The sequence below is a fragment of the Lonchura striata genome, chromosome 12, assembly GCF_050655825.1.
Source record: "Lonchura striata isolate lonStrDom1 chromosome 12, ASM5065582v1, whole genome shotgun sequence".
NCBI classification, from domain to species: domain Eukaryota; kingdom Metazoa; phylum Chordata; class Aves; order Passeriformes; family Estrildidae; genus Lonchura; species Lonchura striata.
Window position 1 is genome coordinate 10,547,369 of NC_140714.1, and position 72,089 is coordinate 10,619,457.

Genomic DNA, 72,089 nt, shown 5'->3' on the forward strand with positions numbered 1-72,089 from the left:
CACAAACTCCAGTCTGCAGGAGGAGTTGCTGACTCCTGCAGGTATTTCAGCAGATGCAATCTGCAACAGATCCCATATTTTGGATTTTATTTCTAGAATTGCTCCCAGTTCTCCTATGAACATAGTACAAATCTGATGAAAGCAGCCTTCGTTTACACTGTTCTACTGAGGGTCAGATTAATGTTAGTTGTTCTCTTTGCTTTTCCAGTGTTTTGAGTACTTCTAATGCTTTTTCACTGCTCCCAGAGCCAAAAGCATATGAAGAAAAAATATTGCAGATCTTCCCACTATTAAAAACCAATCAAATGGGCTTGTCCTGTGTTTCAGCCTTCAGTGGAGGATAGACTTGTTCAAACCATTTGTTTATCTGGAGCCAGCATCACTGTAATTTCTGTGGCACAGAGCCACCTTCTAAAATTCCTTTCAGTTTGTTTGGGTCATATGAAAAGAATTATTCCCTAGTAACAACAGTGAGTGTATGGTGTATTCCAGCCAACAGCCACAAGGTTTACTGCAGCCACAGATCCTCACACACCCATCTGAGACAAGTGTTATAATCCTGTTTTATAGATGGAGAGAGTGAGAAATAGTGATGTTCAGCGACTTGGGACAACCTGGCTGACTTTCTGACTGCCAGCCCTGAGCTGTGGTCTCCACCTCAGTTCCTCCATAGGGTGTGTGAGACATGCCTGAGCCCCAGAGTCCAAAGTTTTGGATGTAACCCCTTTCCTTATTTTGACACCTCAACCTGCTGTTTAAACCCATGTCCCCACTGGCAGCCCCTAATCCAGCCCAGGGCTGCCTGTGGTCACTGTAATAATGTCAGACTAGAGAAACTTCAACCCTTTAGTGAAAGAAAACTGCAGGTCCCTGCTTTTATTTGGTCTGCACATCTGAAGGAAAAACCTCATCCCTGTCATGGCTGCTGAAGGTAGGTCAAGGACAAGATGCTTCACTACACCTGGGTTACAAAGACCTTTTAAGTGGCATTTTCACTTTGTGGTGCACAAGGAAGGCCTTTGGGCTATTAGGCTATGTGCCAAGTGGCCAGGTAGTCACAGGGCAAGCTCAAAACACCCAGCACAGTGTGAGTCTCTATTAGTCCTGGGCGTGGATGGGATCTTTTACCATCATTCACAAGCTGGTCTCCTATTTGCAGTCCACAAAGTCTTTTCAAATCCTTCTTTGGAAAAAAAATATCCCAAGTCTGTCTTACTTAGTGATGCCATGAGAACTGAGCTAATTGCAGAGGAACATGCAATTTTATTAGAGCATTTCAATACACACTGTGTCTTTCACACTGGGACAGAGACTGTCAAACACATGGAAGGTGCCCAAGAAATGGTCACAGATGATAATTAGCATAAATGATACAGAACCAAAAAAACCCTAGACTCTAGGAGCTTTGAAAAGCAACCAATAATTTTGGGCACAGCATCACACATGGGCATAATAACCCAGAGTCCTGAGCAGCCTCTCTGGAAACACAACAGACTAATACAGCAGAAAACTTTCCTTGAAGGAATTTCTGTTTTTCTTTCTTATTTTTAGCTTCCTCAGTCTGGTGCCATGTCCTACAGACTCACCAAGCAGCACTTAGCAGGATTGCCTCTGCCTATTATTGACTTTTTCTTTGCATGCTTTCTTACACCATGAAAACTGTAGAGCCTGGTAGATCTCTGCAGGCTTGGATAAGCAAGCAGAGTATTGGGAGTGATGGTTATCCAGGCACACAGAGGGTTTATTTCTCTGTTGCTATAAGTTTAAGAGGGAGCACACATTGAAAATCAATGTTCCTGCATCCCTCTGACCTTGTTTACCCAAAAGACACAGATGCCCTAATAAGTTTTTTGGGAAATAAAAGGAGCAGCAAAGAAAAAAAAGAAAAAAAAAGAAAGAAAGAAAAAAAAAAAAAAAGAGTCAAATGTCAACTTCAGAATGAGTCCCCATTTTCCTAACCAAATGCTGGGGAGAAATCATCCTCAGCCTAGCCCATGTGCTTATCATTTTACAGCCACAACATACTTCACTTTTTTGGCTTTGCCAAGCAGCATGGCTGAGATGCAAATTGTGGAAAAGAGAGGAGCAGCAGAAGGACTTCGTTCCCTTTTCCCTTCATTCAAATTTTTTTTTTTGCTGTATCATCAACTTCAGGCATCCAGCAAAAATAGCCGTGAAATATGGAAATGTCTTGCTCATAGCACAGCGATTTTTAAAGGCTTCTGCTGTGCAAATGCAGCTGAGATAGGCTTCTATAGTCTCTTGTCATCTCCCACTGTAACAGCCCTTCCTTGCTGTTTCACTGAATAAGCAGATACAACGGGAAACTATTCACCAAACTAAAACAACATCAAAAGCCATTAAAGTTCTGATTTAAACTCTCCAAAAAGCATGGAAATTCTTAGCAAAATAACAGGCACCCAGAATCTGTTTGCAGCTAGCCATCACCCTTAACATTATCCAACTGTGCCTGCATATTGGATGGCTGGCACTTGGCTGCAAGTTTTTCCAGTGCTCGTGGGTTTCAACCATACTCTTCAGAGCCTTTTCTCTGTTCCTCCTTCTCAAACACTGCCCTGTTCCCCCTTTCTTTTCCTGTCTGCTTGGCAGTACATGGACAGAGCAGGAGGCTCAGACCAGTCTCTTTCAAGAGCACAAATCTCCTCAGTTTGCAGTTCCAGAAGGGGCTTTGTGCAGGCAGCCTCAGCTCCCCTCTCTGTACTGCTCTGCCCTGTGCATCCCCGGGATGAGACCCTTCTTTGTGACTTATTTACTGCTCTGTCAGCTTAGTGCTAGTTCTAGTTCTGCTGTGACCAGGCCCTCACTGTATAATCTCTCCCTGTCACCCCAACCCCAGCCGTCCTGTGACTCTTATATCATTTCAAAGTACCTTTTGCCCCTTCAAGCTGAAGGAGAGACTACAGAAAACACATGCATCTGCAGGCAAATTAATACCAGGGAAGTAAGGTGTGGCTATAAATTAATTAAACTTCATTAAGCTCCAAGTAGATGTGGCCGTTCACAATTAAAGTGGCAATATCAGGTGATGGTAAAACAGCTGAGGACACTTTTAATATTTAATGAGAAAAGCCAAATAGATAGTTAGTGCAGCATTGTAATTTTCCTGGAGGAACTTTCTCTGCTGGCAGACTACTGTATCTGGCTCTCTACATCTTCCCTGCTTCTATGCTGCTCTGCTCCTGGAACCAGCATGCCTGATGCTCTCAGCCACTTTGGTGACCTAAACTGGCACAAAATCATTTTTGATTTTAGTTTCTGGTGACTTGCTTTTCTCAACCAGCTCACTGAGTGTCTGCACAATGTCAGGCTCGTGAACTCAGAAAGGTCAGGACTGGGACAGGGTAGAAGCAGCTCCTGTTCTCCCCATATGGTCAGCTGGGCAGTTTTAGATCAGCCTCTACCTGAAGAGCTTTTCCCAGGGTCCAGCAGAGCCTAATGGGCCTCTGGGTACTTTACAGATTCTATCAAGGCACTTAACCAACTCAAACTAAAAATCAAGAAACTGTATTACCAAAGCTAACATGCTATTGATCATTGTAGACTACCAAATGCAGCTGTCAAATCAAAGTCAAATCAGAAAGTGAATCTCAGTATGAGACTGGAGCTATATTAGGCAAATTATCAACTATGCAGCAGAAATAACCTGTCCTTATAAACCCTTGAAAGAATCTGAGAAACTGCTTCTATGTGGAGTATAGAAATTGGAAACTTGGGGGAGTTTATACCTGGCTGTGTCCATTGATATTCCCCTGTTCCTTGCTGGGACTGAAAATATGTAGGCTTTAAATCCAGGCAATTTTGAATCTGAACCAAGGACAGATAATGAAGACCAAATAAGCTTTATTTCCCTCTGCTATCCCAAAGCAGAAAGCAAGCTATATTTTTGATTGAGCAGGAATGCAAGAAAAGCTTGCATGATTTCAGGATCTCCCACTTGGAACAAGAAATAAGAAGCCTGGGAGGTAGTTAGCTGTGTCTCCATTCCTCTTGTGCATCCTCTGTACTACAGTTTGACATCTCCAAATATCCTTGCTGTCTGCAGAGACAGCAGGCTATTTTGTGCTTCATTCACTGGAGGCTGTCAAAAAGGAGAAATCCTTGCCCGGCAGGCTCTGTCCTGGAGGATTTTATTTTGCAAATCCAGTATCTGTCTCCTCTCTGCAGATCTCCTGCAGGGTTCAGCGCCTTTCTCCTCTTCCTTTGCCTATTGCTGTTCACCTGCTGGCAGGGCATTTCTGGCTGCCTGTATCCCCATCTCACAAGGACAGAAGAGCCCCATGTACTCAGCTCTTTTAATGGGCCTGCATCCATCATCACTCATCCCTGCAGAAAATGCTGGGGAAGAGAATTAGTGTTTTCACAGCCTTTGTTGTACTGACCTGCCTCTGCAAAGCCTAGGAAAGGTGGGATGGGAAAGAGAAGGAAATATTGCTCTGAGGACATCCTATCCCTGTGCCAGTGTTTGTTCTGTGAGAAATCCTGTGCTGCATGAGGAGTGCCCTGGTATTGTAAATCCTTATAAATGCCTGATAAAAGAATCAACCTGTCACAGAAATGAAAGTCTCCATATGCTAGATACGGAAATGCAATCTGAAATCCTTTTAAAGAGAAGCTGATAAATAGTGGGAATACAGAGTGTCAGCAGAGATAGGACTCGGATCACCTTGTTCCCTTTAATCTGATCACCAGGAGAGTCACAGTAAGGAAGGTCACAGGGCATGGAGACGTGCTGTCTCTGGGGTGAGAGGGCAGTGGTGACACAGGCATTCTGTCCTGCTGACAGCCCTGCTCTGCGTGGGCACTGGAGAGCACCACACTGCAAACACAGGACACATTTCACCTGGCTGAAATCAGCTTGCAAAGCCCTTTATGATCTTTATGCTCCAAGGAGACCCTTGTTACACACCTGTGGCCACGGTGCTTGCATGCCATGTCTGAGACAACTCCACTGAGGTGCTTGAGCACACACAGGAAGGCTGGGACAGGCGAGCTGGAGCTGCACCTTTTCCACCTCATGCCACATCTCTCAGGAAATGTTTTGGATCCCCTGCAATGGAGGATAAAGTGGAATGCTTGCTATTAAGACGTTTGGCAAGCTGGCATCACAAAAGATGAGGCCTAATCTGCAGTTTGGCCCTTGTCCCCCTCCCCTGAGCTCTGCTGGGTCAGTGCTGGAGGTCCCTGTGTCCATCTCAGGGACCCAGCACAGCCCCACTTTGGTCCTGCCTGGAGAACACCCAGGGCAGCTCTGCTGCTGCAGCAGGAGGGGAAGCAAATGAACACAGAACGGGGATCAAATTAAAACTGTGCTTGAGATATGAATAAGAATTGGGATGTTTTTAGCTTGGGTAGAAAGCAAAGGACTTGAGGACAAACTTTCATTGTGAGAAGCATAGCTCTTGGTAGTTGATTTCTTTTAGAGTTTATTACATGTGCAGTGTGCAAGGGCCATTATGGACAAATGCTTCAGCAGAATTTAGTTTGCTTTTAGTATCTGTTGTGTTTGGACCCCTCAGGAGTCATGTCCTTTCTCCCTTGGCTGATGTGCCTTGTGAGTTCAGCCAGCTCCCCTTCTGCACCTCTTCTGCTTCTTTTCCACTTTCATAGGTGTCATTTTGAAACTCAGTTTCCCCTTTCTCTTGCTGCCTTTCTCCTTACCGTGGTCCCTCTGCCTTCCCAGGGACCTTCTGGTGTCAGCATCACATCGCCCAAGCAAGTGATGGCAGCAGCCTGCAGGGCTGAAGGAGAACTTGTGTTGTTCATCTCTGCTGACTCTGTTAATGCAGGGTCAGCTTTACTTATGCTTTTCCTACAAACATCTGACAGAATTTTAAATTTTCCCACAACAGAGACTCAGCAGGAATTGAAGGTGACCCGCTCCAATGCTAAAACACCTGCAGGTTTATGGAAATGGTGTCCAGTGGGCACAACTACAAATGACTGGACATCTTTGGATCATGTCTTTTATCTTCTTCCCCAGGCCTTGCACCCCTCTGATTTCATATTTTCACTTTAGAAGAAGAATTCCTCAGGACAGCAGCCCCATGTGACATTGGGAGCAGTGTCACAGACTTCATGCCCTCATATGTTCTGAGAAGGACAAAAATCCCATTTCCTGGTGGATTTTGAAATTGTGCCAGACAGAGCAAATCCAGGAGATGTCAGATCTCTCTGCAGTGGAAATTAAAAAAGTAATACCCTTTCAGGTAGTTCAAAGTAGTTCCCTTTTAACAAACAGAGACGTCATGCCTCAATTTTCCTTGATTTTCTGTCATATTTATAGCACATAATATAATGAAAAAAATAAATGGAAAGTAATTTCAAAATGAAAACCAAAAATGTTTCACTTTCTAAATGCTGAAACAGGGCATTTCATCCATTTCAAAACTATGCTTTAAATCTTTTTTTTTTCCCAAGATAAGAAATGCATTGAAAACAATCTTCATCTGCAGAACTTTTCATTTTCAACAAATTGACAATTTTCACCAGAATTTTCTTTAAAAAGATCCAAGGATCTTAAACATTAATTTGTTGTTAGGCCTCAGAGCACTTCTGAGAGGTAGTTAAGTGTTATGATCCTCATTTTGCAGAAAGAGAATCTGACTCATAAAGAAATGTAAAATGCAATTGAGTTCCCACTTACTTCAGTGGAAGAATTGATGTGCCCAAGGTCAGAGAGAAAGTCAATAGTAGAGCTGGAGGAAAAAAGCCTGGAGTTTTGAAACCAGTGCCTTTTCTGCACCCACCAGAAGCCCTCCCTTGCAGAGTGATCAAAGCCCAAAGTCAGCAATGCCTGCTCTGTGAAAACCTATCCTTGAGCTGGAAGGTGAAGTGGAAACCACCCCAGACTAGGAAAGAACTTTCCTTCTCAGAGGGGTTTGGAGCCACGATTCAGCTGCTGTGGGTTGGATCCCATTTGGTGCCCGACTTCCACACGAGGTGAACTTGGAACTCTGGTGGTTTAACTTGTGGTTTTTGGTTGCTGCACCAGACCAGTTTCTCTTCCTTGCTCATGCTTCAGGAAGAAAGAAAAGAACAAAGCTGTCACATTTTATTGCAAATTGAATAACTCCTTTCTGAATTAACTTTAAAATTTATAGGGCTAAAGTATAAGAATGTCCCTGGAATTGAAAACCAATATATTAGTGTGCACAGCTGCTGCACACAAGCTTTTAAGATATCATCAGTCCCTACATGCTACTGTGCTGTACAGGCACAGCTGTTAAATCTCTTCCCACCCTGGACTGATGCACCTTGTGTGTGGTGACACAAATCCACCCACCCTTCCTGTGCCTCCACCTTTTCCTGCACAGGGACCCCACCCCACAAACCCCCCAGTGCTGGTTTCCCTGGTCACTGCTCCCTGCCAAAGGAGAGACAGGCTCACACCCACCAGGCTCCTGCACAGGCAGTGAGAGGCACTTTCTTCAGGAGAGAGACACAGGGAGGAAGGGATTTTGTTTGCCCTGCCTGTATGTGTTTTTTCGTTTGATTCTGTGTGTCCCTGACAGCCCTGCACCATCTCTGCACACAGGGCTGTGCAGACAGGATTCAGGTGGCAGCTCAGCCCTGCTGAACATACCTGCTCCTGCTCTGAAACTGGTCACGGGTTCCTGCAACGGAGAGACATTCTGGGCTCTCCCTCCCCCCACCCACATCATTTGGATTCACATAATCAAGCATCTTGCAGCTGAAATTGCTCATAGAAAAAATAATTTTAAATTGGTTCATTAATGCTCATTTGTGCAGAATTCTTAAATATGTTAAGAACATGAGAGTGAAAGAGAAAGGGTCTGAGCGAGAGTAGGAGGAGGTTGAAAGCAACTTTCTTGTAATTGTAAAATCTTGTGTCTAAATATGTTTAGACAATGTGAAAAGTCAATTTAAGAAGCTAGGATACATAGAACCACAGCAAGGGAGGAGATATCTGAGAGAGTGCAGACGTCCCATACTTAAGCTTTTGAGTTTCCCTGCATGGTATAGGATTCTGATTCGGTGCAAAACAGAAGTATCACCACAACAGTCAGAAGCTGCAGTTTGCAACTGGAGAAATGGGATGAGAATTGTGCTTTTCATAAATAAGCTCATATTCACACCCCCATCTCTGTTTGGCACAGGAGAGGGCAAAATAACAACTAGTCACCACTCAAACTGTGCTGAATTGCACAGGCTGAGGGTCTTTGTATCACCTAAAGTGAGTGGGTCTGTGCTGTTGCATTTCAGCAAAGGATCTGGCCCTGGAAAGGCATCAGCAGAGAGGTGTTAACCACTGTGGCAGCTGAGAGATGAGCTGCTGTGGCTAGATTCCATCCCATCCAGTTCTTTTATTCAACATCAAATTTTACCAGCAATTCTGTGAGTGCAAAATACTATCCCTTATGGAGGCTATATACTCCTTGGAAAGAATAAAACTGCTGAAACACATCTAATTGTCCAGTATCCTAACAAAGAGGTGCTCTGGCAATTATTTCCTGAGTTAGCCACTGATCAACTTACACCGTGAAACATGAGGATTGATAGCTCCTGTAATTTTATTTAATAAAGATCAATTTAAATAGTCTGCCTTAAAAACAAAAGGAAGGTTAATGAAGGCAGAGTCTTAAATTATATAGATCACAGCTCTGATTTTCATGCTAACAGAAAACAGATCAATGGAAACTGTGCAGTATAATTGGAAATGTAAGAAAACTGAAAACAGCCATACTGTGGAAAAGGTAATAAATACTGCTGGCAGACTGGAACAGGGGCTATCAGAGGAGGCTAATACTGAACACATAAAGATGAACAAAAGTCTTGCTGGGAAAGAGGCAGGAGAGGTCAGACTGCAATTCAATCAATGGGCAGCGTGGGCTCTTCTGTATTACTTCACCAAGTCCTATCAGGAGCTGTAGTGCACCAGAGCCTAGATCAGACCTGATTTGCCATTCGAGTAGCAAACCTCTGAAAATAAGCACACAGACATCTTCCAGCACATCAGATCAGGCTGAGGAGCCCTCTGTCCCCCGTTTCTGTCTCAGGACAGAAAGCCCTGGCGCTGCGCAGGGTCCGGGGGGGAGGCAGAGCAGCCCCTGGGGGCTGGGGAGCTCTCAGGGCTGTGCTCCCAGTGAAGGAGTGAGGCTGGCAGGGCAGGAGCAGCACTGCAGGATTGTGTCCCTCCCCGGTGGCTGCTTGCACATGGAGACCGCTGTGGCACTGCGGGGACACGCCGGTGTTGGGATGGAGCAGAGCTCACCTGCAGTGCTGGGCTCTGGCACCCATGGGCACCAAGGGCTCCTGTGCAGGGAAATCCTCCTGCCTGGGCTCTGGCACCCATGGGACCACAGGATTCCTGCTGCAGAGAAACCTTCCTGCCTGGGCTCTGCCATCCATGGGCACCAAGGGCTCCTGTGCAGGGAAATCCTCCTGCCTGCCTGCAGCTGCTGGGCTGCCTTGTCAGCAGAGTGCAGAGCTCTGATCTGACCTGCCACACTAATGTTTGGTCCTGTTCTACCTCTCTCCCTCTTCAAGGATGTGCCCATAATAGTTTAAGCCATCCTGCTCTGAAAATTAGAGGAACAGTGCTGACTAATTGATAATCAAATGAGCCTTCTGTCTGTCTGATAAACTGGGCAAAGCGTATATTTTCTGGCTTGTGGAGAAATCTCATAGTGAATTGGACTGTAATATTCATTACAATTGGTCTTTGGAGAGCTTGGAGAAGTCCTTTAAAGTCTTATCAAAGCAATCCACAATATAGAGATGATTGTCCCATTTTGTATTAGCAGACACCTAAATAAATGCCTTCATAAAATGAGAAATTGTCTTTATCAAGGGGATCACTGGAGTGCCAGGTACTAGGGTGTTTCTAACTTTCTTTTTTTTTATGATGGAGAGATAAATCAGCATGGGCAAACTTCAAAAAGGTTAATGGCTTAGAAGAGCATAGCATGTGGTATGGCTATCTCCCTGGCCTCAAGGCAGGAAATAGCATGGGATGATCAAACCTTCCCATTAGTATTTCATCACAGACAACCCCCACCTGACTGTTTGAAAATCAAGCAGACTCTTAATGCTCAATCATGTATTTTCTGATCACAGCAATCAGTCACAGATCAAGTTTAGACGCAGTATTTGGGTTTGTTCTAATTTTATCTGCAGTAGATGCTCAAGAGTTCCTCTGTTCCACACATACACCAACAAGCTCATTCTTTACTGTTTGCCACTGAACCTCAGGGCTGGGTTCCCACTGCAGATGGGCACCTACGTGAGGGACTTTCTTTTTCTAGGTCTCTTTACTGTCTCTGACATGTGTAATATGAAAAACTCAGCAGTCTCCACTCCACAACCCTGAGTATCTTTTGTGTGTTAGCCATCCACAATATCCCCCACTGCCCTTGCAGTCAAAACTTGGAATAAAGCTCAATGTATGCTAGTTACACCACTCTACTGCAGCTGCAGAAACACTTCTTCATATTTTTACTGGTTATGGATGTTGCTAAAGAATGCAGATGTTTCCAAAGTACTGAGACAAGCTCAAAACACAGCTGCCTTTGGAGCTTGACTCTGCCATCACTTGCTGTTCAAGGACTGTCCAGACTTCAGTTCTGGGATGTAAACTTCCTCAGAACATCCTGCTCTTTTATTTAAAGGAAAAAGAAATTCACATCTGAGGTAAGAAAGATTGTGTCTTTCTCCTCCCTGCTTGTTCTGATTAAATCTCATTAAGTGCTTTTCTGCCTCTTGTTTTAATTTTAAAAGTCATAATCCCCCAAATTGTATGCAAGCAGCCTAGAAATGCCTCCTCAGCCTGGCTGCCTTTACTGTCAGGGGAGAGAAATGAGCATGTGCAGAGTAGAGTCAACACCTAGAATTACAGAAAATGAGTGGAAAAGCCAGAAAGTGGGGAATTCTCTTCTGCTTGCTTTCATCAGTAACAAAGGGCTCTGCATTGTGTCACCTTCACTTAGACGTGTCCTGTTCTTATCTGTTGGTTGTTTTCCCAAGTTTTTCAGGAAACAAAACGTAAGCATGCAACCACAGGAGGACTTTGCCTTGCTCTATGTGATTCAGCTAAAAGTTATCTGTCTGTACCTGATCTTGACACAATGACACTCCTTCAGTCTATAGAAACACCTCAAAGTGCTACTCTTTTCTAAGAGGGTACCCAAGAAGGACAATATGGATATCCTCAAACAAAAAAATTAAATGCACATTGACACACACACATACACTGATATAGATATAGTTATAGATATTTCTTTAGATCTGTAGATATGACAGATTCTACCACTTTTCCTGGCAGAACCAACCATTCAGCTTGGTTGGCTCAACACCTCTCAAGCCTGAATAAATCAATGGCAATAAGTAAATTAAATGAAAAGAATTGTTCCAGTGCTAAGCAGTGCAAAAGCAATGTGAGCCAACTTGTAATACATCTTTGTCTGCTGTCCAGGCGTTATATCTTCTTATATGGGTAAATCCTAATGGCTTTAATCCTTTCTGACTTCCAGCACTGCACACTTCAGCAGTGGGGGAATGGGGTAGGGGAATTCAGGATTTGGGCTACCAGCCAGGAGCATGTCCCACTCCTCAGCCAGTATGTACCTCTCTTTACTCTGGCATGCTGCTGTCCCCTGTGCCCTCTCAGAGCGTCTGAAAAGGTTCCCATTATATCTACTCAGAATTTATTCTTTCCCAATACCAGCAGATGGTCAAGTGTCACTCTCTAGCCTTCTCTTTTCTACTTCTGTATGTTTCTGATTGTTGGCACAACTTCTCCAGAATATGTGCTGGAAACTTTCAGCAGTTAACTTTCTCAGCCTGTCACCTGGTTTTGTCCCTTCAGAGCCATAAAAGGAAATGATTGCTTGAGGGGCAGAGCTACATATATCATCCAGAGTGTATCATAGTTAGGTGTATGTAGTGAAAGAAAAAAAATATATGTGTGGAGGAGGGCTGTCTTTCAACACATCCATTTGCCAGGGAAAAAAATATGGCAGTTGGGCTTCTGAAAAAGAAGGAGGAGGAAAATAAGCTAATTATCTGTGTAAGTCAGCTCTGAAAAAGTAAATAAAGAAATAAAGCAGGTAATGCTTGGATGCACTTTAAAATCCCAAGGCTGCTTCCTTGCTCTTACATGTATGTGTTTAATAATGCACAAGTTCCTCACTTGCTGTGTTCCTGTGCTACACTCCAAACTCTGGGGGAGTTAGAGGACACAGCATCTCACCTGAGACCACAGAGTGGCCCTGGAAAACTCCACAGGAACAACCCTGAACCTTGTTAGAAAAGCCCAGCAGAACAGAGAAACACCAAGCTTCCAAATTAGGGCATCTATGTCCCTCTCTAATCCACATGCCCCTCTCTGCATTGACAAATATTTGACTACCTAAATAATTTGCAGGGATAGTCCATGCTGAAATATGTTTTTCCATCACATTTCCCTCTATTAATAATCAGCTGGCCTGGGAGATCACTCACTGTTTGCAATGCAGAGATAAGTGCATATTCTGGACAAACAGCTTGTTAAGAGAGACTTTTAGGTCTGGCCTTGTTGCTAGGAAACTGGAAAAGCTACTGGAAAGCTGCTTGAATGTGATGGAGTGTATTGCTGGCAATCAGTGTCACTTGCCCTGGGTGATAGCCTGCAGCCTTTAAAAATACTGAAACATTGTCCAGTGCCATCACATCCATACAGGATGTTGGGAGGACATGCAGTTAATTAAGTGGCCCATGTTTGCATGTTTAGAGCTCAGGAGCCCAGTAAACACCATCATTTAAAAGGCACTGGAGGAATGCTTAAGACAAAGTAGGTTATGTGCTCATTAAAAGCCAAAGCTGATCAAGGTGTGAGTTTGCAGCAGGGTGGTAGAAATCTCTCATGCACTTTTGCAATACTGGCATCAGCCCCTCAGTGTCACATCCTGTTTGGAGTTGGGAAGTTATTTTGCCAGCTCTCCTCACCTGCAGTCACAGTATTCCCCATTTATACATCTCTATAGGATGCATATATACCCTAATCTTCTTGTATGTCTTCTTAAACCCAGTAAATCCCCAGAGTAATTCCAAATGTTGAGACACATTCTGGTGTGGCACTGGGAGTATGAGAGAACATGAGGATGAAAACTTTGATGTGTCTTGAGAGGGCACTGGGGGAGACTGTGAGCAGATCAAGCAGCATCCCTAGCCACGAGTGCAGCCTGGGGGATGTGTTCACCCTGGCCCCAACCCCTGAGCCTAGCACAGCCCTTGGGGCAGGGGCTGCTGCAGCAGAGGAGGCAAAGCTCTCAACACTATTGGAGCCATCAGGTGACACTTGGGGTTTTGTGCAAGAGCCCTTTTTGTCCTCTATGCCAGGCTGCTTCCCTGCAAAGTGAGCACAGGAATTCTTCATTGCTATTTTTCCATGTCTCTGGAAACCTTCCTTGCCCAGAATTTAGGTTATGGCTATTTTTTCTTGCCTTTCTTTAGTACCTCATACTCTCCAGGACTTTCTCTTCACAGGAGCTGCCAGGTGGCTCTGAAGTGCTGCTCCTTTCTTTGCTAACCAAGAGAGAAGTACAACTGAAAATAAAAATCCACAGTTTCCACATGGAAAGTTTTCAGTTACAGTATTCAGATTGTTAACCAATAACACTATTTTAGAGATTCAAATGCTTTATGATAGGTACTGGCATGACCAAAGGATTTCTTTCCAGTGCTAAGACCATAATTTGTGATTTAATTAGAATTTAATCAGTGATTTTCCAGCCATTCCTATTTTGGGATTCCTGACTACTTTTCAAGCAGAGTTCTTTGGACTCTTCCTCTCCACCCCAAGATACATAAACTGCAGCTCAACACCCCAGAACTAAAGGATCACTCTGTAAGAGCCACCCAAAATTGATGACAACTTTTCTGAGGGTGGAAAACACACTGTATACATAAGCAGATAAAAGTTCACATGGATTCTTCCCCAGCCTGCATGGGGTGAAGGCATTGCACCCACCCAGGCTGCCTCTGTGGCTTCTGCCAGAAAACTTGGAGCTCAGTGTTATGAGCTCCCCTCCCTTGAATGAAGTTAAGGCTTTATTGCTTATTCTGAGGAAATGAAAACAAAACACAGGTGCCATGCAATAAAAGGAGATATGAGGAGGGAAAAGGTGGGATTCAAGGGTGCAATAAGTGTTTATAGTTGTGCTGTCTGCTCTTAGGGCTGAACATCAACAAAGACATAGTGCAAGGCAAGGCAGGAGAGACTAAGATGATAACAAACACTTGAAGTGGTCCAACATCACCACTGAAAGGTAATCAGCAGAACAAGGGATGTGAATCCATGTGGGTTTTTAACTCACCATCAAAATGTAATAGACCTCTCTGTCACCTTCCAAGTTTTGCCTAGAAAAACTCCGTCTCTCAAGGTCAAACTTATCTGTACAGAAGTTGTGAATGAAGACTTGCATGAAGGGAAACTGCAGATGCCCTGAAGGACTTCAGTCATTAGTTTCAGGGATCCTCTGGAAAATTAATGTAAAAAGAAGTCATCACTTCAGGGCAGAAGTGCCCCCCTGCACAGCTCCTGCTCCCAATAGTTTGTTGTCTAAGAGGCCACTGCCTCCCTAACCCTGTGCTGATGGTGTGGAAGGACAATACCAAATGTGTAATTTAATCAAGGGTCTCACCTCGCCCATATAAACAAATAAACTTGAATCATATTTGGGACTGTGCTGTCCATGTCCCTCCAGCCATCCTTCTGTTTGACACGGTGTGTTAGAACTGAAATAAAACTGCCAGGATTCACTCTGCTGCCTTATCTCTGCCCTGTAGTGGCCAAGCTTTCCTTTGCCATGGAATCTGGGAACTCAGTGCTCACTAACAGACCCTGTCACTACAATAGCCCTGAAGGGACATGAGGCAATACCAAGCCATTGCATGGGCTGGGCACATAGACATCGATTTATTCCCTTCCCAGGCTCAGGCAGAATGCTGACTTCTCTCTGAAGGCTCAAAATACTTGAGTATCATCTTCTTTCAGAGCTATTTTTTAAAAGGTTGTAACACCACAGAGATCTTGCACAGCCAGGAGGGGAAGAGTGGGAGCAGAGACCATGGAAGAACCAAAAAGAGGATTCTCACCAAGCACTTTTCTGCTGGAAGCAGTGGCTTTAACATCTGTCCTCTTTCCACATCCAAGTCTCCAAACCATGGAAAATGAAGGATTGTCTAGGCAACAGGGACACGGTGGGGGCTTGCCTGCCCTTGTAATTGTCCAGTTCCTCCTCCCAGTCACAGCAGGAGACAGCTGGTGGTCCCACAGCAGAGCTGGCACCACCATGGCTCATGTTTCCCCACACACCCTGTCCTGCTCAGCAGTTTTTCCATGAGCTTATCTGAGCAGCTCTTCATGCTCTGTGCTGTGAAGATCAAAGATGAGGTGTCCAGAATAAAAAGCTCACAGTTACCATGAGGCCTCTCTCAACATGCTGGGAATAGAAATGTGGCAATCAGACTTGGGGATGAAATCATATTGGACATGCTGGCTTAATCTCTAAAATATGAAATTGTATGGAAAGAATTACAGCTAAAAAGCATTTTACATTTTAGAAAGCTGCTCTGACCCATGCTGGATCAGGAAAGAGGAGAAGAGGAGGAAAAAAGCCTGTGGGGTGCAAAAGATTATAGCCAGCTGGGTTAGAAAAAACATCTATCATCAAATTAATAGTCCCCTGCTCCTGTACTATGGAATATGATTCTGTTTGAAAAAGAAAGGTCTGAGATGGCTTATTTCAATTCTCAGGATCAGATTATTTGCTGTTTGCAAATATCTGGGTGTTACTTGCAAATCCTCCCCAAAGATTCATGTATTTTAGCCCAATGCATACACTCATTTCACAATCAGGTTTAGGTGGGATACAGAGCAGGACTGAGCTGGCTGCTCTCCCTATACACCTTTATTTAGCCAGGCCACCAGGGAGCAGAAACAACAGGCCATGGATGGCCAGCTGCAGAGATAAATTACAAGTAGAATAAATGAAGAAACATGCAATTTGTGGGCTCCTTGTTGAAAAACATCTGCAGTTCAATTAATATTTTCCAATGCACATCCAAGAACAGATTCTTACCCCACTGTACTCTGGGTTGCAAAGCAACTTTTTTTGTTGCTTGAGAAATTTTGTGTTGTTTCCATGCCATCATGAAGAGAAGACTGATGTGATAAGGACAACGATGTTGAATGATGCCACACTTGGTGGCACACCTTGAATTTCTTCATTAATACAAAATCAGGACGGATTTCTGTAGCAATGTTTTAACTGCATCTTCACTATATGGCAAAATGTTCCAACCCAGAGATTAGAGAGCCCTTACACTCAGCAGCAGAACTTTGCTCACTTCATAGCTCAGCATTGTGTCAAGCAGTAGAAATAAACAAATATTACTGCTTCCTGGCTTTCAGTGTTGGAGCTGGTTTTGGATGTCACAGCCAGACATATTTTTCCTGAAATACTTGTAAAGAGTGTAAACACCAGCACATGGCAGGTTTTGGAATAAGGTCTCTGGTGCATGCCCAGCCCTGGACTGACCTTTGGGCAGGAGCAGCACAGGAGGGAGGCTGGGCTTTGTACCTTTGATTTCTCACTTCATCCCAATGCTGATTTCAGATCACAGGCTGATTTTCCCATCCCATCTCCATTGTACATTGTGCTGCAGCAAAACCCACCATCCTGTGGGACCCCTTCCCAGCCATGCCCATCCCTGCTGCTGCATTGGCACAGCTTCTGTCCCCTTCCCACGTAACATCCTGCTTGGCCAGCTGGAAGCCCACCCTCCCTTCAGAGCCCTCATCCTCAGCCTGCCTGATTACCCACAAAAACAGCCCCATTAAACTCCTGGCTGAGGGGAGGCTGGCTCAGAGACACTCAGGCAGCTCAGCAGGAAGCCAACTTTATTAACAAGGAGCAGGAAGCGCCGTGTGTCAGAATATCTCTGCACTTGCAGCACCTGGAGGGAACATTATCAGTTATCAGCCTAATATTTTACTGCACTCTTCCCTTCACAGGCTTTTGATCCCTTCTCCTCACACAACAGCCTAAACACGCTAACTAGACAATTGGCAAAGTATGCCAAAATGCTGTTTGTAATTTGGACAAATTTTCAGGGTTTTTCTGACAAGCCTGGTGAGAAGAAGAGAAAAAACAAAACAAAGATAAATAGTAAGTGAAACACATTTGGGCTAAAACCTGTGAATTAGGTCAAAAAAGAACAAATCTCTGCAGGATCCCACAGGGAGATTATATTTTATTGGTGTTTTTATGTACAAAGGGAAAGGTTAATCGAAGGTCTGAGCAGAAAGGTTCATAGAAAATTGTCATCTGTTTGTGTTTTCTTTTTGAAGTAATAGTTTGCAGGAGCCAAGGGAGGAGGTAAACCAGTAAAGGCCAGAGGTAAATTGAAGGTGGAACAGTTTGACAAAACCACGTAAAACTGAGAATGCAGATTTGTCAAGACTGAAATGCATTCCTGAATTATGCAAATTTTTGCCCAATTTTAGTTGTGGAACAAAGAACACAGGAAGGGATGAGTGCTAACATTGGGAATAACAGATTTTTCTTCTCCAAATGAATTTTCAATTAGATGAGTTTTTCTAATTGAGATCACCTAATAGGTTGTCCATAAAATAACAATGAACATCAGAACAAACAGTGCTATTCTAGAAAGTTTAAGTTAATCCTAAAGGAATCCCTGTGGAATGCTTTCTTTTGCAAAGAATGATGTAGTTTTCCATGGCTGGTTTTAAGCCAGACTGGAAACACAGCTAAAAAAAGATGATGCTGGGCAAAGCTCAGTTTTTGTCATTTTTCCAGTGATGATTTCTGTGTGCAGCAAGACACGAGGAGGCAGCAGCTGGGTCTGAGCTCCCTTCCAGTCTAGTCTCGAGAGCAAATGACCCTCATGTCAAAGGGCTTGTTTTAATTTTGATTTATGTTTTGTTTAACATAAAGTTTGTTGTACTGATCAGACCAGAGGTCCTTGTGGCATAACATTCAGTCCCAGAAGTGGCTAATAGAATGGATTTTTTCAGGGTAGGGAGATAAAAACCAATTTCTGGATAGAATGATTTTTCCTATCATGTCAACTCAGCCTGGCAATCAGCCCTTTAGAAATTTCAAGGCCAGGTTGGACAGGCCTCCAAGAGACCAGGTCTGGTGGAAGGTGTCCTTGCCCATGGCAGGGGGATTAGAGTGAGATGGTTTTAAGGTAACTTCCAGACCAAACCAATTTATGGTTCTCTGATTCTCTGATTCTTGTTTCATTATTTAAAAATTGGGATCTAATGGAAAGCCATCAGCTAATGTAGACATTTTGCTGGGCTCTGAGGATTTCAGTGCTGAGGAAGAGCAGTTTGGGCAGCCTGAGCATGCTGCTGCAGTGTGTGCAGAGCATTCCCAAGACTGACAGCAGTTCCCTTAGGCTGAACATGCTGGCAGGAGCAATAGCAGAGCATCTCTTCCCTTCCTGGGGCAGAGGCAGAGGAGGGCAGGGAGGCTGTGCCACAGCCCACAAGGCTGCTGCCATCTCCAAGCCCATGGTCCCCTCCCAGGCCTCAAATGTGAGGAATGTAATGAACATGAAAATTATTTCTGAGGTACCAGAATTCCTTAGTGATCCTTAGTGCTGAACTACATCTGTCTCTTGGAGTTTATGAAGTAGATTTCATTGTAGGCTTGGGAAACTAGTGCTCCCATTTTTCTCTTTGGGATGTGTTTGATACTTAACCTGCCTTAAATCAATAGTCAAGTTCTAAACTCTTCTTGCTGTACAGTTTCCTCCTCACACAAATGTCTTAAGCTGAGAATTGCAGTGAGATGCTGAGGAAAATGTATTCCCTGGTCAGGCAGAATTTCCTGAGGCTCTGCAAGCAGGGCTGTTTGTGCTCATGTTTGACAAAGGCATGTGCATGGGGCAAGTTAACAATAAATCTCAGAAATTAGAGAGGAGCCTTAAGACCTGCTTTCAGTGAACTTAAGGATATGACTTGCCAATTCATCATGATGGTTTTCCCTGTGAATGGAAGCTGTACTCCGTGTTTCTAAGATGTTTTATGCAATTTTCCAGGATATTGTGTCACATCAGCAGAAATTCAGCATCATGCAGCTCTTAAGCAGCACAATTTGATGCTTCCTTTCAGCTTTAAAGAAAGTAGCATTTGTTCTTCTAATCCTGATACTTGCCAATAAATCAGGACAAGGAGGTTTAACCAAACTATAGATACAGCAGTTTGCTCCTTACAATGTTACTTGCTGAGATGTTCAATTGTTGGCCAACTGCATCAAGAGGAATGGTGAGATGTTGAGCATAGATATTTATCTGATCATTATCAGGGAGCAGGAAAACTTGTGAAAAATAGCAACAGGTTTGCAATTGACTTCAAACAGAGAACACATTTGAACATGAGAACATAACCACTTTGGTCTTGGAAAGATGGAGAGAATTGCCATGGAGAGATTAGACAGTCTCAATAGGTGGGTAGGTGGGCAGGTAGAAAGAAAGGAATAGAATGAAACCTGAAGAGAAGAAGAAGAGAAATTAGGCTAGTGAAATAAAACGTGGGTGTAAAAGTCATTTCAGGGATTTTCTCTGTGAGAGCTCAGAGCACTTAAAAAAAAAAAAAAAAAAATCAGGATTTTCTCTTCAAGAAGAGCTGCAAAGACAGGAGGAGAAAACTGTTTGCCCAAAAGGGCAGTGCCAGAATTAGGAGCAGGATCAGGACATGCTGGCTGTGTTGCTCAGCCCCACAGTGCTCTGTGAGGATGAAGTCGAGGACATTTTGGGGAAGGAAGTGCTCCACAGGCAAACAGGCAAAATATTTCTTTGTGAAACTGCTCTCTGAGAGCCCAGCACAGTAAAGTAGCTCATGTGGAGAGGGAGCAGTGGGGAATGCCACGGCAGGCTCACTGTGGGAAGACAAGATGCTGTGCTCCCCAGCTGTCCATTGCACTTCTGCTGAACTGCTGCTGTCTGTGGAGAATGTCAAGTCCTTGGGGCCTCGTCTCCCTGCATCTCCCACATGAGATTGAGGGCCTGGCAAGCACCTTCTCAATAAATTATTGTTATTGCAAGGAAGGGAACAGGCAGGGAAAAGACTTTTCAGTGATCCTAGCAACATTCTGCCTCCAAAAAGCACACGTCGTGGGAGAATTTCAAAATGCTTCCAGGAGCCGAGAAGGCAGATGCACGTTGGAAACCTTTGAAGGAGATGAATAGCAGGAAGCATCTCTAAAAGACCCACAACGGCATTACTGCAGAAAAACCAGCTGCAAAATGAGGTAATGACTCTTCAATACTCTCCCATATGCTGGCACAAGTCCTCTGCGTTTCATCTTGCTATCTATCAATGTAGCATTAGAAGATCTTAAAGTGTTTACAAGTGGATGCAGGGCTGGTCTGCTGGCCCCGTGGGGATGCTGACCCCTCTTTCCAGAGGAGGCATGACAAGGCAGAGGTCACCCTTCTCTGTGCACTCAATTACAAAGGAACCAGGCCCCACTGTGGTTTTTTCCCTGAGAGTCCCCTCTTGAACACTTGCTCTAAAATTGTCTCCTGCCACATATTTCTTTCTCCTTGGATATTAAAAAATAATTAAAGGCAAAAGAAAGGAGCAGAGGAAGGCTGGGGGAGGAGGAGAGATGATGGGGAAGCCCTGTCCCTCAAGAGCTGAGCAGCAAGTACAGCATCATTGTGGCTCAGTGCACAGGTGATGTCCTGATTTGTGCAGGACCTGAGCTGGATCTCCCAGTGCTGCACAGCCAGGCACTGCTGTCACATCCTGCTCTTCCCTGCCCCACTGCATGAGGGGACAGGGCTGGCATCCAGGGCAGGGTAGGTCCCTGTGGAAAGGAAATTTCAGGAAAATAAGCTTCCAAGAGGATCCAAGTGCTCTTCTTTGTCTGAAAGGGAGCTTTCTGCATGCAGGCAGCAGCAGAATAGATGGAGACCCGTCAGAAAGTGATGCATAGGCAGCTAAGTGAAGCTCAAGCATTCATAAAGAAACAATGTTATCAAAGATGAATAGCTTGAAAACTGCTTTTAGGAACATTTACACAGGGTTTCACCTCCTGGCAACACAGAAACGTCAATGCTGCTCGGGCTGACTCATAGCAGAGCAGGAGAGCTCTACAGAAGGCTCCTGCTCTCCTTTTTCTTCCGCACCAAGGTCTGTGCAGAGGTGTGTGTGTGCAGGGTGGGGGTGCTGCACTGAGAAATCACCCGGAATTGGCTCAGAGAGGAGTTGTTTTCAGAGTCCTTGCCATGCTTTATTAGTGTGGAAATTCAATAATCTCATTAATTACAGAAAAATAATGTAAGGTGGATCTGCTGGGCCCCTGCACAATTTAAGCTCTCCTTCTGTGGGTAATTGCCAATGACATGTCTGAGAGAAATATCACAATGATACATAACAAAGGGCAGCGCAGCTTTACAGCATAGATCTTGTTGCTATGGGAACTTGTCTTTGCTCCTATCCCAGAGCTAGATGATTTATGTATGTGCAAGAGTTCCTTTATTTTAGGGCTTTGCAAAAGAGAAAAAACCCCTATCAGATCTCTCTCCACATCTATCCATCCGGTTATCTGGCCAGTTATCTAATAATTCTTTCTTTATTATAATTACCTGTCTATTATAATCTTTATCCACGGCCTCATTCTTCCAAATATTGTACTCTCTATCTACTTTTGGGGAGCAAGATACAAGACAAGCTGAGGGAGGGAAAAAAATGTGGACATCAGTTACTCATTGTGTGCACTGCCTGGACGTGACTGCTGCTCAGAAGCAGAGACAAAGCAGCGAAGCCATGAGCCACGAGCCTCTCCTGCCCCAGTGATGCTCTCTGTGCCCACATGCAGCAGCAGGACAAAAGCATCTCCCTCATCCCTGGGGCATAAAGGGAACGGTGGAGCAAGGAAAAACCTCAGATCTCACTCCTTGTGAATGGTAAGAGAGCACAAGGGTCACCCACAGCTGTGCTGGGTATTGAAGGTGGAGCTCTGGGAGGAAATGCTGAAAGTCCTTCAATAACTCCTCAAAAGACTGAAGTTGGAGCATAACTGCCATTAACTTTGGTCTGTTCATCCCAGGTGGTGAGAAAATTGGCTAAAAGGTGAAAATGCTATATTTTAATTCAGAAACAGGCACTTTTGGCTGCAGTTCTTTGCTGTCTTTGCATTTCATAATTTGTTAGGCATTTCCTAACAAGCTCTTGGGTCCAGATATACCTGAGATTAATAGGAGATCTTTTTTTCTCTGGTAGGATTCTGTTAGGGCCGTTGATTGCTCCAGGGGGACCATGTAAATTACCTGTGCATCAATAAGAAACTACTGAAAGGTTCACATTCAAAAATTAGTATCTCGCAGTCTTAGGAGACCCATCAAAGGTGTCCGAATTCTGGTATGCACACAGATTTAGAAACTTTTGAGACACAAAGTTGGTCCTGGCAGCTTTTACCTCTGAATTTATTTCATTCCACATTGTCTCCAGTGATATGAAACTACTTTAAACATGTGCATATGTTTTTGTAGGGTATTTAATGTAACAACTTGCAAGCTTAAGATATGATAAGGCAACCTGGCCAGCAGCCATGTTCAGGTCCAGGTTCATCTTTAAATCAATCCAAACAAGAGCCTGAAGGCACCTGACACTTTTGTTCAATCACAACAGTATGTAAAATGCAAGCTCGCTCTGATTTTGCCACATGCTGTAGCATTTCTCAAGGCTATTATTTTACTGGGAGAGTGAACATGATGCCCATGACTTTGTTCACTCAATGGCTGGAAACAATCTCCTTCTTCTACAACGTATCAGAAAGTCAGAGCTTTAACTTTGCAAGGAAAAAAATAATCACGCCAACCACTTGATCTTGAAAAGAAAGAAAGTGAAATTCCATATTTATGAGAGTTCTCTTTCAGCCTGGGAATTCACTGATCAGTGAAACCTTACTTTGCAAGTTCAGGGAGCTGATTACACTCCTGATCTAATCAGTTCCTTGCTGCATGGAAGCTTCCTCCACACAGACCTCCCGCTTGACTTTCCTTCCCCCCAGCCCCGTTGTGGCTGAACCAAGGCTCTGCTGAAGTGCTGAATCACGCGATGGAAATTGCCTGTGAGGGCCCCACTAATAAGACAAGCCTCGTGGCACTGGAAGCACTCTTGCTCTGTAATTTCTCAGGTCCTCATGACGTGGGTGGTGCACTTGCAGAATCACTGCCCTAATTCATGCTGAAGGTAAAAGCTGATCCTTTGGCACAACTGATCGACTCTTCGTACCAGGGCTCCCGATCCTCCACGAGTCTGTGGCCAGGAGCAGCAGCTCCCTCCTGCCTAGCTCCCTCCCTCACCCTGAGTTTCAATTCCTTAAAGCTAATCAATATCCTTATTAATGTTCCAAAATCAATTATCCTAATAAAGCCTGGAGGGAGCTGAAGGGTTGCTATTCAGCACTCACCTTTTATTATCCCGACTGTTTATTTCCCCATTGATAGAACTGTCTGATTTTATGACAGATTATGGGTGAAACTGCAGCACTCAACACACTTGTCAGCCCTAGAGATATGTTGTGTTATTATTACTATTTCGAGAGCCTTTTGCTTACATTTCCTGGTTGTATGCATGCTTTAGAAAGAGTCCCTGGCCTAGCTCTGCTGGAATAGGATAGGGAGTGCTGCAGCTCCATGCTGCACATCAATTGGATAATAATCTATTCTATCTGTTCAATTATAATATTGCCCCAGACCATGGCACATTGTTTATGCAGCAGTGCTCTGTATTCTGCAGCAAGACACGAGCAGGGTAGATCACCTCATGGTCATCCACAGCAAATCAGGTGAAGGTGCATTCAGAGGCATGATCCCAAAAGCATCAGGGGAGAATGGCATTTCTCCTGCAACTGAACACCTCTATTGCATGCAGAAGTTGTGTCCAGAGCCTGGGAGAAAGACTGCAGTTCTCTGCAGCATCCCAGGGGCACGGCAGCTCAGGGGCAGGGGGCAGAGGCAGTGCCATGGGAGGGAAGGAGCTGGAAATGCTGCTCAGACTCCTGAGCACTGAATTCAATCCCTGCCTGCCAAGCATGGCTACACGTGTATTTTAAGGAAAATCAACCACATGTTTCTTATTTTCTTCCTGGGCTTATTGATCAGCCACTTAAGAGTAGAAGAAGAGACTCCAGGTCAGGTTATCCTCCAAGATTGTTCCAGCAAGGTGCTGAAGCAGGAAGTGACGTGACAGTCTGTAAATTAAATCAGCCCTTCCTAAGTGCCCTCCTTCACCTTGCATGCAGTGTCCACCCTGGCCATCAGCCTGTTCTGCTCTCCAGCACCCAGGGAGCCTCTGGCCAGCAGAGCTGGGGCTGGGAGCACTGGGAATGTGGTCTTTGGTTGTGCAGCCTCTCCTTAGGCTGGAATACTTCTATTCCCTGCCTCCATCTTTAGACTATTAGCTCCCAGAAAAACTCCTCTACTTATCTTTGGAGAAAGGTGTCTGAAATGCTTCCCTCTCACAGTATTAGAACAGCTTCTGTACCCTGTACAGTAAACCTTTTATCCACAGGATGGCATGTGAATGGGGAGATTGACCCTGGAAGGACTGACAGCACAGCAGAGAGAGGCTTTCCTTTCTTACTGGGGCTGATAAAGAATATATATCACTTCTTCTCAGTTAACCAGTATTAGATCACACCATCCACACCAGTTGTTAAACTGGTAATGAGACAGGCTCCATTTCAGAGAGATTATCGCTTTATTATGAAGTGAACATTCAGCAGATGTTTTAATTTTACAGAATTCATTTCACATTATCAAGATTTCTCTCTATCTTATTTGATTTAATGTTTCTTAAGAGTGATTTGTCTCTCTCTAATGCTTAAGACCAGTGCAGTCCAATCAGGCAAATTGTCTGTATTAAAGAGTTCCTGTGGGATTTGTAACAGCAATAGGACCTTTTGGGTTTTCTTCTGAAAAGGGTTTCTTCCAAAAAAAACCCAGAAAATACATCCTGTGCTAATGATTTCTCTCATCCCAGTCCTCTTTTATCCCAGCCTTTCCTGCCAATATGCCCATATAGCACAATTCCAGATAAAGCAGAAATGCAGTGAAAAGTGGCATGAAAGCAGCATCACAAAAAGAAAAAAACTTGATTGAAGTTGTGAGCTAGCGAGAAAAATGTGAGCCCATCCGAATCTGAATTAATTAAAGATTTTATTAGCATCTGATGGCACCCCAGGGAAAAGTACTTTTTTTTTATTTTTAATCCTCTCTCTGTTTTAAAGGCAAAACACCAAGCAAAAGCATTCAAGGGTCATGCCAAAAATTTTTGTTTTGAGGGTGACACCGCCATCCTCCAGCTGTGCCAAACACGTATGATGGTGTAAACAGGGCCAAGCCAGCTGGGTATTTTTCTGTAACAAGGAACTGGCAGCCTATGCTGATTGTGAGCTCAGCTGAGTGAGAAAATCAAAGGTGTTATCAAATTTTACTGTTCTTTTTTTTTTAATTTTAGCAGTGGAAGGGAGCCCTGAGAAGTCTGGATAGGTAAATAGCCCCATGTCTGGGTCACAAAGATCTTCTGTCCCTCTGTATCACCATGTTTGACTCACTAAGAGGATGTCTCCTGCTCTGTCCCATGCTCAGGTACACTGCCTCAATGGCATGGGGCTGAAAGTCATGCAGAAAGAACCTCAGTTGTGGAAAAGGCTGTCTGGGAGCACTGGAGCAGAGGAATTCAAAGATCAGCAGCCCCAAAGAGCAGCGCTGTGAGCTTCACCTGCGTGTGCCGGCAGCAGAATCGCTGCCAGACCAGCGCCGTGCCTGCCCTGAGCTCTGAAACCCCAGCTCCACTCCCTGGACAGGCTCTGCCAGGCTCAGTCAGCAGGAGGGAAGCTGATAACTCCCCCTTCCACCCTCCCCTCCCCATCCCTCTCCGAGCCTGCCCTTTATAACAAGGCATTTTCTTCCCAGGTAGGGAATCGATCCCCCCAGCTCCAAGGGCTGCGTGCAAGACACAGATCCTGCTCACACATCAGTAATGCTGCTCCTCGCTAGGGCAGTGATGCATTAAGGATTACAACAAAAGCAGATCGCATATTTTAAGAAAAACCACCTATTCATAATTTATTTTTTTCAAATCAGCAAGCTGGCTTTGTGCTGCAACACTCAGCTGAGTCATTGTATGTCGTGTTCAAAGGTAAGTGCCAGTAGATGTGTCACCAGAGATCTTGCTTAAAATTCTAGCATAGTTATGAGCAATCAGGAGGTGCAAGAGCCCTGAAACTGTACAGGACACTGTCTAAAGGTATGGCCTGGTACAAGTCACAGCTGACAGAGACATTTCTTGGGAGACCAGCTGAGCTTGCAAAGCCTTGGTGAGAGACTTGACAGTGGGGCCTGTGAGGCAGAATACCAAAAAGTGAGTGGATGCCATGTGGGGTGTGAAAGAGCAAGGGTTTTTTCAGGCAATGGACTTCCTGGAAAAGGCAGTTTGGGGAGCTGTAAGTGAGGAAGCTCCTCAATGCTGGCCATGTTCTAAGAACCATGTTTCCAACCATGCTTTGTAAAGAAATGTTTCTTTGTTTGTCAAAGAAACACCTGGCTCCATTGTCAAAACCTCCAAAAGAAACTGTTCCCAAGAGATGGATTTTTGGCTCACTCCTTGGGCCAAAGCACAGGAATAATATAAACAAACCATGCCATCTATTGCCCATCCCTCAAACTCACTGATTTTAAGCCCAAAAAATGATTCATCCAAAAATTTTGACCTCAGCCTTCCTGCTTTGGACACACATTCCAAGAGCAGAGAAGAGGGGACTATGCTATTTCTGAAAGCTCTCCTTTAAAGGTTTACCCTCAAAATCCCACTCCTGCACTGTGTCTGAGAGCCTTGATCCTTCACATGTGCCACGAGCAATCCTGGCTGGTGTGCAAGGCCCCAGAGCCTCACGAGAGGGATGCTGATAGCAAGTCCCTGTGAAATGTGTTCCCCAGTTGGCCCTGGTGGGTAGGACTTGTGGCAGACACAAAGGGGAGGATTAAACAAGCTGATCTATTTGAAACGAATGATCCTTATGAAGAAAGCACTTCTCTTCTTCTAGTCAGGAACAAAGCTGTACCAAACCCATCCTCTTCCCTGGTATCAAAGAAAAAGAGGTAGAGACCTGGGAATTACTGTGCTGCATTGCATGAACAAAAGGGTCATATTTCAAAATATAGATTTTTTTCAACAAGCCTTTGTGAAGAAAATGGAGGGAAAGAAGGATCCCCATAGAGCCTTGTCCTCAGCCAAACCAACCACCCATTCATGAAATCCACAGCCCAGGCCTTGAAACTGCTGAGAATAAAAACAACGTGATAAAATTTGCTTTTTTGTCAAAGGATCCTGTGAGATCTGTAGGTGGGAGCAAAGGGTGGAAGAATAAGGAAGAGCCTTGAAGTTAATTATTTTTATTATCATTTGAAAATCATTATCATCACTTCTGGCTTAAAAACTGTGATCTGTTCAGCACCAATACTGTTGAAATATCATTTACATTCTTGTTTTTATTATTACTATTTTTTCCACTTTCCATCTTACTTGATTCCTGATTGTTCCCCACTTCAGTAGCCTGGCTTGTTATTCTATTATCTTCCTCAAGAGGCTTTTATGTGGAATCTGTAGGAGGAAATGGAGGCTTCAAGGGAGAACTCCTGCAACAAACCCTTTTCCATTATTTCTTTACTCAATTTCACACACTTATTTATTTTACATAATAATACACATGATATCAGGAGAAGCATAAGAAAATAATACAGAAAGAAAGGCCAGAAAAATTAGTTATAGTTCAAGAAGCCTTAAAGTGAATGCCAAGAAATGAGCCTTGTTTTTTTTTTAACATGCAAGTAGCCAGGGTGGTAAATTACTTATCATGCTTTTGCTGGACATCTTGATTGCTTCCGTTTCAGCAGGTCTGTGGACTGCATGGAAAAGTAGTTTACAAACAACGCAGCCACATCCTAGCACTTTTCTCAGCAGACACTGAGTGAGGTGGCCTTGGCAGAAGTGCCTCTCTTCATGCCAGGATGGCTGGGCACATTGAACAGCATTTATCTGGGAGTACCAGGAAAGCAATTCCCATGCTGGCTGCAGGAAAGTATTCCTGGGGAACAGAGGGGACTGTTATCCCCATTTTACAGGTTAAAAGCTGAGACAAAAAATAGTTTATTTGTTTAATTTGAGGCAAAGCAAGAAACCTGTGGGAGGACTGGGGAGCACCCTCAGTTCCCAGCCCCAGACAGATGGCCAAGCCAGCAGTACCACTGCTCTTTCACTCTGAGCTTTCAGCAATGGAGAAGCATAAAGTGAATTTATTTCTGCATATGAACAGATGCTGGAGGGGAGATTTGTTTTCCTGTTCTTTTTCTTGCAGTCCTTGCCTAGCTCTGCTGGAGGCTGAGTAAATGAGATAAAATGCTGAACCAAAGCTGCAACACACACTGATGCAAATTGTTCTTGGCCAGTGCTCATGGCCACCTTAATTTTCTGCAGAGAAAGGAGGGTCTGGTGTTCAGACACAAGAGACCCATGCGTTTGCTTCAGATCCTGGTAATTTCTCCCAGGCCAGCTTATGTGCAACAAGGGAGCAGCCAAGCAACCAGTGATTTTCTAAACTTTGAATACAGCCAGCCTCTCAGGAGAGCGAGGGGAACTGTCCTGGCTTCACCCAGAGCTTGGTGGCCTGGTGAGGCTCAGTTATTCTGAACAGCAAAACTCCTTCTTGCAGAACCAGCTACAAGGCCATCCTTGTGGGATAATGCAACTCACTTTTATATTCTCAGCTTCCTATTAAATTGCAACACAGACCCCATTGACAGACAAATTAGCCAAGTCAACATTTGAAGGATTCTCACTGCTAATGATCTCTGGTCCATGAAGGCAAGCCTAAAGACTTCAGGCTATACAAAATATTGCAGATGAGGAACCCATCTGTTGATACAGCTGGCATCAATACACACTTCTAATGCAGAGTCCAAAAAGATATATGTATAAAGTGCACTGCTGCAGAGAGATCATGCAGAAGTCAAGGGCTGTGCTGTTTACCTAAGTCTGGCATTGAAATCTCCCTCAGTCCTCCTCTCAGTACACACAGCCCAGCCTGCTGGGACTGAAGAATCTGCAAATGCACACTGTTATCACACAAGATTCCCTCCAGCAGGGACCACGCTGTGGATTGCAGCCACATGGAGGGGAGCAGCCACATGGGAATAGACAATGATGATAAAAGCAGATCTACCACAGGCAGGAACACAGGAGCAGATCCAGGGCACTGACTTAAGGATATGTGAATCTTCAGCGCAAAAGGTAAAAAAAGGGGGTTTGAGCTTTCCCAGAAAACCTCTCAAACATGTTCAGGGCAATGAATGCAGTGGGTGAGGAGGGGGGTGTAAGTCCATTCCTCCCCAGCTGAGCCTGGGGCTCCACCACAGCCATCAGGCACCTCCTGAGAAGGGATCACAGGGTCTCAGGTCCCTGTCAAATACTTCAGCTTCATGGCATGGCTGAGGTGCTAAAGAAATACAGGGACATGTCTTGCAGAAATGAACTGGACTGAATTATAGACCCAAGGAGTAAAGACTAAGACAGGAATCGGCTCCTTTGGGTGGAATCCAAGGAAAGACAGAGATGTGCCAATACAAAGGGCAAGGTAAGGGCACAGTCAAAATCCAGAGAAGTAAAGGAGATAGCTGGAATCCAAGAAACCAGCTTGTAAAGCCAGGTGGTGGCTGTGGCAAAGTTAAGAGAAGAAAGTCATATCTCAAACAAATCTGGAAAAGGCAGACCTTGGATGCTGGGTTCCATGGTAGTTTGCCTGGGGAAAAGCAGTCTTAGGTGTGCAAGTTGAAAGCAACCCTGTGCCAACAGCTGTTTCAGGCAGTGGAAGTGATGGGGTAGATCCTGGAAAACTTTTCTTCTCTGAGCTGGTGCTTTTGTGTGTTTGCTCCTGTTTGATCTGCTCCTGCCTGGGACCAGTGAGGCTGTGATACACTCTAAGACTCAACCAGGCCCAGCAACATTTACTTGTTCAGTACAGACAAGGGATTTTTAAGCACTGATTAGCAAATATTTGCACAGAGCTTTAAACATCTCAAGGGCTTGGTTCAACTAGGCTTTACCCTGCTTACAGGGATGTGCAGGTAAAAAAAGGAAGAACATGTTGTCAAACAGGGTTTTAGCTGGCTGGATTACAGAGCTGGACCTGTCCTCTAATCCAGCCTCATAGGAAGTGTTTGCAATTGAGCTGAAATGCGTGCTAAAGGCCTCACTGTCCAGGTCACAAAGCAGGTTTGCTACACCTTTGGAAACAGCCAAAGCTTTTTTGGAGGCTGCAGAACCTGCATACAGTGAGTCTGGTTCAGAAGTGATGTTGGAGGAGCTGCACCAGCATGTTCTGGTCTCTGTGAACACCAACCCCACACAAGCTGCTGCAAACTGGCTGCCAGCAGTGGCCCATGGGTGTGAAGGAGCTGCAATTGCTCATGGTTATGTGGCATTTCAGATATGCAGAAACAGCCACAAGAAAGTTTCAGGGCTGTTCACCGCCCTCGTACTGGCCAGACTGGACCTTCTCAGCTCTCACTGAAAACCTAGTTTCTCCTGCCTTTTTATGCTCCCTGCTTCCACAGCCTCATTCAGCATTATTCTGAGGAGATCCCCTCATCCCTGCTTTCCTCCTAGGGCAAAAGCCTCTTGAGGCCTTGCTCAGCCCCCACAGAAGTGCCCATGGGGGTTCATTGCCTTCCCTGGCTACTTCCTTCAGCTGCCCAGGTCTGAGCTACACCTCATCCTCCTGCTCCCCCGTGATCAAACAACAATGGATGATGCTGAACAGGATGGGAATCCCTCAGGCAGCAACCATCCCAGCTAATTGGGGAATTAATCATTCTTTACCTTCCATAAAAATGAGGAACCCCTTACTGCCCACTGGTCATTGGGAAAGTGTGATGGGTTTGATGATAAACAGCAATGTCTGTATCTTAAAGCAGAAATTATCACAATAAAAGAGGCAGTGGTTGTCTTCCAGGATGGTACATGCATTTCCCTTGCCCTCCTGCACTGGTCCACTAAACTCCCATGGCACGGCTCTGCACGGATGCTGCAGCTCCAGCTGTGGGAAGCAGACAGTGCTGAGACACAGCACAGAAATTTGGGGCTTTTAAAACCTTCTTGCCTTGCCTTTTTCCGTGGCAAAGTCAAGTACCTGATCCAGAGCCCCTGCTGTTTGTCTCCATCCTGGCAAACCTTCCTGAAACAACCTGAACTTCAAAGTTTGGTGGGAGCCAAATTACTTCCCCAGTGCTTCCCAGAGGGACTAGGCTAGTTAAGAGGAGATACATCAGCACTGTCATCAAAGGGCACAGAGTATCTCCCAGGGGACCACTTAGCAGGGAAAGAGAGAGGGAAATGTGGGCATTTCTGTGTGGGCTGAGTATCCACTTCAACCCCCTCTCATCAGAGGGAGGAAGGGGCAAGGGAGAGAGAAACAAAGCTGGTAATTAGCTGGCTTGGGTATCCCAGGATGATTGCAGCTCCAAGCGTTTGGTCAGGACCTTGGTACACACCTTCTCACTGCACAGACAGTGCCAAAGAGGACAAACGAGTGAGAAGGGAAACAAACTGGAGAGTTCATCTCATTGTTCATTAAGTGTCTGGTGCTTAGAGGAACAATTTCTCCAGCTGCCTCTGGATGGAAGAGGCACTTGTGAGCATTAGGAGAGAATCCTGTAGGTAGCATCTTAATAAAGACAACACACTGCATCAAGGAGCAAAAAGAAAGAGAAGAAAATTAAAAGGAGGAATGAGAGGAAGAAAACTAAAAGAAAGAATGAAGCAGTGTCTCACATACAAGGTTAGAAAATGGAACAAAAACCCCAGTGGAGCTGGCTGGGCTATGGCTCCATTTCCATGGGAGACATCTGACAGGAGATGTCTGGAAGCAATCAAACCAGTTTCCTTAGAAATCAGAGGAAAGCTGTTCTACGTCTTCCCCATCCCTGAAAAAAACCCAAAGACATGACTGTGCTCTTGGCCGTGTTGCTGGAGGTAGATGTTCTCAGCAGAGCATAAAGGGACCATCCTGCATTTCCTCTCTGGTGACAGCTCTGTGCCCTGCCCACCTCTGTGAATCCATGCTCAGAGAGAGCCTCCCCACAGCTCTCCTGGGATGGCAGGGGCCTGGGAGCTGCTGTCAATCCCTCAAGGAAAGCCATGTGCCATCATAGGCTGAGTCCTGGCTGCTCTGCTCTGAATTACATCAGTGTTTTGATACTCTGTTGGTGACAGATAGCTGAAGGTACAGCGCCCTACCCAGGGATGGCAAAAGCCATCCTCACCCCTCCACCTGCCCAATGAGTCATTGCATTACGTTTTTAGAGGCAGATGCACAAAGACACTGACCTGCCTGACTCCCAGACAGGTGCTGAGCACCTGTGCAAATCTGTGGAAATTCAAGACATCATTCTCACGAGGCACTGCCCTGACTGCTTGTGCCAGCTCACAGCCTCGGCTGCCCCACGGTGCATCAGGAGAGGGCACAGCTCCCTGCTCTCTTCAGTCTGGGTAATTGTGTACTACCACGGGGCAGGATTAAATGTACATGTGGAGATATGGTTACCCTGTTCCTCCCAGACCTGATCTGGGCAGGAAATCTGAGTGCTGAGCCAGTTGTGAACTCTCTCCTACGCTGCCTGGCAGAGAGAAGGAGCTGATGTCAAGTAAACAGAGAGAGGATGTCTGTAAATTAAGGGAATTCTGAGAAATGTTTTAATACAGAATAGCAGAAATTGCCTTCTCCTTCATAAACCATCCTAAGATGTGTAGCTCACAATGTGTGATAGAGACAGGTACAAATGCCTCTGTGCACTCTGGTTTATAAGTGGCTCTGTAACAGGTGTTATCGTTTTGTCTGCTCAGTATTTTAACATCATTCATTTGTGCCATTGCAACGTGGCACAACAACGCATCTTAGAATAATTTACTGTGAAGAAGCAATTGCTATGAATCACATCATATTGTCATTATGAATAAAGTAGCTCCACTTGCTGTGCCTTCAAGGAAAGTGTGGAAGAGACGTGCTCACCATTCAGCTTCTCACGGCTCGCATTTACTTTCCTCCTTTCTTTTCGGTTGTTCTCAATCTGCCCCTGCACAAATAATCACATCCCAAGGCTCAAAGAGTTTTTTTGCCTCCCTTTTATTCTTTTTTTCCCCCTTTGTTTACCAGTCACAGAGTCTGTCTGGCCATGACTGGTGGGCTTTCTGGAACAAAGAGTACAGCTGCTGGTGCTTGTAGATGGATGCTTCGTGACTGACTTAAAAAGAATCACAGAAAAAGCCAGGTTAGATGGGATTCCTGAAGGTCACCTTTGCCACCTTTCCTCAAAGCAGAGCTAACCTGTTTGCTACCAAATCTCTAGTACATCAGCCTGAGAAATTGAAACCTGCAGGGACTAGGGAAAGATGATGAGTGGAAGGAAAATCAGAAGAGCTCTTCACACTCAGACTTGTGAAGGTCAAGGCACAGTCTGTAGGTTTGGGTATGCTGATCCTGTCTCCGCTTGCTTCACAGCAGTAGAGAATATGTATTTACTGACTGATTAATTAATGAATTAATTAATTTATAGAATGCCAAACCGAGGAAAGCTGATCTCATCCAGAGTAGGAATATGACCTTGAGTCTGCCAGAGCCTCAACTTTCAAGATACAGTCTTCTCTTCCTTCAGAGTGCACTCAGATTTCTCAGTGCTTGACTCTTAGCCAGAAAACAAATGTTTTGTCCCAGTTCTGAAACACGTCCCCATACTTTGACTTTTCTCTGTCACAACTGGAGGGGAAAAAAACACCAAACAGAAAGCAAAAGACAATTTTAAAACCTCAGAAGCTGACACAAAACAAAATTGCTATTTTCTCCTCCAGTTTCACTTTCTTAAGTCATTGTTCTGAGAGATCATCCTGATATTTTTTATTTCTCTTTCCCCTTTCTATTTCATTTTCAATCTGGCCTCTCTTTCTCTGACAATTCTGCCTGGCTGCTATCCAACAGGCCTGTCCAGTTTCTTCTTGTACAAGCATATAACACAAAAGAATACAAAGAAGACTGGAAATGCAATTATAAAACTGTCTCTTCCACCCAGGCACAGATTTTTTAGACAGCAACCTCCCTTTCAGCACAGTTGGAAAGAAAAAAAATGTAACTAAAGCCCTTCTGAGCAATGACATTATTTATTCTGGATGAAATGTCTTGCAGGAAACTTTAATTAGACCACATGTATGATAAACTAACAGAGCAGGCTGAAGGAAAAAAAAAAAAAAAAAAAAAAGGGTAATGGTGCAATTACCTATATTCCTTAAATCCATAACTCTTGGAGGTGAGCACAGCTTATTCAGAGTTCAGGAACTGAAAATGGGACATGCATATTGAGGCTACAAACACACACACACACACAGTTGTCATTGAAACAGCTTTTCACTGTATATTTGGGCTTTTGAACTAAAATAAAATACTGTAAAATATGTCATTAAGGACAAGAATTGTCTGGGAAAGCAAAATTCTGAGTTCTTCAGATAGCACAAGAAAAAAATTAGAATTATGAGAAAGGAAATGTCCCTGTCAGAACTGCTGTGAATTAGTTTCATTTCCCTCTGCATGTGCACACACTCTTCTGCATATCCATACGTGTACAGGCATATGTGTATTTGTACAATGGATATTTATTTTGTAAAAAACTTTTTCAACTATCAGCTAAATTGCTTAATTGCAGAAAAGTAGGCAAAAAGATTTGTCATAAGATCAGCACTGTCTGAAAATACAGTATCAGCAATTAAAAGAAATAGCCAACCCACCAACTGCTGAGCAGCAATCTATAACCCATGCTGCAACATTCTGCTGATGCCTTGTGCATCCTTCTCCAATACTCATAATAAAAAAAATCTAATTTCTGACCTCAGGTGGATATCCCTCAATTGTTCCCTTCTTAAATGGTAATATTTATAAGCAAATATATGGCAAAAAACTTGAAAATATAGGAGAAAAATGAAAACTCAGGAGGGGACTATGAAGAGAACTGGAATTTGCTGGACCTTGTTATTGATGGAGAGAGGACTGTGGAGTGCAGTTTTAATTACATATAACATTTCCTACATTTATCTGGGAAAAAATCTTTTAATTTGGCTCCTGCATTGCAAACATAAGACAGGTGGAGGGGCAAAGCTCCTCTTCAGGTATTCAGCCACATTTAAACATTAGGAGGGGCTGGGGAGCTCTGCAGAGAGTGATGCTCTATCAGGCTGCAGCTCTCACCAGCATTGTGTGTGCCCTGCCAGGGGCCAAGAAATCCAGCAGCAAAAGCAGAACTGAGTCTCCTGGTCCTGATCTCTTGGGGATCTGTGGTGGTGAGACTGCCATCCAAGCATCTTCCTAGCTAGTTATCTTTTGGGTGGAAACAGGTAGGACAAATGTCACTGGATTTTAAGCCATTGTCTGGGAGCAGAAGGCTTTTGAGATCTCCACTGAAGTACAACTGAGCTAATACAGATGGATGCCAAAGATGGTTGAGGCAATTGGATTTATAGAGAGAGAAATGTAAGATTCCATTAAAGACAAACTTCCACCATTGTTAATGTGACAGTTTTCCATGAGTTACCTCTGGTTTTGACTGCTTTTTAGCCATTTAGAGAAAAGTGGGTAAAAACATAGCTGTTATTTCTTTCTTACTTGGCTTCTGAAGTTTAAATTGGACCAGTGTTGTCCAAAGCATGCGGAGAGGTTCAAATTTCAAGTGCTCTCAAAGAACAGAGAGAGCACTTTGGATTTTGACTTCTGACCATCTGTCACATTTAATGTACTGATTAAAATATCACAGCCCCTTGACACTTCACATGCCCAGCCTTTTCTGTAATCAACTTGTTGAAAACATAATTTTGGGGATCTTAATTTGGTCTTTACAGCTCTGGGTTTTCTCTCTCTTCCCATACAAGAATGGGAAACAAAGTTCTCATCATCTCCAGATGGCTCAGAACAGCTTTGTGCACTTCCAGAAGTTTCTTGGAGACACCTGGGCATCTGCACCTCTGCATCCCGACATTCCTTTTGTGCTGCATGGGAATCTTTGGCTTCATTTAACTGAGAGGCAGCAGAAGAGGAGATGGACTCCATGGAAGAAGGGCTTTGTGTTGTTTCAGATGTGCTGCAGTCCTTACTCAGCACCTCAGCATCTGAGCCTGTGCTTAGGGATAAACAAGTGCCCCAAGCTCCCCTGCCTCGCCCAGGGTTTAATCCTGTTGGTTTCAGCCCATGCTTGTGAGCTTTGCTGAGTTCAGCCCTTGAACTCACAAGCCTATTTCAATGGAGAAGAGGCAAAGATCACCAGTTCTTTAACAGAAGAAAGATGGGGCTTCCAGCCTTCATGCAAATATCCCAATTCAAAGAGAAAAAGGGAATTCAAAGGGAAGTTCAGAAAGAATCTGCTCTGTCAGCAGCATTGGCTCCAGCTCCTGTGTTTATCAAAGTGTACCATGAATGTGGGGTATTAATACATAGTTAACATATAAGCACATTCACTGGATGTATATGCAATGTGCCTTCCCATTACACATGGATTTCTGTCTGTGATAGGTATAACATGCACTGATGGAAGGTGGTGGAACCTGAAGGGAGCCTGAGTAATCAACCACAAACATCTGGAGGAATCAGAAGCCGAAATCAAAGGATAATAATATCTACATTTCTAAATGGACCTGTCACGTGCATCAAATCAGAGGCTGTGTCAATCTTGCTGGCACTGCCCTGTGGTCCATCACAGCTCACAGGGAGGGGAAGGGGAAGGGGAAGGGGAAGGGGAAGGGGAAGGGGAAGGGGAAGGGGAAGGGGAAGGGGAAGGGGAAGGGGAAGGGGAGAAAATATTTCCCACAGGAAGGCTCCTGGAATGACCCAATGTGTGTGTGCAGCCTGGGGTCTCAGCAGTACTGCACTTTGCACCCTCTGCAGAGGGTTCATGGATGTGGAGACACACTCTGCCGGAAGGACCACCCAAATCCCAGCTCTCCTGTCCCTCCTGGGATGACTTCTGTCTGAGCCAGGCTTTACACTGCCCTCGTGTCAATAGAAGCATTCAGACCAGCCTGTGTGGCAGCACCCCTTCTGCAGACAGTGGTCACAGGCACCATTCTGCACTGATGCAATATTCCATGCAAATCCACCTTGAGAACACCTGAAAGGACTTAAATACATGTACTATACAAGCATCCCACTGACACAGTGGGAATAGGAACAGACCTGTAATTACCAAGTAAAGACAATAAAATCACACGTACTCCCACCACCTGCAGCTCTAAATGAGGAGAAGTGTTAGTTACACTGTTGTATTTCTATAACATCTGAGGGGGAAAAGCAGAGGGTGTAATGAGCTACCAGACTTGTGGTAAGCAGATTTCAAGTGCATTCACAATTTACCCCAATTTACCAATCCACGAGGAGGGACACAGAGGGAAGCATACTTGAAGTTTTGCACTTTCCTTTAATTTGGGGAACAAAGAATATGCCTGAGAGAACAATTTTGTGTTTTTTCACAGAGCCCAGCCATTTGCCACCCCCGTATGGAAAGATGTACCATGAAAAGAGGAAAGGAGCACAGTGGCTGGAAGCCTTTGCCATGACATTGCAGAAGATCTGAATCTGTGTGGCTTGGGCTGAATTTTAATCACCAGGTGCCTGCTTTGCCCTGTGGAAAGGAGGAGTTCACTGAACTGATAGCAGAGCTGCAGTTTGAAAGAAATCTCCAGAAAATGTCCCTTTCTTCTTACATAGACTTAAGAAATCTTAAGGATATTAATATGAAAGTAGAATGGTGAAAGGAAGATATTCCCCGAAGTAGGTTCCTCCATGAAGGCTCTCCTGTGGGGAAGACTGAGGTTTTATTCATGTCTTTTAATGCTCTCTTTTCAGTACTTTTAAAGGAGTATTGGTTCTGAAAGTTTTATCTTTGATTACTATTGCTCTGGTGTCATGTGGCTGGGAGTCCTTTTGTGGTGGAAAGGTCTTTCCAGAGAGGATGTAGCTGCAGTGTTTGCTTTGGATGCTCAAAGTTTGCATTCAGAAACATCATGCAGCCTTTTCACTGGGGACCCAGACTCAGGCACAGCTAATTAAAAAGCTGTCAAATATGCATTTTCTTATGGGGCAAAATCATAGACCACATTATCTTACTCATTTTATCAACAGGGCAGCTTGTTTGAAGCATTTTCTTGGGTCAGTGGATAAATATTTTAATTCTTTCCTCAGATGGAGCAGGTTAAAGAGGACAATTTATAAGTATGCTCTTAAATAGACTTATGAATGGAAACTTTTGTGGATTCAAAACTGATTTTCTGACACTAAAATTGTGCTTTGGCCTCATTCTAAGGCAAGAGCGTTAATCTCTTCTGGGCAGACAGGCCCTTTGGAAATCATTCACTCAGAAGGAAAAGAAAAAAAGCACCCTGAAAGCCATTTTCTTTATTCACAGAAAACGGAATGTCATGGAGAAAATGATGAGCAAGTGTGTGTGTAATCATGTATTTATTTATCTGAATCCCACACTGCAAATTTTGTAGGTACAGAAGATGATGAGAAAGATAAGGTACCGAAATGATTGTTTAAACTGAAATTGAGTCTCACCCACTGCAGAGTTTGAATTAAACAAAAATAACCCAAAGCAGCAATGTAATAACCTTAAGTGAGCCACTTTTTAAGCGGCTTATACATAATGGAATTCTCCCAGCTTTTTACAAATGTTCCACATATGTTCAGATAATCATCAAACTGATGGGCTTTCCTTGCAGATGCCTGAAAATAAATGCTGATCTCAAACCCTGAGTGTGGCTTCTTTCTTTCCTGTACATCCAGCTCCCACACGATGTTCTTTATCCAAGTATCTAAGTGCTTTCAGTAGACCAGAGCATCCTGGTTTTATAGATATATAAATATGTTTTATAGCCACTATAGGGATTTCTATGCTACAATTTACTAATGGTTCACCCAAGCAAGGTGCTGTGGCCATAACGGTGATCAGTGCTGGATGTTTCAGTGCATAGAAAGGCTCCAGTGTCTCTCTGAACTAGGTAAACTATAAATTGTGTAACATTACCACTGCTGACTCATTATTTTCTTATGGTGAGTGCCACTGTAGAGATAATATGCAAAAAAAAAAAAAAATCTTAATTGTTGAGTACCATTTTCAGTTTCAAAGACATGGAGTAAAAGCAAATAGCAGGAAGGAAAAAAAAATGAAGAGAGGGGGAAAGAGTCTAAGAAGGAAATAGATATGAGGCAGAAGTATAAATCCTGTTACAGATGAGTCTGAAAACTGGGCTCCAGGCAAATCTGGTCTGTGCAGACACCAAGGACATTTAGATTTGGATTTAGTAAGGTGGCCTCTACCAATCATCTTATTAGCCTATGCTATAGCAGAACCACCTTGATTAGCGTAGCCCTGAAAATAAAAAAAAAGCGGAACAACCCATTTTCTTTAGCTCATCTCTTCATCTGAGAGGCACAGGAAACACCTTGGTCTAGATGGCAGCACTGGGGACATTGCTGAAAAGAGATTTAGGCCAGGTGGGCAGCGGCAGCAGCAGCAGCAGATCTTAGAAATGATCTCCATGATCTGGTATTGAACATTTTCCGAGCAGCGCCGGGCTGCTTCTTCAGCTGAACTTGCAGCATCCTCGGCTTCAGTCTCAGGTGCAGCCCAGCAGCCAGAAAGTGCCAGCAAGCAAATGCGCTGCCTGTGCTGCTGCAGTCTGTTCCCATCGAAAGGAAAAGTGCCCGGACTTGAAAGCGACTCCCCGTGCCTGAGTACCGCAGTGTCTGCTCCGCTAATGAATGCCGATCCGAGCGCCTGATGGCTAATTAGTGACTTTGATACCTGTGGGGAGCAGGTCATGATTTTCCTGTCAGGAGCTTCAGTGCAGGAGACACATCATTACTGCACTCAATGCTGATTATTACCATACCTGCTCAGTGCGATTTCATATTGCTTTTGGGGAGAAAAACAAAAATGCTGTGAAGAGGTGGAAGGGTTTCTTTCCCCACCCCCCTTTCCCCTTTATTTTTGTTTTGTTGAGAAAAAGGAGAGCACCTCTGTGTTTTCACACAAAATTTTCCCTCTTATAAGAAGATGAAACTGAGGGATGGAAAGAACCTGACAAGTATCCACTAAAAACAATTCTTTAAAGCAGCAAAACACATCCACAATGCGCCTGTATCAGCAGAGATCAATAGAAGATGATGTTCTGTGATGTCTGTGTACGCATTTGCCCATCTTATGTGTCCAAGATAGGAACAACACATTCCTGTTAAATACATCTTAGGAGACACAGGAATTCAACAGACCTCCCCAGTTCTCTTAATAAAATCCTGAAGGAGTCAGAAAGATAGATGAAAAGAAAAAGAAAAAATGTTCGAGGTGGGCTAAGTTACATCCTTGGGAAAAATGAAGTACTTCCAGTGGCCACAGTTCAGAAAAATCTTTTAATATGCAGGCTGCACCTCTCTGCTGAGCTGTGATGGACCAAGCATCCTCTTGTCTCCTGGTGTCTGGAAACACTGGCCAAGCTCCACTGGAGATGTGCAGTGCACCTACAGCTGGGGATGCAGGATACAGACTGGGCTACACTGGGACCCATGGCACTCATCAAAATGGAGTGGCTAATTAAGGCACTGAGACCAAGGGCTGATTTTGTTGCACACATATCTCAGTACAGTGCCTAATTCAGTAAATGGCTCTCAATAACTTTCTTCATTTTAAATACAGTAGACATGGTATGAACCCAACATTTTGCAAAAATGGGATGAGAGGGTGCAGGAAAAGATTAATGCAGAACTATTTGTGCATTTGCCATGGCTCACACATGCTTGCTTGGTTAAATAGCTTTTCCTGGTGTGGAAATGCACAGGGTGATTTATTTCCCTTTCATAAATAAAAGATTTGGGATAGAAGATTGGCTATTTTCTTTTATACAAACTATGACATCCTAACAGTTGAAGCGGAGATCGGAGTCCAGCTTCCTGTGGACTGCTTTGACTTGCTCTGATACTTGCTCTGTGGGGAGCTGCTGCTGGCATCAGTGTTTCTGCAGCCCCTGACTTGGAGGTTTTGGATACCTCATCATCATTACTGATTATTTTACTCTCACAAATCCCAGTAAACAGAAAGATAAAATGGATTAAGTTACCTGACCAAACTTCAGCGTAAGTATGGGGTGTAAATGAGAATGATCTCAAAGTCTCCACACTCCCAGCAGAGTGCTGGTCCCACCAGGTTCTGCTGCCTTCTCCAGGCAGGAGCACACTGTGGACTTGTCATCATTGCACCTCATCCATGTCAGCTAAACAAAAAAACAGCAGAAATTATTTCCCCAGGAGCAATACTGAGCAAGCAAGGTGAGCATCACCCCAGACCATCATCTCCTAGAATGTCCCAGGGTGTCCTCACCTGGGGAGGACACACCAGGCAAGGACTCAGCCTTTCTCATCAGTTCCTTTTCCTTTAGAGCACTCTGGTAGAAAAGTTTGATAAGGGAGATTTCACCTTCTGCTATGGAAACCAACTACAATTTCCAGGTTCAAAAGCTGGTCTCTTACAAGAAGAACATTTCTTGTCTGGAGGAAGACTCTCTATCCCAGGTTAGAATCTGTGTGCACAGTACAGTTACACTTTCAGTTGACTTTTCCTCCAGTGCATTCTTTTGCTTATTTATAACATCAGAGACATTAAACTTTTCCAATAATTATCCTGATAATTATAGCCATCACACTCAGTCTTAACTGACTGGCGATTGTATCCTAATTTGGGATCAATGGGAAGTTAAAAGAATATACTTATTAAACTTAATAAGGATAAGTTACTAGTTAATGATGTGAAAATTATGTCACCAATAACTGTGTAATTACATTCTTATTAATGCATTCAAACATCTTGCCATTTAATTGGCATTTAACAAGCTCATTATAGCAAGATAATTAGATAGCCATTAATTGGTAAAACACTGATTGACATGTAGTATGCTAATAGATGTCTAGTGTGGTATAGTAGTCTTGCTATATAGTAATTTAATGCTTTTATGCTCCTATCAATTAGGTCATTTAAAATATACAAATGTAATGTATTATAAAGTGATTGTATATTTATTGGCAAAGTCATCCTGACTGAATCAGAGTCAATGCATTATTTGCATATGTGTTTATCTCACATTTCAATACAACCTCTGCTGGCATTTGTAGGAACTACAATAAACAAACAAGTTCCTGGGCATCCTTTAATCTCTGTCTTTCAAAATGAAACTGAAGTGTCCAAGGAGTGTTTTGTGACCAAGGCTCTGGAAGCACATCTGACCCGAGCCCCCTGACCAAAAGGGAGGCCTTGCTGGACAATCCTGGGCTTGGCTGAAGCAAAGCAGCACCAGCCACTGAAGTGGCATCATCAGCATGTCCAGGGTGTAGCTGTGTGTTCAGCACTACCCAGCAAGGAGCTGGTACCCCATGGGGAGCTGCTGTCACCTCCCACTTGTGGGTCACCACCAGAGCATCACTCTCTACCAGTGCTGCTGGCCTGAGATTCAAGTTTGCTGCCTGTAGGACCAGGAAAGATGATGCTTCTCTTCTAAGAGTTATGGTGCCTGAAAGTCTTAAAAATGTACAAAGGCAAAGCCTGGACTTTCCTGTTCTGAAGTTTGAACTGCATGTTGTTACCAAGGAGGCTTGAAGTGTTCTGAGGTCTGCCTGGAGCTGTAATTCTGTTGATGGCTGCTAAGCAATGTACAAACATAAAGCCTAACCCATTATCTTAATTATCCTTCTCTATATCATCCCTGTGACAGTTTGGGGTTTTGTGACACTCAGAAGATTATCTAGAATTATGTGCTGTCCACTTAATGTTAGAGCTTGTTCACTTCTGTATAATACATACCTCTTTTTTTCTAAGAAGGTTGTCAGATCCATTGAAACAGGATAGAGAGCTCAAGGATGCAATATTATTATTATATGCATTACACTAGCAGCTAAAGGTCCAGCAAAAATCAGTTTCCCTTCATGCTGGGAACTGTATAAACACAGAGATCCTGCCCTTCTGTCAAAATGGACTGGACAGCCAAAAGGCTTGTGGTGGTGAGGCAATGTCAGGAGGGAGGAGAGGACAGAAATTAATATTGCAATCTATGCTAATACATAGAGACAAAAAGGGTTCTGCAATGGTGCTCTGAGAAGCCCAAAATACAGGAATTTAATGTCTCACTGCTGCCTCAATGCCTCTCTCTCTAAAACAGTGCCCTGGCAGCCTGTTTCCCTGGCATGTCTCACAGCCCACGTCCTGCAGCACTGGCAGCCCTTGGACCAGCCTGGCACAGCCTGCACTGCCAGCAGCTCTGCAGCACGGGCTGGAGGTTCAGGCTCAGAGGGAGGAACTTCCTGGGACTGACTCTGAGGTGGGTTCATTGTGCAGAACTGGAGATCTCGATTAAGCATAGAATCATATCAGAAATAATGAATTAACTTATAATACATTTCCCCAGCTACCACAGGATTGGTCCCAACGGTGCATTAAGTGGAAATGATAATGTGAGTCTGACTGCAATGATGACGTGAATGTTGTTAATGTTCATATCCCCATTAGCTCGGGGGGGAGGGAGGATGGAGTTTCACCTAGAATTTTGCAAACAGCATGTGAGTGCTGTAACATTTAGAGGAATATTTTTAATTCTCTTCCCATTATTTTTAATTTCAAACACTAGGAGAATAACAGGAATGACTGATTCACTAAAAATAGCCATGATGTGACCATGGAGATCCAAGTGTTTTTCGAGAAGACAGTCAACACTGCAGGGTATACAACAGGGTGTTTTCATTAGCTGTGGCATCATTCATCCAAACATAGATAGTGAAAAAAGGCTTGAAAAACATGGTGTGTTTCTATTAGCAGAAAATTTTAGCAGGACAGTAGGGAAAATGTTTCATTTCTTCCAGCCATCATGGTAAGGAAAGAGATTTAATGCACTGAGAAGTATAGAGGACAGGTTGCTGTGAAAAACCTGGCAGTGCTAAGGCTGTGGGCCAGCTGCAGTGCAGGGTGTGAAGCAGTGAGGGTGGAAGAGCAGTGGACAGGGATAGGGCTGGGCAGCTGAGGATTTGTGGTTATTGAGAGAACTTTGCTTAGGTGATGAATGGGATGGATTGGAAGTGTGGATTGGAACAGAGGAGCATGCACAGGTTTTAGATGGTGGCCTGGGGGTGATGGATGGGCTGGGAAGGGATGTAGCACAACAGAGGAGGGCTACCAGAGCTTGGCCCACATGGTATGAGTAGCACAGGAGGGGCTTTGGCTGGCAGTGGGGTAAGGCAGGGGATGCTGGGCTTGGGGATGCAGCTGTGGCATGATGGAATAAACCCTCTCACCATTCCTTTGGGCCCCATTTCCAGCAAAGGTGAATCCCAGTGCCACCACCAATGGCAAGTCACCAAGAGAGCCCTTAGCAAAATGCAAACTTGATCTGAACCAAAGAAAAGAAATCTCTGTAAGTACAGGTCAAATGAGCCCAAGGGACAAACTTTCCTACAGTTCAGGTAACTTGGAAAAATGCCCTTGAATGCAGTGGGAACATGCAGGGATGAGCAGAACAGGTTGCTCACCCCCGGGCACAGTAATTCCTGTGTTTTCTCCAGCACTCCTTTTTATTCTGAATTAGCAGCCAAGAGCAGGTAGGCAGCTCCTGAAATCATTTGCTTGCAAGCCCTGATACCCATCTGGGATCAGGACAGAAATCAGATTAAGCTTGTTTGTGTGTTAAATGTTAAGGAAAAAATTACTTGTTCTAATAAGGGACAAGGGCTGGAATGTGCTCCCCAAAGTGGACAGCCCTTATACTTATCTGCCTGAGTCAACTCCAATCACACCAGACCCTTCCCTCACCACTGTGCTGCCTTCCCACCCTTCCAACTCGCCCTTTACCTCCCACCACACAAAAAAAGATGGAATTAAAGAAAAAAAAAGTACTCCTAGCAAAATGCCAGGGTTTTAAATTAAATTTAAAACAGTTTAATTGCCTAATTGCTCAGCTATTTTGTGCAGTTTATTAACAGAAGCAATTCTTCGGCAGTCATGCCAACATAGCAGAAAATTGGCATTTGAGCCAGGGGGAATTAAAGAGGCAGAGTGCGGAACTAAAACAAAAAGAATGCCTCGAACCTAGTGGAACAGACATTTGAGGCTTTCATCTCATTTTTATCTCTTTCCCTAATCTGCTGCAGAAAGATCAAGGCTTGGTTTTGCTTTTTAATGTGGGAATGACAGTTGCTCATCACCACTGCCTTTGCATTTGGAAAAGTACTGGATTTCCAAAGAAATGAATGTTTAAGGAAGCAGCACATTTACAAAGAAAATAAAATGCAATTCTTGCCAATAATATTGGCATCTTTTAGAAGAGTTAATTTGAGGGCATTTTTCATAATAAACCTCGCTTTTAAATATGCGTGTGTGTATTCAAACAAAACTAGCAAATCATCCATATAAATGAATGCATGCACTGACTGAATAGAAGAGATTAATATTCAGTTATAATATACTACACTCATCATATGCTCTTTCCTTACCATACAGAGGGAAAAATAGAAAGGAGAGGAGAAGGCAATCGTGATGCAAAATAAATAATCCAATATTTATTGCCTGTAGAAGAGAAATTCTAGTTGACTATGGATGATGCTATTGCTCTAATCTTCAGGGCTGCATCCAAGTACCCATCTGTGGATCTCTTGGTATGTCCTTGCTGATGTCTCCTCTCTCTTCAGGGCAGGCAGCCACTAGGGAAGCTCTTGTCAGGTGTTCTGTAGCAGAGATATTAAGAAGGGAACACCGGATAAACTTCTGGGACTTCAGTATAAATTAATTTCGTATGTGTACAAAGGATGCAAACAACTTGCTGTTTTGGGGAGGATTTCTATAGCTGTGATGAACCTACTGTGTCACAGCTCACCCTGCCTCAAACTGAGAGTCCTGTGCACAGCAATCACTGAGATGGTATCCAGGACAGCTTTTGTTATTGCTGTTAGTCGAGGTCAGGGTTACACCCCAGTGTAATTAAAGCAGACTGCTGGCCACGGTGTGGGTGACTGGAATATGCAGCTGCAGGAGTGGCATTCACAAACCAAATTCCCTACTGGTGTCTGGTAATTTGGGTCCACTTAAGAGATGACACATCGCAGGTGAAAATGAGCTAGAGCAGAGCCCCTCATTTCTCATTTCTGTGTTTGAAATGCATTTCAGGGTGCCCCTTTACATTTACAGGAAGGTCTGCTTGAAATAGCAGCTAAATGATTCCAGCTGCACGAGCGCATCACGGTAAACAGATTTTTCCAGACCGCATTCATATTGTGCAATTTGGCAGGTTTCCTGGGGAGACCCAGAGCAGCCCTGGGGTGTGTCCCCACCTCGGAGGGGCCGAGTTTGGGGTGGTGTGAGCTGCCAGGTTGGGGAGAAAAGCAGCCTCGGGTGCAGCATCACGCAGGAGCTCCTGTTTCAAGCTCTGTCTGCCCCCACACCAACACACAGCACCAGCAGCTGGCAAATGATCAGTGCCTGGCAATACCTGGGAATAAAAAAAGGCCAACCCTTGCTAGATTTACGCTGAGCAGTGTGCCCAGGAAAGGTGTCTCTTCTGTGAGGTGATCCTGATGCCTCCAGTGCTGATTGCAGGGTGAGAAAGAAATGCCAGCTGACCTCACAGGGGCTGAAGGCTCTCAGAGAGCCGATGGAATGGTAACAACTTTACCCAGAACACTCAATGCCCTGTTTCTCCCTTAATTTCATCACTCAGATATCTCAGGTTTTTTTCCTGTATGTAGAAAGGACACGGTTACACTGCACTGTGGATAAAGTCAGCTGTAATAATTATTCAGTCAGAGAAGTCAAACTTCTCCCTGCTTGAATTTTTGCAAACAACCCCACCTCAGCTTTAGTTCAGACAAAATATCTTTGATATATTTTGACATATGACATTTTAATGCATTTCTCTATCTGAAAAACTGACATTTTCCATGAGACACGAGTGTTTCCTGTGAATAGACTTATTTAGGTGCTAACTGTTTGTTTCCAAAACCCAATTTCAATGGAAAATTGTCACAATGGCTCCATTCTTTCATCATATGGAGAACAGGTAAATTTGCCTTTTCTCCTGGTGAGCTTTCATTATGCCATCTCTCATGCATGGTCTGCTTGTTTCAGCCCTTGGCTATAACTGTAGAGGAAAGCAATGTAGGTGCCAGTCAGGTCCCTATATGCTTGGGGTAGAAAACTGGGAATCATGAAGAGCAGTAGCTCTGGTGATATTCAAAACAATATCCCATCCACAAGTAGGTGGGATTTTAACCTGGAGATGAAGGAGAAACTCCATTCCCTGCAGGTATGAAGGGGTGAGGTGATGCACTCTGTTCTTCCAGTAACACACAACTGCAATTTTTTCTGGCTTTTTTTGCCTCTTGTCTAGAAAAATGGTGAATGGGGCATTCAGCTTCCTATCTATTTGATGCTTCTGACACTAGGTGATGACCACACATTTATTTTCTCTCAACCTCTGTTAATCTTGCTGTACTGAGATGGTTTATCTCAAGCTTTGCCTTTGTCACTAAGAAAAAGTGTATTTTCCCAGGGGAAAACACATGTGCTTGAGCCAGGAAGCACCTGATGAGGGCAGAGAGGGCTGCTCTGTGAGCCACGGGGCATCACAGCAGCACCAGGCAGTGATAAGAAGCATGGGAAAGCATCTAAGACCTAAAAACTGCCACGGGCCATCACCCCAGCTCCGTGTGATGTGACATGTGGCACCTGCTGCTGTCCTGCCTCCTCTGGGGGCCCCAGGGCAGGGAAGGAGCAGCCACGGCGGGCGATGGATCGAGGCTCCGTGTGCTCGGGAATTGCTGCTCCAGCCTCAGCAGCACATGGCAGAACACCTTGGTGCACCTGAGAAGGAGGAGCTGGCATGGCAGCGAGCTGTGACCCGCTTTTCCAGCCCCTCTGGGACAGCCTTTCCCCTGCCCCAGGGAGACAGAGCCTTCCTCACCCCGGGCAGCTCTCCAGGGCATCCCACCTATTCCATCACATCTCATCTAGCCTGCAGGAGACCTGAAGGACCCTGCTTCACCATTAATTTGCACTGATTTTGACCCCTAATTCGCTTTGCTTCCCTTGAAGGTCGCAGCTGGCAGCCCCCGGAGGCAGAGGATGCTGGAGGATGCTGGAGGATGCTGGAGCTCCTCTGGGGATTTCTAGCTGGGCCGGTGCCACTTGCTTCCCATGCTGCCATCCTTGTGCCAAGTGCATGTCCTGATTTTGTGTCCTCTAGATCTGGCAGCATTCATCTTGCAAATGCCCCACAGCACAAAGTCCACCTCCTTTCTGTGCTTCTCCTGTGACCTCTCTCTTTCGATTCAAATGTGTGTTTGACAGAAGTCAAACTCCTCTGTGCCTCATGGCCCAGATGAGTGACCCAGAAAAGAGACCACAGGTAACCCTTCAGACACATCTTTTTATGTCCCATGCCAAAACTCAGGGCATGGATCACTCAGGTGCTTTTTAAGCATGACTGAAAAATAATATTTCAGCTCATTGGCAATACTAAAAAATATGTATAGAACAGGTGTGGGAGATACATCCCAATCCTCCCCTTTCTCATAACAGCTTTAGTGAATAGAAAAGTTGACAGGCAAAATGATATTTCACTTTGGTTTTTCAGCTTTATTTAACACTTTAAAACTGGTAAAAAAATCTAAAACATATAAACCCCAGAAGTTTTCTTTATTTAGTGAGCGTTTTGAGACAGAAGGAATTACTTTTATTTATTAATTGCTTTCTCCCTACCTATCTGCAAAGTGTTTCACTTGACCTGATGTGCTCCTCTGGGCTGGAAATCACTGTGTTGGACTGAAAATTGAACTTACACCAGCTGGGTGCAGGGGTAAGTTCATCACTGTATGAGAAATGGCATTGGAGTCTCCAGAGCCTGGGTGGAGAATGAAGCTGGATGTCTTCTCTCTGTCCCCCTTTTTTGTGTTTCTGAGTTTGTTGGAGGGCACTGTCTCACATGGCTGGGAGGGAGCACCGTGCCAGAACCCCCTCCCACCCCACACCCATCGAGAGGGAACGGGCTGGGAAAGGTGGGGTTGGATGTTCCTGCAAGCAGAGGCACAAAGTGGTGAGGTGTAATCTCCAGTACATATCTGGCTGATTCTCTTTTAAGGATAAAAGAGGGAAGTCCATGAAGCAGGGAAGATCAAAGTGCTGGTATTTAGACGTGCATTGTAACTGTGAAAAAGGTTTGGCCCTCAGGCAAATCCAGAATTAAGCTCTCATTTCAGGTTTGATGGTAACAAATTCCCACCAGTGGATCTGTGAGGTGCCCACCAGCCTGGAAAACACATGATATGGTCCTGAAAAGCCAAGTCTTTTATATGTGGGCTCCAAGTAAAGGATTAACACTTAAGAGGAAAAAAATAAAATGTTGGATTCAAGTATACAAATCCCTACCACCCACAGTCACATTAATATAGCTTATAGATCAGTGGGAGGTTATGCTCAGGTCATGTTTCTATTTTCCAGAACTGGGAAAATAACAGCTCCTGTAAACTTCTCTGGTCACTGAAATTAAGTGGAAAAATCTGATACAAATGCATGGCTGAACCTCTACCTTCCAAAGTTACTGAAACTTCAAATCCTACCTGTATCCCAAGAAAAAATGTCAATATTGAGACCATTTCCTAAATTTTAATGTTCATTTCATATTTTAAATTTTATTTTTAAATAAAAATAATGGATAGTTAATATGACAGCCTAGTAATTAAACATTAATAATTCCATTAGTTCCTATTGAAAAGGAAATGGGTTATGACCCTATGTGCAGGCAATGTATAATTTCTTCTTAAAAAAAGACCCCAAATGATAATTTCTTTTAACAGAAATGGTTTCTTTGGCTAATCCACTGCTTCACTCTGCTGTGGCCAAATTGTTTTCCTGGGAGGACTAGCATATGATACAGATCTGGTAGGATGTTTTATTTTGGACCACATAATTGCATTAATTGGTATGCCAATGATCAATGTTAATTTAAAAAAAAAACCAAAAAAAAAAAAAAAAAAACAACAAAAAAAAACCCCAAAAAAACCCCAAACTACAATGGCATACCATTTCAAAGCTTTCCAAGAAAATATTTGAGTGGTGAAGCCATTTAAGGCCTGTAGTTAACCCTTCCATCTGCAGCTCTGTCAAAGAAATCCTCTGCTAGGCTTGTACATTCTCAGTGGCCCCATTAATTTTAACTGGTGCTATCATGGGGTCAGAGAAAGTAAAGAAGTGCAGATGATTGCACTTATTCTCTCCCTCCCTTCCTCACCTGAATTGATGGAAAATGGATTCTGGCAGAAACAGTTGGTATAACCCAATGGGTATTTCCTCATCTTGCTACAGGGGTGCAGTGAACGGGCAGATCCTTCTAGGAGGACACATGAGATGAGTCCTTCTTCCTCTTGCTGGACCCACTGGCCAAGTTCTCCTTGTGCCCTGCAGCTATCACCATCATTAGGGCTCATTAGGGGTTCTGTGAGGGTCTGTGATGAAAAACCTGACTTCTGGTAACAGGAATATGGAACGTGGAATACTGAGGGCCAGACGGGGATAGATTCCCTGCCTTGCTTTGAAGCTGGCAGATTGGCAGGTTAGTGATGACCTGTGCTGAGTTTTGATGGCCTCAGGAAAGATGCAGTGCCTGTCCTGAGAAACTGGAAACATTATGGTTTGAACAGCTGTTTAATGCAGACCCTTTTGAATCAGTCATTTCCTCTTGCCCCAGTAATCTTTCTTGCTAGCAAAACCTGTTGGCTAGCATTGTCAGAAGTGAGTGTGTGCAGTGGGAAGCCAGGGATGCATCCATCTTCTGACAGTAGGAGCTGCTGTAGCATTGTACATGTCCCTGCAGACACCCAGATTAATGGCTTGACCTGGTTCCAAGAGCTAAAAAGTGTTTGTGGCAGAGGCTTTGTCACAAAAGGCTGCCAAAATATTCTGCCAGACAGCAATAAACTCAATTTACATTATAACTTAACACTTCTTTACCCCTCGCCCTCCTGCCAAGTATGACAACATAAAGTGCAGGAGTCTGCAGCACAGTGTAGGAAAAACCTTCTAGCATTTTCAAGCAGAAAATTCCTGTGAAAGACCAGCTCACTCTCAAAGAACTGCTGGAAACTTCTGGAAAGCACTTTTTGTATTGTCCTTTGCCCAGAAACAACCTCCTTCCTAGCTTCAGGTATGTACAAAAGACACTGAGCAAAATCCCCTTGCTGTGTTCCTGCCCTTTTTCCATTATATCAAGAAATTCAAAGGTCCTGGCTCATCTCATGTGACATGGCTCACACTGTTTAAGAAGTGCAAAAGGAATTTCAGTCAATGATCAGTGAAGTTTCCTCTTCAGTGGTGATGGTACAGACTCATGTTAAGGGCTGAAAAGCATTACAAACTATTTTGTTGCTTGTGTGTTTCTATCTGTATTTATATCTGAATTAATCAGCATTTTGGAGTGTTTTTGAACTTGAGAATATTTAACTTGGTTCCTGAAGAGCAAAGCCAATGGTTCCCATTAAGGAAGCACAACAGATGTCCAGAGGACACAATGAAGAGCAGTTCATGGAAGCAGTTCAATTGCTGCTGGAATTCTGCTGTCTTCACCAGTTGCTCTGCTACAGTGACCTCCAAATTCTGCTAAGGGCATTAGAAGCACCAGAGCCAACTCTGCTTAAAAAATATTTAACATGAAGGGAAACAGGTTCAAATGGAATGAAAAGCAGAGCATCAGCAAATTACAGCAAAGCACAAGATCTGCCTGTGTTTCCAGAATAATGAGTGCATTGACTACATCAGCTGTGTGTATCTGTGCAGTAGCCAGCCATTTTCAATACTTTTAATGCATACAGCCATATTTTGTCTCCAGCACCAGAATAATGCTGTAATCACTGCATTAAACCCCTCATATTTTCTAATAAATGAGATCCCTTTCTGTACAGTTCTGAGGGAGCTGTTTGTTTGTTTGTTTGTTTTTTTAAATTCAGGTAAATTCACCTTCATGCACACGGATTCTTACGTGACCTCTTACTCCAATGCTCAGCTTCCTCTGCCCCAGTTTGGACAGCTAATGACAAAGACCTCTTTTCCTTACCCTCCAGACCTAGCTGTATCTCTGAGAAAGGCCTGGTGATTGTTGTACTCCAGTATCTTTGAAGGAAAAATTCCTTGTTAGTATGGTTGTGTGAAAAAAACCCTGTGTGTTTATGGCCAGCTCAGGGGACAAGCAGAAAGGACACACAGATTTCTGGGTGTTGACGCTGACATACCACAGAGTTTTGCCATTGCCACTCCTAAATTTACGAGCAGTTTGGAATGAAAGCTATGCTGGGCAATCAGGCCCTTTATTTTATGATAAGCAGGTACAGAAAACAGTGTGATTTCCCAATGAGAAAATGGTGGGTGCAAGCTTTCTGAGCTGGAAATGAAAATAAAAAGCATTCCCGTGTGTGTAGTCTGGAACATCACCCATCAGTTTAACTCCAGCAGGAAAACACTATGGTCTCCTGGATGTCTGGAACTGTCTCACACAATCCACTCTTCCATTAATGCCAGTGATTTTCTTTATTTTTTCAACACACAGACACATTTTGACCAAGCATCAAGGCTCAGCAGCAGGACAAAGTTATTCCCTCCTCAACTCCTGCCTCCAGATCAGCCACTGTGGCTGTCACCATGAGCTGACTCTATCAAAAGCATCTTTGGTGACCAAGGGGGAAGAGCTTGGTGGTCCAGCTCAGGTCCTGCCAGGGAGCAGTCTGTAACCACAAATAATACATGCCTGAGGCCAGGCTGGCATTGACCTTCCTGTTGGAAACCCTGTCAGACAGATTGGTCCAGAAGCTGCCCCCCTTTCTTGCCCTTGGAGATTTGTGGCTGTGGGGAGTCTCCCTGGCTGGGTGCTCCTGGCTGAACCTCTGTGGATTTGTGGTTTCACTCTCAGCAGCTTGTCAGGCAGGCTGCTCTCACCAGCACAAAGAACTGCTGCTTAAAGGAATCTACAAGGCAAATATCTTTTGTCTCCCTTGTTCTGGTAACAAAGGCAACACAAATTACTAGGAAGGCTGAAATGAAAATGGAGAATGAAAATAATTAAACCCCTCTCCCAGCAGCTATGCTAGGCCTGGCTTTATGCTTTGGCATTATGCAGTTAGTGCCAGCAGGAGCAGAGCTGGCTGTAAGAAGGACTCTCTGGGTTATCTTATTTAGTTCTAATGTACTTAATAATTTTTTTTGTTTGTTTTTTCTTCCATGTGCCAGCAAATGGCCCTGTGTATCTGTCCTGTCAGTTCAGCACAGTCTACACAGTAAGCTACACTCTGGAGCCCCATGCATCTTGTCAGCTCAAAATTAGCCATGGAAATAAACCTTACAGGCAGAGGGAATGTGCTGGTCCCAAAAAGACAAATAAATGGGGTTTTTTGGGAGCACAGACACTCATTTCTTGCTGCTGGAAAGCAGTTTAGACGTGAAAACATGAAACTTACTGGTGCTGGGATACACCTTGAAGGGAAAAATTCCAATGTTTATTTTCTTTGCATTTTCTTTTACAGGAGTGGGTGTAGCAACCCTGAAAGAGACAAATATTAGTGCGGATCGGAGACAGGAATCCTGAGGGCAGATACCTTGCTGGATTCCCCACACAGCTCTGCCAAGGCTCTTCATTCCTGACCTAACTCTGAGACATAACTCTGTCTATAGTCCCTGTGCTTGTTTTCAGCAATCTCTGACATCACCTCTGGGGTACCCTGCCAAAAGACTTCTCTCCTGACCAGCAGGATGCTGTAGCCCACCAACCCTTATCACTATGAGGATGAAGACCTTCTTCTTCATCTTCCAACAAGCAGAGGGTGAGACACAACCTCCTTTGCTATGGCAGGTGTGCTTGGGCATGGAAGCTTCCCCCACCCAGGACAACTGAGGAGCTGCAGGCAGAGGAAGGTGGGTGAAATCTCTCAGCTGGACATGGTGAAAGCCAGATAAGAGTCCTGGTCCCGGAAAGTTGCTCAGATGTGACCACCCAGGAGAACACTCCTGTGGGAGGATTTGCAAGCACTTGGCACTGATTCTACTCTGCTCCCCCTAAGTCAGTGGGATTGCAGCCCTTGCAGGAGCACTGCTTTACCCTTATGAAGTGTTTCGGTATTTTTGACTGGTGAATTTGCACATTATGTATGTGAAGCCATATGTGGCTCTGTCGGAACCGCTCCAGTTCCCCATCCCTTGCAATGTGTTGTGCTGCTTTTAGCACACAGAAACATACGCCTCCCATCACTCACACTGACACCCATCAGTTTGCTTGGACCATTTCTCAACCGCTGGAGGCTGGAATAGCATTTCTCAAGACAATGGGTTATTTATATCAAGTCCAGCTTTTCCCTCAAATTATGATTATGTTCAGAGCAGTGGCACACTGGAGGGAAAAAAAGAGTGCATTTTTGGTCACAAAATCAGAAGTATCTTTTCATTTCAATTCAGATAGCTTTCAGACCTGGCTGCTGTGTTCACCTTGGACATTACAGGGACTTCTTCCCATGGAGATGAAGCCTAGAGACTGAGAGCAGTGGTCTCTCCAAATTATAAGTCTGTCTTTGGTGCAGTACTAGGAGCTCTAGTCAGCCACAGGAGTCCTAATCCTTCACAAAACACTGGCAGATATCCAGCAGACAGAAAATCCTTGTCCAGAGCTGTTACAGCCAACGTGCTCAGCATCTTACTCACAAAGGTAAGTTTGGCTCTGCACCCAGCTGTCAAAACAGGCCAGAAGTTCAGATACCAGAGGGAAGGTGCAGGAACAGAAGACAGAGCAGAACAGAAACCTAGAAAGCTACTTATGTTCATTAATAGCTTTCTTTTTTTCTCCCTTGTGAATTAAGGCATGGGGAATAATAATAGGCTCTGTGCTTGTTAGCTGCAAAACACTACCATCAAGTTTGCTCCAAAACTCCTATCCTCTGTCATGCAGGATACAAAAGAAAAAGACAAAGAAATTCAAAGGCAGGAGGGAGTCTAAGTTCAACTTGTTGAGCAGAGTTTGATACCTCTGAGTCTCATTAATATTTATGTAGGTTGGGAGAACAGAAACTCCGTGCAACAAGTATGGAATATATGTGCTCAAAACTACACTCACTGTACAGACACACACACATCTTTCTCTGTGCAAGTTTGTAGCCCTTGATGCTCTACAATTCATAGCAAATCACTGTGCCTCAGTCAGAGTTACACCTCATTTCCCCCTCCCCATAAATATATTATGATCACATAATGTTTTAATAACTTCACAGGAAAATTGAAAACAAGGCAAAGATGACAACTTCTTATGGATATAAATTTCAACAGTCTGGGTTTTTTCTTTTTTATGAAGCCATTAAATGCTTCAAATTGAACAAAAAGTAGTCCCATACCTTTATTTAGCAGGGGATTGGAAATGCGATCAAGTCTATAACTCTGGAAAAATAAACCTAACTTTGTTGATTAATTTTGCTTCCATTAGGCTCCACAATTTAACAGGCAATGATACCTTTTTAAGAGGATCAGTAGACATGTTGATGAATTCCCAGCCTGACCACTGGCAGGGATTTCATCACATCTCTTTCATTCACAATTACTTTAAGAAAATATTCTCAATTACTGTGATTGATGGGGAAGGACTGAATCACAGCATATATACAAGAATGCTCAGAAGAAATAAAGCTGCTATTTCAACTTAGCTTCTTAATGTGATTCTGTTTTTGTTTTAAAATTAGGGACTAAATTTTCATGTGGTCTGAGTTTGACTCTTTCTTGCTGGAACTCAGTCCTTTGTTCAAACCACTTTTAAACTTGCTGACAGCAGCTCTGAACTTGGGGAAATGATGGCTGAACACGGCATCAGAGCTGGAAACTGGGGGTTAACCTTCATGGTTGGAACAGCCCAAATCAAACCCTCCTCATCAGGAGACTCCTCATTGCATTGGCACCCTTGACTCAAACCCTCTTTGTTGGTTCATCTCCCACAACCACCACTCATCCTACAGGGTGGGCTCAAAGCCTTTTGCAGCAGTTCACAAGCAAGCAGGTGGCATCTTTGGGCTGTGAAGCTTTCCCAGAGCAGTGTGAAAGTCCGTAGCACAAGAGAAGCAGTCAGAAGCAGGAGCTGACAGCCTGGTGAAGATGCTCAGTGTGTGGAATTATAGAAGATTCTCTGCTCATGGCTGGAAAATTCACATGCTGACTCTTCATGGAAAGAATTACCACTCATCACAATAAAAAAAAAAATATTCTCTGTGAGGCAGAAAGTCATCATCAAAGTGCTAATTCTAAAACTGATTTATTGTCTGCAGAGCTAATAGATTAACAAAACAAAACACAAACAGTGGGTGTGATATGCTGGAAACTCACCAACCCAAGGAAGATCTACATGTAGTGATAAGAGGGGGAAAAGCCATCTCTTTCCAATTCAACTCATCTGAATTTGTGCCAAGTGCCACAAGGGAATTGTGAAGATCTGGTGCATGCATAAATCCGTGTGGGAACATGTGTACATCAGTTACTGTGGGAAGAACAGCACATGCAGAGATGCTGCACTGAATACAGGTCAAGGTGCAAACAGGAAAAAAACAGTGGTGGAATTGGATAGTACAAAGCTGGGAATAATGAGAAAGGCTTTGTGTTTGTGTGTGCCTGCATGGGCTGGACATGCACTTGCAGGGGGTGTTGTGAAAACAAGCCTTTTCTGACAAGCTTTTTATCACTTCCCCTGAAGTATAAGAACAGGCCTGGACCCAGGAAATTATTCACTTTCCATTGAACAGCCCTAGGAAGAAATACCAGAAACACAGGTAAATGGAGAGCTGGTTTGGGATAGCATGAGCAAAATATCAGTCTTCCTGCTTTCAGTAGAGCTGAGACCCTCCAAACCCTCCAGCCCATTCTGAAGTCCTTTGCCTTTCCTCTGTCTTACCCCTTAGGGTGGCATCATCCCAGCAGGGGCTGTCAACAGCTTATTTCAGTCAGATGCTCTTTGAAGTTTTGTGTCAGGGGCTCAAGACCCAAGTCTGAGTGTCTTGAATAATCCTTCTTTTTGAGTGGCTTCTTGAAGAGCAAGAAGCTTGGTCTTAGGCACAGGACTATGTGACAGTCACACGCTGTCAGTAGGAATTAATTCTCTCGCACTAATTTGTTGTCATCTTTGGGGATATGCAGGGGATGTTTAGTGAGGAACATGAGTGAGCAGACATCTCTCCTATTGGCAGAGAGAAGGCTGCACAGGAACACACAGAGCAATTCCTCTTCTACCTGCCAAAATACTGGCACTCAAAAAATTGCCTCTTCTCTTCAGCCCCCTTCTGCAACATCTTGTCACCAGAGGCAGCAGGAATAGAGACTGTCTGGAGGAATGGACCAACTTATCAGTAAGCCATCATGACTCTACCATGTCCCAGACCTCCTGTGGTGGTCTGTGGGGCCCAGCTCTCTCTGGAGCACTGCTGAGGGCTCAGCACAACACCCAGCTGGACTCCTTGACACAGAAGTGACAACAGATCACCACCCAGTGCAGAGGAGCCACTGCTGGAAAATCTGCCATACTCAGCTGTATAAAGCAGCTCTTTCCCAGGGTATTTGTGGACAAGTCAGTTTGCTACCCCTCCACCTTAAACTGCTTTTGAATACCCTCTGACATTTGCCAGTGAGACAGATACTGAGTTTTGAGGCCAGAGGCATATTGTGGTCTGTAAGGCCACATGAACTGCCCCAGAGTCAAAGGCAATGTCGTGTTGTTTCCCCCTCAGCTGAAATCAATAGGGCTTTGGCATGGAAAAGAGCTGAGCACCTGCACATGGACACATTGAAAATGCCAACACAGTCCCAGGCTTGGGAATTACAGGCTTGCCAGGCAGAATTATCCCTCATGTAGAGAAGCAAATGAAGTCTCAGAAAAAAAAAGCCCTATTAATCAATAGCTGATCTCTTTAAGCAAATAATTTCCAAATTTAGGATCTGTGCTAGCAGTGGGAGACCCAGTAGGGATTACAGCAGCACTTTTACAGCACAGAGTGCCACCAACATCAACTTAATTTACTGATCCTTTAGAAGGAGAAGGGTAAAATTGGACTATGGTACAAATCATGTTACTACTATAAGTTTAGTTTGCCAGGCACAAATATCCTTTCAGCCAGGTAGCTTAGTGCTGGGAGTTAATGTATGTCAGGCTGCCATAGACCCCCAATTTAAAGTTTCCATTCGGCTCAGTGGGAATTAATTGTAAAGTTCTGGCTTCTTCTGTTTTCTTTTTAATGTCAAACGCCCAAATAGCAAGAGCTGCAAATAATATACCATCCTAAGGGTAAATTGTGAGCTCAATGCTCGTTTAAGTCACATTGAGTGAGAATACTCCCTGGCTGTGCTCTGTGAATCAAAGACAGAGCATATGCAATCATCTGAAGCAGCAGCTGCATTTCCCAGAAACCTTTGGGAAACCTGACACAATTACTGATCAATACCCTCTCCAGTTAATTGATGAGCTATGGAGCCAAAAGGGAAAAAAGGAAAGAAAGAAAAGAAAGAGCCTATCAATAAATAATCTTAGTTAGGAAACTGAGGTCTGAGAAGTGCTTGAAGTTCAAGGGATGATGACCATGGCTGGGAAGAAAAATGAGGGTTGAGGAGAAGAGGAGCATTTGCACATATATGTGTCCTTTTAAGATAATGGGCATGGTGGAAACTGAATAAGATTCAATGATGAACTCTGGAGAGAATGAAACCATTGCATCCTCAAGAAAATGTGCTCATTGCTATGAAATTGCTTCCCGAGACTCTCATCCTGATCTGTGTGCAGATTGACACACAACATTATTTTCTACATTAAACTAGTTCCAGAACAATTTTACCATGTCCACATAATGAGCCAAGTGTAAAACTTTGAAACGGTCACAGAACAGAGCAAGCAGCAGCAAGAGGCCACAGCACAAAGCCAAAGAAGGTCCTGGCCACTGTTTTCTGGCAGTGAGAGCTGTAGCCATGCTGGCTGCTGCTTTTCATCCTTGCTCTGTCTAGATATGCCAGTCATCACCTGTGAAACAGCAGGACCAAATCACCCTGCAGAGGAGCTGAGCCCAGAGCTCACTCATCCCAACTATGGAGAGACTTGGAGCCCATGGGTTAGGCCAGACATCTCTGTCTCTCTGAAACTCAGGCTGGAGCTCTGCTCCTCACTCTGCCGTGGTTGTTCCATCACTGTGGCTTGGTGGCACTTCACTGCCTGTGCCAGCACTTCACCCTCAGAAAACAGGGCAGTCTTTGTCCTGACTCGTGTCTCACTGCTATCAGGAGGCTTCAGAACTGACAGCCAGGATGAAGGTGTTGAGAGGGGCTCTGAGGCAGCTGCTTTTATTGAACACACGGGAAAGGCTGCTTTATCAGCTGTCACCTGTACTAAAGACAACACCCTCTTGTCTTGGCAAAGGAGCTGATGTACTTTTCAGGGTAATCCTGACCTTTTAAGGAGCCATTTTTGAGCCACTGGTTCAGCTGCATCTGTCTGTGGCTTGAGGGCAGGAACGGATGCAGTGCTTTAGCTGCTTAATCCCTGAATGCCGTGTCTGTGCTGAGGGATTGTGAATCCCCCATCAGCACTGATTTTAAGGAGCAGCCCCAGCAGAAGCTCCATGGTTTCTGAAGGCAGGGAAACGTGCATGTGCCTGTGTGTGCACACGTGTGTGTGTCTAGAAATGGGGAAGGGGGAACAAGGGCACCCCTTTGAAACTCCTTCTTGTTCTTCTCTTTGATGTGATGGCAGGGCAGGTGCTCACACACACAACTTCTTTGCTTTGATAAATCCATGCCTCACAGGCAAGATTTCAAAGAGAATTTTCAAGCACCTTCCCTACCCTCTCCTGATGAGTTTGAGCTGGGAAGGGGGGAAGCTGGGTGGAAGTGGAGGAGACGAGCATCAGCTGTGGAGGCACAGATGTGATAATCAGCAGCAGCACCAAAATCACTTCTGGCACAGGCACAGTGGAAGGACAGGCTCTTTCATTTCTGTCTTTCAGACTGGTGGGAAATGCTGTGCCTTTGTGGCAGGATTGCCATATGTGCAGATGAAGGTGGGAGTGGGGGGGCCACCAAATATTATTCCCACCACTCTGGGAGTTTGTTGCCGGGGTCTATTTGTTTGGTTCTGGCTTTTTTGGTTCAGAAAACAAAAATCCACTGTGATTCCTATTGACTCACCTTATCACTTGGAGCCTGTGAAAAATGCTGTTGTCTCTTGCCTTGGGAGCAGTGCAGTTCAGCAGAAACCATGAAAGGATCCCGGTGTCCCTGCATGTGGGGAGAAGGAGACTTCCCTCAATCCTCAGCCAAAAATGAGATGCTGTCTGGAGCCAGAACAGGATTTGGAGATTATGATTCAGGAATCTAATGTAGGAGCCAGTGACCTCACAGGAGAAATCTGGTTTAAGAGTTTTAGTGGGGAAAGGAATTGTATGTGCAGGAAGAGATTGTAATCCCTAAAACTTTTGCAGGGTGAAAATTCCACCATCACCTCCAGCAAAAAGCTGCTTATTTGCCCCTTTTGGTCTAAAAGTCTCCCTGAAGTGAGAGCACGTCTGGCAGGGATCAGCTGGGTGTGGTTCTGTGCTCCTGTCCCAGCAGGCACACAGGAAATCCTTCCCCAAAACCAGGAGTCTGCACCCACTCAGGAGTGCTGAAATCACCTTTGGGAGTCTGGCGTGCTCCTGGTGGCTCCCAGAGAGGAGTCAAGGGAAAGAGGATCCTTGAGAACCTGCTTTTAATACACAGGTACTGATCCCTAGGTGAGCAAGATTAAATCATCAAACATCATGAAATGTCCTAAAAACAGATTTGCTTTTGCTCTGGGAGTCTTACCAGCTCTGCCCAACACTTCTCAAGGCTGACAGAGGTAGCACATACAAAATTTAGCACACTTCTCCCACAAAGAGCAATTTTTGTGCCAGAATATGCAGCAGAGGTTAACCTAATAAACACAGCAGTTCCAAAACCTGCTGCTTTGTTACAGGAAACTCACCTGAGTTCCTCAGATGGGGAAATGAGCAGCTCACAGGGACTCAAAACTTCCAGTTCTTTGATTTCTCATGCTACGTTTTCCCTGATATTATGCATTTTGATGACAGTACAAACAAAAATAATTTGTTTCCCAAGAAAGTTCTAACAATGTTGTTTTATTAGGGGTTGGTTTTAGTTTATTTTATGGGATAGTAAATTACCTTCAAAAAATGATTTGAATTTTTTGGGGGGGATAGGAAATTGAGTAATTTTATCATGGCAAAGTAAAGAGGAATTTGTAAGTCACTGTCAAAGGTAGAACAAAACTCTTCTTTTTCCCATGTGAAACATTGCTTTCCTGATCTTCCTACAAATCTCTTTTATTTTTCTTTGCACATTTTAACCACACTTTACCCAACCTATTTGCATACAGATGAGCAAAATAGTTCCTACAACATAGTTCACATACATCTATCTAACCTCAGACTTCTGTCAGAGATAAAAAAAAAAAGACAATTATTTTATTTCTAATGGATTAGCAACCTATCAATTTCATTTTATATTGAGGGATTTGGACTTATTTACAGAGACAGTGTAATATTTCGCTGAATTAACAGTTTTTGCCTGCTTTATGGTGAAAAGCAGAAATCCCCTCCTATTTCACCTTTTATGTGTATTATAAATCAGCTTAAGTTCATAAGGAAGTCTATTATTTTCTGCTTTAATATACTCATAGAGCAGCACAAAGGGCTTTAGCTTGAACTGGAAAATGGGAGTAGTCACTATATACCACATATAGCCAACAAGCAAAAAGATAATGTGTTCTTGTAGCAGCAACATATGGTTTCCAAAAAAAATCCATCCTTAAATATACATTGATATTTCTGAGATGGGAAACTCAGAGCGAAAAACCTGTAGAAGATAGGGTGGTGGACATCAACTCAAATATTATGATCTGCTGAATCAAATCTGAATTTTAGATTGATCTCACAAGCAGCAGATTCTTGCCTGAACTTCTGTAGTGATTTGAAAAAGATGGTGTTAGGGAGATTTGCATATTATTACAGAGATACGGAGCCAAATTACCTCTGTCAGGATGAGATAGAATTTCTCCTCTGCCTACAGTGCCACAAGGCATCCTGAGAGCCCTGGTATGATAGATTGTGCTGGGAAAAGGAGTTCAAAAGCCAGAAAGTACCTGGAATAAGCCAAAATGAGACATGCTGCTACTTCCTAATAGAAATTAGTGACCTTATTATTTTGCCTAAGTTGTCTATTTCACATCAGCCTGCTCGTGACCAAATGTTGCAATGTCAGAAATTCACATGGGGTTGCAGCTTGCATTTCCCATTAGCTCTAGCAACAAGATATTTATGTAGGACTTGTCATTGTTCTGTTCAAGTCTCTCCTAAACTTTAATTAATCTGTCCTTTCAACACCCCTGCAGCCCTGCAAAGTGAGGATACAGCTGGTATTCCTTTTTGCATGATTAAACGCCTTGCCCAGGGTCACCCCAGGAGTATGAGACAGAGCCAGAAACATAGCCTAGCTCTTCTTAATTTCAAAGGGCTATCCTTCTTCAAATCTCTGCCTTTGATGGATCTTGGCAGAGGTTCAGTCAAGTCTCATCCTGCATTCCTTCAACACTCGGTTCACATTCACTCAGAGCTGAGCTCCAGGGGCGCTCAGCGTTGAGCCAGCCTGGCTTCTGCCTGGGTTCCTGGCCAATTCGGCTGAGGGTGCCATGTCGGAGTCAAGCCAAGGCTTTGAATTCTTTTGAAATTCATCCACTGCTCATCCTTACAGCTCACACCTCCAGACAAAGGGAAGCAACTGCTTTTCTGGAAACTAGAAGGAAAAGGGACTTCTCTTTCTGCATGTATTCAATCTTATTTAGCTCCCTTTCTCTCTCTTCTTACAAAATTTATAGTGTATATGTAAGCTATAAAAAGCAAGGAGATGCAATTTATGCAAGTAGCATGCTAGTGCACCATAAGTTCCTGTCCCTTCCATGAATTAGGCTGGGATAAATTTTTATATCTGGGTTTCATGCTGACACGTCTTTAGGTGGCTAATACAGCAAGTGCCAACTGGAGACCACTAAAAGTAACAGCCCTGCAAACCAAGGTCAACTTCTCATATAAGACCTGACCAAAATATTGCCAAATGGCAGTGTCACTGTTCTGCTTTGCTCAAGGGAAAATGCAGCCATGGCCATTTGTTCCCTTCCTGGCACTCTTTGGTGCAACACATCTGTTGCTTCAGCTGCTATCAGAGCCTTTGGCAACTCCCTGCCCCTATCTGGTCCTTGCCAGCCTGCTTTGCATGGTGATTTGCAGCCCACATCCTTTCTGTTAGAAGCTATGGCTAATGAAACAGGTGACTGTCATTATTAAGAGCACTTGCTGTTCACTCCAGCATCACCACTTCTTGCTAGGTGCCAGTGCTATTTCTTCCTTCCACTGTCTCGTTGTGGGCACAACAACCAATGCCACCACTTTTCCAACAGTCCTGCCATTCCTTCAAAGGGAATGAACAGGCTGCTCTCAACCCATCCAGAATCCTCTCCCCACAAGCAGAATACCCTCCCAGCCCAGCAATTCTTAATCCAAACTCTGCTGTCCGTGGGGAAGGGAAAGAACAGGTGGGCAGATGGAGAGGACTGGAAAGTCTGGACAGTGACAGTGCCACAGCCACGGGAAATGTGTTACAGCAAGATCTCCTCTATGCCAGAACTGCTGGAGCAGAGCTGGAAATGCTGGGAGGAAGAGCTGACCTGTGGGGTTGATGGCCTGGCCAAGCTGGCCCCATCCCTTGCTGCTTTTCCATTCCATATTTCACTTCTCGAGTGACCAGCAAATAGGATTGGTCTTGGGAATTTCAGTCTGAGCAGGGCTTCAGGAGAAAGTACAAAGAACAGTGCAGCAACCATTCACAAGCATCCTTGTTCCTGCAGAGCGTGGCACAGAATGAGCTGCCCTGGGAGCAATCCACTCGGCAGGAGAAGTCAAATGGAAGGACCACGTGGTGGTACCCTGCCACCAGGCAGCTCTCAGAGGCATCCTTGTCCTCATCCTTATCCTCATCCTTATTCTTGTCCTTACCTTTCAGCATCAAACCTGCCCACTGCCCCATCAGCTTCACTGAAAGGCTTCTTGCCACCAGCTTCTCAAAAAGTCAAACTTCCCTTTCTGCTTTAGTAAGCTATGTTTTGGTCCACTCAAGAGCAAACCTTTGAGAGAATATTTCAGAGTGTCTTTGATTACTGAGGAGATCAACCAACCATTGGGATCAAGGCTGATTTTGAAAAAGCAAGAAGACATAATTGGTGTGTATTTTAGCATAGCATAGATATCTTACCCTGCCCTACAACAGAATTTCCACTGTCATCAGTGAAAACATCTCTGTATTAATGAAATATATTAAATATTGCTATAACAAACAACAGTCATTATGTTTCTTGGGGCTCTCCCAGTCACTGTTCACTGTACATCATTAGTAGAACAGTAAAATAAGATTACAGCTTTACAATAAAAGAACGCATTCTGCATGGTAATTTACCCCTTCAGGAGACATCTTCTCAAATTCATTAGATTATAACTCTGATTTTCTACAGTTCTTTGAGGAACACAATGTTGAACATGATATACAGCTCTCAAGTGCTCTTGAGAGGAGACATCATTCTCATATCCATCAGTGGGGCTTACACAAATATAGGTATGAAATTCAATAAGATTCATCTTATCCAAAGGCCTGCGTAAAAGAACAGATTCAGAGACACCTTAAGCTCTTCTCTCCTTCCACCTAAACATCTTGCTAGTGAAGACAGCCTGGATAAGAATTTTAGAATCTGCTGTAAACAAAGTTGATTGACTAAGCAAACATCGTGCATTATCTCTTGATCAAGTGTTGTAAATGTGTACTTTTAGTGACGTCAGAAATTTACTTGAATAACCTTTTCCTTGGACTGAATTAGCATTTGATCTTTCCTGTGATAGCTGGTGGGGAAGTGATATGGTAATGAGAGATCTCACTTGAAGGAAAGATGCAAGAAAGGTTCTTCTCATGTCATATGTCACAGCAAAACACAGTGTTTTCATGACCATGATTTTCTTTGCTCAAACTCTTATGTAGCTTGAAAATTCTCTCTTTTCTTTGTATGCATGGGAAATTTTGCAAGAGAAATGCAAACCATTCTAAAATACATAAAATAACCCTGGAGGAACTTCAGAAGTCCAAATATTTTGCGTTTCTCTCTTATTTACATTCCATTTGCTTGTTTGCTTAAAAAAAATGCTTTGCATTCTTATGTTGGAATAATATTATCTGAGAAACCACATAGTCATGCCTTTTCACAAACACAATGTGGTTATGGAATAAGGAGTAATTTAAGAATGCTCTTAAAATAATCTTGCATGGCAAATCCCTTTGTTTATGAGGATTAAAGAATACATGATAATTTTTTAAGCTCATTGCCTTGGTGCTTTTAAAGACATATTCATGGACTCACTGTAAGTCATTCTCAGCACTGAATACATGCAAGGAAAAAAGATTCTTTGTATAAATTTGAATAAAACCTGTGCCACCTGCATAACCTCTTTCCTTATTGACAAGTCAAAGTAATGGCAAGTTGAAGAAACTACCTGTAGATATGATGGCTTCTAACACAAATCCTATCAGATTTTATAGGGTTCCCACAATAGCACCCAGTAGTTCTGGACCATCAGTTCAGTTTCCCTATCTCATATGAGATGAAAATGTTCAAGGCCAGGTTGGAGGGGGCTTGGAGCAAACTGGTCTAGTGGAAGGTGTCCCTGTCCTGGCAGGGGGAAGGAACTTGATGGTCTTTAGGGTCCCTTCCCACCCAAACCACTCCATGATCCTGTGGTAGCTCTGCACTAAGACTGATGACTGTGTCTCATCTTAAACTATGAAGACCAAGGACAGGTAACCTGGAAGATTTCTGAATAAAGGGAAAGGAGGAGGCACTTGACAAAGCCAGACAAATAACCTGGCATTTATCACACCACTGATGCTGGCGAGAGCCAGTCACAGCTGCAGAGAAAGATTCCTATCTGTGTTGATTTTATTTCTTCATATTCCCTATATAAAATGTGTCTTGTTGTTCACCCAAGCTCCATCCATGAAAAAGACTGAGAAACACTTTTAGCAAGGAGAGCCATAGCACAGTCTCTGTGCTCTTTCCAAAGGACCAGGGATGTCAGGAAGGTCTAAGCCACTGATAAATGATTTCACCCAAAAAAATGTGTTGGTATTAAGCCTTCAAAGGCTGGCAAATCTTCTGCTCTATTAAACCAAACCCACAGAACCCATTAATTGGTGTCTTTCTTACAGTGAAGTGCTGGTTCTAATTTGACATATATTTTGTGCATCACTCTACCCCTTGGTTCACAAAAATGACCCAAATTTGCCTTGCCTCACTGGTTGAGGCCACTTTCCAAATGCCTGTCCATAATCTTAGATGAAAAATTATAGCCCTGGAAAGGTGATGTGTCAGGGGAGTATGAGACACACCAACACACATCCAGATGCAAGGCAACAATCTGCTGAATTAAAATTACAAAAAAAAGAAATGATGAACCATCTCATTAATTTAACTTGTCACACTGATGGCCTTGCCCCATGTAAATAAATAGGGAATGGGAGAAAGAAAAGAGCATTATAACAGCACAACTAAAACAAGAAAGTACTCAGGTCATCACCCACTCTAAATGGCATCAGTAATGATACAGCTTTAACCTCATGATGGTTAGGTCACCCTGGCCTGACCATGGCATTTCTGATGTGTGATCAGATCCTGTGAGAGCCTGGGCACTGCTAGGGAAGGTCTCAGCACATCCAGTTCCTCTGGCTGTATTGATGGATGAAGGAATTCATCCAGACAATCCCCAGTGCTTTACAGAACAGACCCCACACTAATCTCAGCATTTCCCTTTTCTGAAGTTTGAAGCTATGTATGTTCTGTAGTGGATTTTTCTTTCTCTTTAAGAATTCTCTCCAAATATTGAATGACTTTGCAACACAGAGACTTTTCTAACTATTTTTAATCAGTTAATTAAATACAGAAACAAGCTGAAATTCCAGGGTGCACTGAAAGCAAAGGCAGCTGTTCAATACCAGCAGCTCAAAATGATGAATACCACACTTACTTCTATCTGAAACACAGAAAGCAGCTTCACACTTTAATATAGCCCCTAGGAAAACTAGAATGAAAAATCTAGCCACATTGCTAAGCCAAAAACGATTCAATGGATTTGGAAATGATGTCTGATCTCATGTTAAACAAGGTCCTCAATAAATCACCAGGAAAGAGTCCTCTGGTGAAAGAGCCAGGGGTTCTGTGGAAGGCACTCTGAGGCTGCCAGACTGTGGGGCTCAATGTGGCACTTCTTATTGGATAAACTCTACAAGCCCAAGGTTCTTGCTTAGCTCCAGACTTGCTCATTATACTCCTGCCCCTAATTACACCTTAAAATACTTTCGGTTATGGAGTAGGTTTTTATTCTTATCCCACTTTTCTTGTAGAAGGTATTATTATTGCTTTAGAGTGTATTTTCTTGTACACTCTTAAGCAATAATACCTTCTAGCACCCATCCAACAGCTTTATATGCAAATGTATATGGATATGTCCATATCTACATGAACCTATCAGAATAGTTCTAGTTACAGCCACAGCTAGTCCAGGACTTCTGTGATTTGCAGTGTCGTGCTGAGGAGTTGTGCCACTTTTTCCTATGGACACAGAGCTTTGTCCCACACCCTCTCCTCTCAGGCTAGGAAGACTGTCAGCTGAAGTTAATGCAAAGTCTTGGGAAAAGAGTTTACACTTTACACCTGAATATTTCATAGACCCATAATCGGCACAAGACTGGTGACAATTTGAGAAAATTATTGCAAAATAATAGCAACAACAATAATAGTAACAATAAAAATAAATGTTTTCCCATTTATCCTTTACTTCTTTGCTGAAAATGTGATTGTAACGGGAGGCATTGCAAGAGTTCTGAATGACCTACTTTGAATTTTCCCATCAAGTTCTATTTCTGCAAATTTTCTTCTGCACAGCAGCTGCACAGAAAGGTCTGGAGCACTGTGTGAAAGACTGGTCTCATGGGCTACCCTGGCAGAGTGAATGCTAAAGCCTCTCCGACAATGCTGTTCTCAAGTGGTTTCCTCATTTTCTGGACTTCAGAGGTCCCAGTTATTTCAATCATGGATAACAGGATCCACTTATCCAGATGCCTGTATAAGCTCTCAGAAACTGGAGGTTTTTTGTCATTTGTTTCTCTATTCTTTTATATATATACTGCATTTCCCTCAGTGTGCTCTACTATCAGGCCCTTCACTATGATACAGGAAAGCAAAGCTTGACCCTGGAGACTGCACTCAATTTGAATGACAGCAGCCAAATTTGACAGACATATACTGCAAATTCTCAGCCATCTGAGTAGTTTCAAAAGAAATATGGCAATATTTTATATTTTTAATCTAGTTTGTATTCTTCCTTTTCTATCAGATGCTTGGGGAGCCCTGCTGGAGACGGGGGGCACTTGCTGGCAAAAACACCAGGTTCCCCTCAAGGTCAGATCAGGGGGCAGAAAAGGCTGGTCCCTGAGATGTGTATGAGCATCCACCCTTTTCAGGTCTCAGTGTCCATGCTGCTAATAAGGTTTGAATCGAAATCCACTTCCAGCCACCAGCTGTAAGACTCCAGCTGCACCCAAATCAATATGATCAAAGGCACACTGTGGATGTTACTCGGAGCATACCCCAGACCTAAGCACAGCTTTCATTTAAAGCACATCCTCGTTGGGATGCTGCTGATTTGGTAAACCTCACTCTTCTTTCATCCTGACTCCTGAGAGCTCGCTCCTCACACCTGCAGCTGCTTGGTGGGGCTGCTCATGGGCTTTCTCCTGTCCACAGCCAGATAGAAGCAGGCTGGAGGGGGCCTGTAGAGAAATGAATTTTTGTCCCCTGCACCACGAGGAGGAGTTATCCTCTGTCACCTGCCGGTTTCTTCCAGCTCTTCTGTTTGCCACCTTTTTCTCCACCCTCGCCACCCACCCACCAGCAGTAGCAGCTCTCCTGCCTGCAGGCACAGGCTCTGCTCTCTGGGCTAAGGGAGGTCCCAGTAGCCCCTCTGAGGTCTTCATCACCTTCTGATGCACTTTCCACCAGTGGATATGCTCTCATGATCTCTTCTTGCTGTCTCTTACGGTCCATAGTGTAGGATCCAAGGGGCATGAAGGGGAATAGTTGTGAAAGTGACATTTCCTATCCATATTCCTATGTCAAGAAAATGTACTTCCATGCGCTGTAGCATTTAATCATATGGCTTTAACTTTCCTCTCAGCACACAGAGGGAGGGGAAAATCCCTGGCTAAACTCAGAATGCCATTTTGTGGCAATTTATGAACAAACAAGCTTCCCATCAAACCAATCCTTAGAAATGTCACTCCAGGCTGGCACTAAGCAGAGATTAAACGATGGATTGTCAACCTTCCTTTTTTTATTTGATGTTTTGAATTTCACTGTTCCTCTCTTTCATTAAAAATGAACTAGAGGGGAAAAAAAGCAGAATAAAATAGAATCCTTTTACATCTAAAAGTCAAGATAATTATCTCTTATATCCAGCCCACTCCTCCAAGACTCTGAATGAAGCCATCATTAAAATCTGTGTCCATCTGGTGACTTTTCCACAGCTAATTAGGTGAAGAAGCCAGTTAACAGATATGTTCTGCTGAAATATTTCTCTCTCTCACTCTCTATCCTTTTAAAAACTTCCAGACGTGGCCCATGTACAACCTGGGTGCTTCTTGTTCATCCCTCAGGGTCTAGGAGAACATGAGGAGAGGCAGGGTGGGAGATGGATGCTTGGTGAGATGCTCACCAAGGTTCTTTCATGGCATCAGGACTGGGAAAAAAGGAGAAAGGGGATGCAGGAAGCAGCAGCTTTGACTTCTGCTGTGCAGGAAGCCCTGGTCGGATGTTTTGCTGGCAGTGTTTCAGTGCATTTCTGCGTGGGGCTTCTTTTAATACTGTGATTTTCTCCCTGTGGTTTGTCAGGCACTCAGCCAGCCTACTAAAGACTCTCTACCAGATCCCCATCTGCTGCATTTATTAGAGCTTGTCACCCTAACACCTAGGGGCTGCAAGGTATTGATTCCTCCTGGGTCCAGATGGATGGCTCATGGGGTACCCCCTCCTCCCCCTGACCCTGCACCAGATCCTGCTGTTGGCACTTTGAGGACTGCCAATTTTCAGATAGCCCAAAACTCACAAAAACGCTCCTGTGGGAAGCCTCCAAAACTGAATATGGCCCATACTGACTGATATAAATGCGAGTGAAGGAGTGTGCAAAGTGCACTGACCTCATTCCAGGTTCAGTCTTCAAGGGCTGAAACCATCTCTAGGGTCACAGGAGAAATATTCAGCCACCCTTACACCATATGAGAGCCTGGATCTCATGTCAAGGACAGTGGGCAAGTGTCTGAGTGTGGCAGCTGAGGGCACAAATCCTTTAATGATTCTGCCATTGAGCACCCAGAAGGTCTGGCCAGTTACAGCGCCCAGGGTCAAGGAGAGCTGACTGAGGAGTCTCAGAGCTCACTGCCCAGTCTCTCACTCACTCATCCAACCTGTTTTTCCCTTTGCAGGTGTAGCTGCCAGAAGCTTCTGCCCTTTTCCAGAAGGACCCCAGGGCTCAGAGCCCCACAGCAGGACACAGAGCAGGACACACAGCAGGACACACAGGATTCTGGTTTGGGGATCAGACATGCAAGGAACTGCTGGCAATGCAGTCTGCTCTGTGTGTGTAACACAATTCCATGGCTGCATGCACATCCATCACAGCAGTGGGAAAGACCCTTGGGATTTTTAATGGCTTTTTTGGTGTGCTCCATGGTCCCTCCCAGCTGAACAGTCAGGCCCCACTGCAGAGCTCAGCAGACTCTATGCAGCTGTACTGTTTGGGAATATAAAACTCCTGAGAGTACAAACCCTGCCTTGCTCACTTGCCCTTTTCTGGAAAATGTCTGCCTCAGTTTGGCACAATTACATTAATGTGGTTATAATTCTACAGGGATTGTAACAAGTGAGTAATACAATAACTTCCCAATCTTCTCTCAAAGACAAATAACAGACCACAAGGACTCTGGCTCAAGGGAAGCAGGACACACTGACCCAAAAGGTCTTAGCTGATTTTAATTTCTTTGATTTGGTTCATGAAAAGAGAAAATTACTAGAAGGATTTTCATTGTAATTTACTTCTAAATGTTGAGGTTAAATGTTAGGAGAGCCTAAAAGGGTTAATGTTCACCAGATTCCATTTCTAGCCAATGATTTCCTGCTCCTCCTACATTTACATCATGCAATTGTCAGTATAGCTAAAGATGAGAAAACTTGATAAAACAAGTTCTTTATGGACACTGGACAGAAATAGAGCTGGGGGAAAAATTGTAGCAAGGGAAGGATTGCAGGCCATAAATATATCACACTTTAAATACAACCATATCTTGCTACAGCGTCATCTAAACTACCATACATCCTGTTTGTGCTGCACTGCTCATGAGCAGTATAGGGAAAGCTCTACAATTCAAACACAAAGAGAATGAACAAAGACTATTTTCTTTAATGTTACTGCAGTTTTCAGGAACACTGGGTTTCTTCAAGGCCATGCAAGGAAGGTGCTGAACCAATTAAGATATTTTTCATATCTTGTGATAAGTTCACTGTATTTGAGTTAACTCTGCCTTGTACATCTTCATCAACAATGCAATATCCCTTATACCAATTTAATTTTACATTGCCAGCAAGATAAAGGCAATTTATAAGTTTCAATGAGGGCAGACTGGCTGTGCTCCAATCCAATCCAGGG

The 72,089-nt window shown here is 44.0% G+C and overlaps 1 long non-coding RNA gene across 1 annotated transcript; it reads left to right on the top strand.

Annotated features, from left to right (window-relative positions):
• The first annotated feature begins 15,292 nt into the window (after nucleotides 1–15,292).
• On the top strand, nucleotides 15,293–38,898 carry LOC146766247 (uncharacterized). Its single transcript, XR_014958141.1, has 2 exons — nucleotides 15,293–20,303; nucleotides 37,622–38,898. It is a non-coding gene; the product is annotated as an uncharacterized LOC146766247 (long non-coding RNA).
• Nucleotides 38,899–72,089: the final 33,191 nt, after the last annotated feature.